Source organism: Carlito syrichta, unplaced genomic scaffold (assembly GCF_000164805.1).
Source record: "Carlito syrichta isolate Samal-C Ts95f unplaced genomic scaffold, Tarsius_syrichta-2.0.1 Scaffold305112, whole genome shotgun sequence".
In the NCBI taxonomy this organism is placed as follows: Eukaryota; Metazoa; Chordata; class Mammalia; order Primates; family Tarsiidae; genus Carlito; species Carlito syrichta.
Genome location: NW_007249208.1, coordinates 81,329 through 146,026, shown reverse-complemented (window position 1 = coordinate 146,026; position 64,698 = coordinate 81,329). Strand labels below are relative to the sequence as shown.

Here is a 64,698-nt window from a genome sequence, read left to right as displayed (position 1 = left end):
TCACCTCAGCCTCCCAAAGGCGCGGGATTACAGGCTGAGCCACCGAGCCCGGCTGTGCACACCTGTAGTTCTGGCTACTTGGAAGGCTGAGGCAGAAGGACCGCCGGAGCACAGCAGGTCGACACTGGGGTGGCCATGAGTGTGCCGCTGCACTCCAGCCTGGGTGACAGAGTGAGACTCCAACTCAACAAAAGAAAGAAAGAAATACAATGTGAAACCACAGGGAGATATCACCAGTTCGGATAACTATAACATACACAAAAGATATCCAGTAATGGCAAGGACGTAGAGAAATTGGAACCTTGTACAATGCTGTTAGGAATGTAAACTGATGCAACCACCATGGAAAGCATTATGGAGAGTCCTCAAAAATTAAATGAAAGTTCACATGGTCCAGCAATCCCACTTTTAGGGTATATGTCCAAAAGAACTGATATCAGGATTTCAAAGAGATAGCTGCACTCCCATGTTACTGTAGCATTATTCATAATCGCCAAGATATGAAAACAACCTAAATGTTCATTGACAGATGAATGAATAAAGAAAATGTAGTATATACATACATACAAGGGAGAATTATTCAGCCTTTTAAAAAGAAGAAGATACTGCTATCTATCATAACATGGATGAACCTGGAAGACATTATGCTAGGTGAAATCAGCCAGTCATGGGGCAAATACTGCTTGATTTCACTTATATGAAGTATCTCAAATAATCACATTCATAGAAGCAGAGAAGGATGGTGGAAGTCAGGGGCTAGAAGGAGGGGGCAAGAGCATGGTACAAGGGGTATAAAGTTTTGGTCATCCAAGATGAGTAAGTCCTAGAAATTAGCTGTACAACATAGTGTCTATGGTTAACAATACTGTTAACTATTCAATGAACGTGTTGGAAAATGTTCACAAACACAAGACCTAAGATGATCTGTTATGTTAGCTTCCAGGCACACAGTGAAAGAAGAATTGTATAATTACTGACATTCTTGCAGTTCAGGTTAATATCTAAAAATAGCTTTATGCTTTCTCAAACACGTTTTACCAATTCCTTCTGCTGATCCAACCTGAGGAATGAAACTGCTTAACTTCCTTGTGGGTCCTGAATTATAAAATCACACTTCTGGGGTTAGAAAATGCCAGACATGGAAGAACTCAATGAAGTGATAATCACCTAAATGACCTTCTCCTCTGTACAGTTCCTAGAAATTAGTTTCCAAAAGTACAACTTAAGTTTCATTGAGACTGCCGTGATTTGGGGTGACTTGGCGCCCTCTCCAGGCTGCAATGACAAGAGCGTTGCTTACCACGTGCATCTGGTTTCAGGACTTTGCCAGAACTGTGACGTTTGAGAGGGTGAGGGAAGGGGCAGGGGGTGTTTGTATCCTGCCAATCCGACAAATGCATTCTAACTCAACATTTGGCCCTCCCCTGAGGTCGTGGAAGTGTCAAGCTGTCTCCTACGCTACTTTTTTTCCTTAGTGTGTATACTTTCTTCTGTCAGAAAAGACCAGTGGCTTTTTTTATTTTGCACTGAAAACACATTGGTCAGTCAGCATTCCATTTATTTTTCTTTTTAGAAAAAAGAATTTGTGTTTTGAGTTTTTTATTTTTAAGACAAACATTGTCTTTTTGACATTGAGAAATAATTTAAGTCAAAGGATCTACTGTATGCCAATAAGGTAAGTGTCCTGAGTTTTTTGTGTTTGGGGGGGGGTGTTTGTATTTTTAAGTGGGAAATGTTTCCAGAAACTACTTTAGCAAAGGATGAGTGTTCTCCATGGAGAGTGCATTTCTTGAGAATGAATGTGATTCTCTTCTCCCGGTACCTTTTGATTAAAGCAAGAAAATTAAGGAAAGAGTCAGGAAGCAAAGAGGACTTGTAGAAAAACAAAGTTAAGCTGTGGGAAGAAACCATCCGAAGGGAAGGTGCAGTGAGAAATAGTCGATGACCCTAGGCTCACCCCTGATTCCGCTTATGAATGAGATGGGAGTGCCCTGTGTTGGGAAACACCAAGTACTCCGCAGATGACATGATATGAAATACTGCAGCAAAATAAGAGCAAGGTGGGCTGATAAGAAACACAAACTGATCAAATTGCAGACTCAAAGAAGTCATAACTGATTGCATGACTTGCAAATCACCCAAGTCTCCCCATGTCTCATAAAGTATTCCTGCATTTGTTGGTCAGTCAAATATGGGGTGATGTTCTGTACAAAGATCCAGTTCAATATATCAGGGCTTTTTTCTGCCAAGGGATTAACTATAAACAACGTTTGAGCCTCAAAGTACATGCGCAGTGGCTCACACCTGTAATCCCAGCACTTTAGGACAACAAGGTGGGAAGACTGCTTAAACCCAGGAGTTCGAGACTAGCCTAAGCAGCATAGTGAGACCTTGTCTCTACAAATTTTTTTTTTTTTGTTAAATTAGCCAGGTGTGGTGGCATATACCTGTAGTCCCAGCTACTTAGAAGGATGAGGCAGAAGGTTCACCTGAGCCCAGGAAGTCAAGCCTGTGGTGAGCTGTGATCATGCCACTACACTCCAGCCTGGGCCACAGAGTGAGAACCTAACCTTCCCCCCCTCCCCCGCAAAGTGCCTTATGAAGTGTACTTTACAGATTACAAAGAGTCTGCACACATCTTATGTTCTCCCAGTCCTTCAAGCCTGCAGTAATCTCTCCTATACTTGAATTCACATCTAATTTTTTTGCACCAATTACTTTGTTTTGAGACATAAAAATTGAAGGAAACAAAAAAAAGTACTTTAACCCTCTATTTTACAAATATGAAAACAATGACTATGAAAAATGAAGAATATTGTCTAGGGTTACATGGCTGGTTGGAGGACGAAGCAGAACTAGAATTCACACCTTTCCATTTCCAATTCACTTACTACCTCTTCTTACTGACTTAAAAGCATATTTTAAGTCAGTTACGCCACTGTGAAATTCACAGTCTGTACATACAGAACATACAGATTAATTTTAAAAGGTGCAAATTCCCGATTTGTTTCTACAGTTTCAAAGACAGTCCTTAAAAGACAAGTGTTTTTCCCCATTGCCTTTCTGTCCCATGGCCCACTGTGACTGCCACTGACAGGGCTAAATAGGCCAGGAGCATCACAGCACCTATGCCCAGAGCTGCTGCAGTTGCAGGACTTTGCAAAGATGTCAGGTACACGTCAGTCCCTCCCACACAACAGCATCTCCTTGAGAACAGTGACTGCATCTTTTTTTTTTCCTAAAACTTTATTACTACCATTTAGTCACTGGGAACTAAGTGACTTTGGGGTCCCACAGTATCTGCACTTAGAGGTGCCCAGGGCATATCTGTTGAATGAACTGCCTTGGTGCCAGTCTATTGACTTCAGCATGTTTTTCACATTGCCAACTCAATTACCAGCCAATTCCTTTGTGTTATTATTGCAAAGACCGAGTGCAGCAGACATTTGCCAGTCCCAGGACTCTATCTAGCGACCTGGAAATTCAAGTATTCTTGTTGGTGGGGGCAATTTAATTCTGGCTAGAAACTGTCTAGACCTCGGATCCTCAACCCAAAAGAAACCACAGGTATGTCTGCCTACCCACTTCCAAACTTGTAGATAACTGTATCTGTTTGGGTTGTCTCTTCTAGGGAATCAAGAGGGAAGGAATGAGACAAGCAGGGAGAGAAGGAATAATAGAGTATTCAGAGAGAAGAAATGAATACAGAGTACAAGGCAGTTTTATGTAAGTGATATTTCATTTTTTAGAACTCAGGCAATCCTTCAACATAGGAAGTTTTCTTATTTTATGAATAGCACATCTAAGAGTGCTTCAGTAGCTTGCTTAGGGTCACATGATTGGTAGCAGAGACAGTTCAACCCCAATTCTGCTGCCTTCAAAGACTATTTTTACTGGAGCCCATGAGGCTCTCCCAACTAAATAGAGAATCTCAAATAAACTAAGAAGCTGAGAAGAAGAAGGAGATATATGGCAACAGATAATGAAGCCAAGCGTGGAGATCTTGGCCTTACAAAGGGCAAGATGGCAAACATGCTTGGAAACAGGAAGCCCTAGGAAATCCTTCTGACCTTCATTGCAAACCCAAGAATCTTCTCCAGGACCAGGTGGCTCTGAGGGATCCAAGGGCTCAGCATCTTTCTTTGCTCCCTGAGGTCAGTAGATCCACTTTGCTTCTGTGCCAGAGGCTTCTGGTCTGATCAGGAGGCAAGCTGCAAAGCCACAGGGACAAACCATTCCTAAAGTGCAGCAGCAAGGGTGAGGGAAGGGGCTTAATGACGGGATCACAGACCAGCAACTGGTGCATATCTTGGCGGCGGAGCCAGAGATCCACCTTTAATGCCGACTCTTCCTCTTATTAACAGCATGTCCTTAAGTCCTGTAGAATGATAACACTATGCTCTTCTATTCCCTGGTCTCCTAGCTCAGTCAATATGTGCTCTCTTGGCTCCCCAAGGTAAATACCCCTGTGATAAGGGGCTTGAAACTATAAAAGTCATGCTGGGCTCATACACCTAGATCTCTCCTTTCACTGCATCTTCACAGGAAAAGGCAAATGAGTCATATATATTTTACAAAACAGTTAAATACTTTGAGGTCTCAACTGTTGTCTGTGTGTTTTCTTGGCTGACTAGGAGGTGTTTCAGGGAACAGCAGCACCTGTAACTAAGTCCACTTGGTGTGTCAGGGCCTCAGTGATGTAACCCTGATTTACCAGAATTAACTCATCAGCTCATCTGACCAAGGCAAAAGCTAAGGTGAGGTGTGCAGAAGCACAAATTATAAAGTCTAGAAGAACTGGTTCGAAATTCCCATGACACACACCTCCTCCAGGGTCCCCTAACACGCATGAGCACCTTTGTTTTCACTTGACTTCATCTTGGACTCCAGAATGCCCCATAGGATTTTTCTTGGGGACTTTGTTCTCTATTACATCAGTCTTGCCTCCATGCAAGGTTAAGAACTTCCCCTCAGCCCATGTAATATCCTCGCCATGTGGCAGGGCTATTTTTCAGGACTTCAGATGCTCTGGGTGAAAATGGACATTTCTACCAACTGCAATTCCTAGGGTTCAGAGGCGCAAAGTGACAGCAAAGGGTCCCTTTAATGCTGAGAGGATCTAGGCCCCAAGGGGTCAAGGCACACTGGCTACACTAATGACAATAACACAGGTTGAGCAGTCCTATTCAAAACACGGGACCAGAAGTGTTTCGGATTTTCAGATTTTTTGAATATTTGGAAAATCCAAAATGTCCCCTTAAGCATTTCCTTTGAGCATCATTTTAGTGTTCAAAAAGTTTGGATTTTGGAATGTGGGCTGCACATCCTGTGATAGCTAATTTTAAGTGAGCAATTACTATGCAGCAGGCACACTTCTAAAACTTTTCCAATATATATCAGTCATTTAATCTTCACAGCCAATCTTTAAAGAGTTATTATTATTATTACCATTCCCATTTTACAGATGAGAAAACTGAGGCACAAAGAAGATGAACAACTAGCCAAAGCCACACAGTTAATAAGTGGGGAAGCCAGGATTTAAACCAGGCTGATTTCAGAGCCTGCATTTTAATCAGAAGGTGATTCTCCCTCCATCCTGAGATAAAAGAAGGGCATTCACTGCCCTGTAAAAGTTGAGTCCTGTGACAAGGGCTTCTTTCCAACCTTGTCGTTTGAAGAAGTTCTGCTTGACCTTCCTCTGACAGGACACACGATGGCCAAGAGAGTCGCAGTGATTGGAGCTGGTGTGAGTGGTCTGTCCTCCATTAAATGCTGCTTGGATGAGAACCTGGAGCCCACCTGCTTTGAGAGGAGTAATGACATCGGGGGACTGTGGAAGTTTGCTGTGCGTGGTTCATGTCCTCCCATCTCCATCCGTCGTAACCTGGCCATTTGCTTTGTCTCTGCTCAGACATGGTGGCTTTAGCCTGCCTTGGTGATCAAGTAAGGGTGTCTCACTGCAACAGAACAAACATGTGCATGGGTAGTGCAAGACACTGTAGAATGCAGTGTGATCAGGGAGGAATCTTGACACTAGGCAGGGGAGAGGCAGGAACAGCTGGAAGAGAGAGGGAAAAAGAATTAAATCTGATCGATAAACATAGCAATGGAAATTTATGATGGCTTCTGGTCCTTGGACGTTCTAAAACAGAGTAGCCGAGTGTCACGTCGGGTAAACTGAGTGGCAGTGGTGAGCAGATTACACTCTGGAGAGGATGGAAGCTGACATCGGGGCGTGCAGTCCCAAGCCCCAGACACTGTTCAGGCCCATGGGAAGAGAACTGGCAAGAGTGAGGCGGAACCCAGACCTCGGAAGGGCTTGGGTGGGAGTGGTGAGCCTTCACATTACCAGAATGGGAAGAGCCAGGACTGACTACTCCTTCTTAGAACTGGGATATTCTGCAGAGAAGGTTCTACCCAGGGCCAGACCAGCTGGGAGGTGACTGAGCTTCAGGAAGTGGGGGTGAAAGTGCTTAAATACCACCGGCCTCTGGCCAGGCCTGGTCCTGGTTCCTGGGGGTAGCAGAGTATGCAGTGGGGACCAATGGCTCTGCCCCAGTGGTGAGAGACAAAAGCCAGGTGAGCCCAAGTCTTAAATGCTGTAGGGAGACAAGAGCAACACTCATCAGCAGGTGTGACAGGTGAGGTTTGATGGGAGAGACCGTATATGCTGGATCCTTGGTGCGTGGTGAATAAAATAAAGCAAGCAGTTAAGTGTAAGCAGGAGAGGCCATAACCCTAGGATTACAATGTATTGAGAGAAAAAAAAAAAAACTTTATCTGGCCATGCTGTGAGCCTCATCAAGCCATCAGATGTCAGCAAGGAAAAAGTCAGGTTTGGTTCATGTAGCATCTGCTTTTAACCCCACAGTTGGTTTGGTTTTTTTCCTCCTGTTCTAAAGTGATATAGATTAATTTTAGAAAATAATATTGAGTTAAACAGAAGGAATCATAAAAGTGAAATATAGTAACAATGCCCACAGGTCAGTACTAAAAAAATGTCACTGTCATTTCCTTCAGTGACAGACACATGGCTGTCTCTCAATATCTGTGGTGGGGGGGGTTAGTTCATGAACCCCCTCCAACACCAAAATCCACAAACGTTCAAGACCCTGGTATAAAAGTGTGTGGGCCAGGCATGGTAGTGCACACATGTAATCCCAACACTTTGGGAGGCCAAGGTGGGAGGACCGCTTGAGCCCAAGAGTTCAAGACCAGCCTGGACAACATAGCAAGACCTCATCTCTATACAAAATAAAAAATTAAATTAAAAAACCAGGTGTGGTGGCACTTGCCTGTAGTCCTAGCTACTCTGGAGGCTGAGGTGGGAGGATCGTCTAAGCCCAGAAGGTCGATGCTGCAGTGAGTGGTGATTGTGCCACTGCACTACAGCCTGGGCAACAAAGTGAGACATTGACTCAGAAAAAAAGGGAGGTATAGTGTTTGTGCTATATACCTAATACAATGTAAATACTAAATAAATAGTTGCTATACTGTGATGTTTAGGGAATAATGACAAGAAAAATAGTCTGTACATGTTCAATACAAACACAACCGTCTTTTTTTTTTCTGAGTTGGCATATCACTCTGTCTCCCAGGCTGGAGTGCAGTTGGCACGCTCACGGCCACCCCAGCATCAACCTGCTGGCCTCTGGCGATCATTCTGTCTCAGCCTTCCTGGAACTACAGGCACGCGCTACCACGCCTGGCTAACTTTTTGATTTATTGTAGAGATGAGGTCTCACCAAATTGCTGGAGCTGATCTCAAACCTGCAGTCTCAGGCAATCCACTCGCCTCAGCCTCCCGAAGTGCTGGGATTATAGGCTGAGCCACCGAGCCCAGCCCTCCCCCCACCCAAATATTTTTTTCTTGGTTGGTTGAATCCACAGACGCAGATATGGAGGGCCAGTAGTACTGTGCTTTGTTTTTTAAAAAGTCCCATTGTAATACTAATTTCCATTCATTCTGCAATATTTACCATGTTCTTCTGCCGACACAATGGTTAACAGGGGCAATGCAACCCTCACAGTCTAGCGGGAAACAGACACAGCACACGGGAATCACAACACACTGGGTTGAGTCTGGGCTGACAGCACAGTCTGCGGCAGGGTCCCAACAGCCACCTTATGCAAACCTGCTGGGTCATGGGAAGCTTCTTAGGGACAATAACAGCTAAGAGAGAGATTCGGGGGAGACATAAAGGCTAGCTTCAGCCACAAGTTCATTGGTACCTTTAAAACTTTTGTTTTGTTGTTCTGTGTCTGAGATGGAGATCAGGACAAGGAGAGGAGCTGGTGGGGAGGGGACAGTGGGGTCCATGAGCAAACAGAAACTAGCAGCATGTCCTGGTTCTTCTACAAAGGCTGAGTCAGGATGAAGAGATGGAGCTAGAGGGGCACACAGGTTGAGAGGGGATTTGGTTTTGTTTTTAAAATTAGAGTCTCCTCTATTTTAAGCATTGACAGGAAGGAGTCAATAAAGAAGGAGTAATTGAGAATTTATAGACAATAGGGAGAAAAACCCATACAGGGTTTCTTTTCCTTTCCGGCAGAGAGGAGGATGTCAGGGCATGAGTGGCGTGAGTAGCCACTGGAAGGGAAAAGGAAAGGACAACCAAGACAGGCCAGGGTCCCTGCCTATGGCATCATTTAAGGGCACTGCTAGTCTGGAAGAGCCCTGTTAAATCTCATTAGCTTTTTTGTGGTCTGAAAAAGATGTTGTATTTAATTATTCCAATCCCACCAATGATTTCTGATCACTACAGCATGGCGACCCAATGAGGCATTTCTTGGGATGCCTTACATTACGGATGGGACCCCCTCCCCCAGCGGGCATGGCATGAGCCTGTTCTCTTCCCCTTATCTCCATCACCCTGATAAGCTAACTGTACCTTCACCACAGGAATCTTCTAAAGATGGGATGACCAGGGTCTACAGGTCATTGGTGACAAACGTCTGCAAGGAAATGTCATGTTACAGGAATTTCCCTTTCCAAGAAGATTATCCAAATTACTTGCACCAAGGAAAATTTTGGGACTATCTCCAAGAATTTGCTAAGCACTTTGACCTCCTGAAATATATTCGGTTTAAGGTAAGATACTTTAGGTTATGGAAGATTAATGAGTGGGAGCTGGCCTATTCTGCACGCTAATGGAAATGAGATGCTTAAGTAAACGTATTCCTGATTATTATCTCATCACAAATAAGACAGATAATAAAGACCCCTCACTCCTCCTGCTACTCGTTTGACTCAAATAAATCATTAAAATGCTGAATTTCTGGATTCCTCCTCTAAATGTGAAACTCTCATATGGGATAAAATTTAGGGCCAGGCATGATGGCTCATACCTATAATCCCAGTACTTTGGGAGGCCAAGGAGGAAGAATCACTTTTGGCCAGGAGTTTGAGACCAACCTGGGCAACATAGCAAGACATCATCTCTTTAAGAAAATCAAAAAATAAATTAGCCAGCCACGGTGGTGTGGGCCTGCCATCCCAGCTACTTGGGAGGCTGATCACTTCAGCCCAGGAGATCGAAGAGGCTGCAATGAGCCATGATCGTCCCACAGCACTGCAGCCTGGGGTACGGAAGGAGACTCCCAGCTCCAAAAAAAGAAAAAGAAAAGAAAGAGGGAAAGAAAGAAATTTATAATTCTTTTTTAGAGAAAAGGAAAACCATTGGGAAAAAATGACTAGAAGTCTGAACCACAGAAATTATAACGGAGCAAAACTAAATTTCCTTAAACTTTTCCAAAGCATCCAAGTATTATAACTCTTCTCCTCGTCACCAGGAATAAAAAAACGGACTGTTCCTTCCTTCCAGTGAAAGGATTCAAATGCCTTAGGTCCAAGTAGATAATGCCACCTTTGAGAATTTGCAAAAGTTACTTAAATTTTCTGGAGAGATGTTAACTAATATTTATAGCCCTCCTATCATGGGACGTGGCCTACTTCAAGTAACAGACATGATTGCCACACCAGTCACTGCAGGAAGTCCGAAGGCATTGGTAGGAAGCAAGTGTTTGTCTTTTACTTTTAGACTACGGTGTGCAGCGTAACAAAGCGCCCAGACTTCTCCGAAACAGGTCAGTGGGATGTCGTCACGGAGACAGAGGGCATGCAGGACAGGGCCGTTTTTGATGCTGTCATGGTTTGCACTGGACATTTCCTGAGCCCCCATTTACCTTTGGAGTCCTTCCCTGGTGAGTCACTTATACCTGAGACCCTGTGCTTCTGGGTTCTTATAGAAGAAAAGGTACTGACTTGTAATCGGAAATACTTTCCCATGATTAAAGACAACTTTATATTCACCCTTAAAAATATTATGTACAAGGTTACTTCGAAAGGTATAAAGCACGAAGTAGGTGTGGGTATTATTATTTACTTATTAATATAAATGTTATTGTTTAAGCTTTCCCATGCATGTCTGATCCACATTCAGTGATCACATAAGGCTCAAAACTATCAAATCTTCATGAGAAGGAACAAGCTTTGATTTTGGGAACATGTCATATAAATCAGAACTGACCTGTAATCCAGGAACTTAAAGGAGGTGAGAGTATAAGAAATCTTCTTGACAGATTTTTTAAAAGAAACAAACCAAAAATTAAACATGTAAAGTGATATATTCACCCTTCAGAACACTCAGCACAATAATAATCCATACACTAGGGCTATCCACAAAAAGAAGCTTTAGAAGCCCTCATTTGGAAATGCTTTTAAATCTGATAGTATATTCTTTTTAATATACTCATGATTGTAAAATCTCCATCTTTTGAGGTCAAAATTGATTTCTTGGAAAACCAAAAGCTATTCACATTCAGATGAAGGGAATAAAATTAGTCAATTAAAGATCACTACAATGTAGCAAAGCTACTCTTCTTCTATTGTGTATCAGTGGTCCTAAAGGCAATTGAGCAAATGAAGTCTTGAAATTTCTTGGAATAATTGGAAGAACTTTTAAGGAAGGAGGAGTGTGAAGAGTAAAATTTGCAAACCACCAGGCACAGTGGCTCACAGTACTTTGGAAGGCTGAGGCAGGAGAATCTCTTGAGACCAAAAGTTTGAGACTATTCTGGGCAATGAAAACCTGGTTCTACAAAACAAACAAACAAAAATTATCCAGGTGTGACAGTGCGCCTGTGGTTGCAGCTACTTTTGGGGGCTGAGGTAGTGTGCTCGCTTGAGCCTAGGAACTCAAAGCTACAAATGAGCTGTGATCACGTCACTGCATTCCAGCCCTGGCGACAGAGCAAAACTCTGTTTCTACAAGAGAAAAAAAAAAACAAAAATCTTGCAAACCTTGGCAAGAAAAAAAAAAAAAGAAAACGTATTTTATAAACATAATCACAAATTTTAAAAATATCCTCTTAAAACAATGTGTTGACTGGGCTCAGTGGCTCAGCCCAGCACTTTGGAATCCCAGCACTTTGGAAAGCTGAGGCAAGTGGATTGCCTGAGCACGCTGGTTCGAGAGCATCCCTGGCAACCTGGTGAGACCTCATCTCTACAATAAATCAAAAATTTGCCAGGTGTGGTAGCATGCGCCTGTAGTTCCGGCTACTTGGAAGGCTGAGGCAGAAGGATTGCCGGAGCCCAGCAGGTCAACAGGTCAATGCTGGGGAGGCCATAAGCATGTCTCTGCTCTCCAGCTGGGTGACAGAGTGAGACTCCAACTCAAAAAAAAAAAATGTGTTTAGGAATTTAGTGGGAATTCAACACACAGTTTTGCAGAAAACCAATATCGTAAGAGGTAGTTTGTCAGGCTTAGGCTAGTCTGGGGGCTGAACACACAGTTGTACGGTGCTGGAGGAATACATAACCACCATTTATAACAATTTTTCCTATGGGAAAAGGCGTTACAAGTACAAATACTAAAATGAAACTTTCAGAATGCAGTGTCTTAGCAAGTTTGGGCTGGCTCACCCTTCATTCCACACGATGTTCAGTTCCTCGTAGACTATCACTACTTCAGATTCTGTTTCTGATTTTGATGAGTACCTTTCACAAGTAGCTTCAGTACCTCTATTGAGACAAATGTTTACTTGGGAGTATGGACTCTTTTCCGTATAGAAAGTATCAGGGCTGTTTCTATACTGCCGCCAGTTAGAAAAACCCATAGAAAGCACAAGCTTTGTCTATAAGGTATTACAACTATTTGACAGTTGACATTGAGACGCACACACATCCTTTTAAAAAAATCTATATTGTTGACTTAGAGGAATAAGCTGAGAAATAAAATATAATTTTAAAGAGTTTACTTAAGTCAAAAGGTAATTTTTTTTTTTTGAGTTGGAGTCTCACTCTGTCGCCCAGACTGCCTTCCAAGTAGCTGGAATTACAGGCATGTGCTACCACGCCCGGCTGATTTTTTGATTTGTTGTAGAGATGAGGTCTCGCTGCCCAGGCGGGTCTCGAACCCACAGGCTTGGGCAATCCACTCACCTCAGCCTCCCAAAGGCGCGGGATTACAGGCTGAGCCACCGAGCCCAGCTAAAAGGTAATTTTAAAGCGTTTTTTAGGACAGTTGCCCAGGAAACATGTCTGAGTTGCCTTGGCAAGTGCTGCCTTTGGCCTGTGTTCCAAGCAGGTTTTTAGAGGCAACAGGACAAGGAGTGGAGTGATACAAGCTTCTTGACAGGAATTCTCATGGTTTACAGAAATAGCATTGATTAGTCCCTGACTGTACATAGTTGAACTCTAGGGTATGAGTTAAGGTATCCAGAGTATGGCATTGTTACGTTGATCTGTGGCTGCTTGATGTCAGTGAGTCTAGGGCCACATAGCAAGTGGAGTCAAGCGGTGATCACTTATCTCAAGAGGGAGTGAGATGTGACTACTGTCTCATTTCTGTGCCTCTCTGGGCCTGATGATTTAAAGGGGGCTGCATTCCTCAAATAAAATGTTTATTTTCTTTCTCAGTATAAATCGTCCTATTTTCCTGAATTAGTAGTTTTGATTTACCATGTAGATTACTTTTTATTCTTTGGGGAACTGCATTGACATAGTCATTGACTCAGAACTACTTACACATTTAATATTTTTTCTTTCTCAATATACAATTACAGAGAACCTATCATTTATGTTAGGTAGCATGAGAAACACAAAATCTATGAAGGAAGGTGAGCCCTCAAGTAACTTCTCTCCAGCAAAACCTCAGTAAATGGAGGAATGCTCTGCTGTCTAATGCATTCTGATGTCTTCTGTTCCCATTTCTTGAAACCCTCTTTGTGTTTTCCTTTCCAATTTCTAATCATCTTTCAAGTTTCTTCTTTTAAAAAACAAATCGCCACCCCCAGAAATGCCTTCCGGGCTCAGCCCAGGCTGCATGCCCCCAGAAGCCAGCACAACTCCCCCTGTCCTGGCCTCCTGTCCTGGGAGGCTGTGGAGGATCAGCCTGACAGCTGAGCTCCAAGGGCCAGACATGTTGAATCCTGTCCTGGCTCTGTCACTTACCATACGGTCTTGGGCAAGTTGCTGAACCTCCCGGTGTCTCAATTTCAGCTTGGGTGAAACTGAATAACAGAATGGTCTACTCCATGAGGTAATTTGAGGGTTACATTAGTTAATATGTAGAAAGCCTTCAGAAGCCTGGGGCCTGCCTAGCAAGGGCTAAAAAATGTTAGCTCTTGTCTACTTACCTATGTCCCCACTGGAGAAAAAATTCCTTGAGTGTAGGCACTCCTTATTCTCACATTCCTTAGACCTAACTAGCACCCTGGGGTACACAGTCTTGAAAGAACAGATTATTTAAAGCACAATTATTACCTAGCCTTTTTTAATGCCCCTGCAGATCCAATCTGTGGGCCTTGTCCTTCCCCTGCTTACTGTAAGATAATGAAAAGTCCTCTGACCACTTTACATCACCCTCAAATTCTCATTTTTATAAATGAAACGTCCTGTCTTGTATAATTGTCAAAACGTGCTTCTCCATGCGACATGCGGTGGTAAAGCATCTCCCCGTCCCCACACGGCGCCCGCTTGGATTAACAGCTTCTCGTTTCCCGGCCACTTCCTCCTCCCCCAAGCCCTTCCCCGCCAGTTGCTTTTTCTGGCCTTTGCAGAACTGGAGTCAAGAGAAGGGCGGGAAGAGGCCAGGGAGCGGGAAAGGTCGTTCTTGACTGGCACCAGTCTTGTGCTGGTTTTCTGTGACCTTGGCAGTGTGGAAGGCTGACTGTGGATGTTTCAGCTGTAGCTGCTTGTTAGGGGCTGTTTGGCACAGGATGACCCTTTACTATGCCCTGGACCCCAGGCTCTCCCCAGGTTATCTCCACACAGACTGACTGCTGGGGTCTTGTTGCCTGTTCACTTGGAGAAAAAATTCCCAGCAGGTCAAGGCTGTGGTGGCTGTGAGCGTGCCACTGCACTCCAGCCTGGGTGACAGAGTGAGACTCTGACTCAAAATATATATATATATTTGGTATGTATTGTAACATTATATATAATGCATACATAATGTATTCTATAGACACTTACTGAATACATATATATAATACATATTTAGTAAGTGTTAAGAGCAAATGCATGAATCAGTGACTGAATGGCAGGAGAATCATATATCAGAGTAAGGGGTATAATCTTTATGCATTAAAGCTTCAAAAGCAATTGGAGCATTGGTGTGGAAAGTTGTCTCGTTCTCTAAACTGCTTGAGTTTCCCTTTCTAATTCTTTGTCAGTGCTTCATCTCACCGGTCAGTGACTTCATCTATCACTGGCTCCATCACCTTTGTTTCCTCTATTACCTCTCAAGTTTCCATTGCTACCACCTCTGCTGTAGACAACCCTACTTCCACTGTTACTACCATTCTTAGTCCATGGGAAGCCATGGTTTATGTCTTTTATATCTGCTTAGCAGATAATTACCAGAAATAAATCATTACAACTATGCTTCTATGGCAGAGTGTTAGGAGCTTCATGAATGATCAGTCATAAATACCATCAGGATAAACAAATAAGCATGCGGCATAATAAAGCATTCAGCATAAAGTATACATAACATGAGCCTAAATCATAGGAATAACTACTTTATTTACACAAGAACTTGCCACCAAATTTCTTCTATGGAAAATTTTAATTGAATTAAAATTCAGTTTGTAAATACATTATATATACAAATCACATTCTGATAGAATATAACTATTAGGTAAAATAATATACATCAGTAATCTACTTTTTTATTTTTAGCTGCTTACTCAGTATCCAAAAGAATATGTCAAATAGGTCTTTAGATATGAGTGCAGGGATCCCGAAAGCAATCACAGTGGGTATGATACATTCTATAGATGGCTGCAATGACATGTGATTGAAGCAATCTACTTCCTGCCTTGGGTGTTCAGAGTGGTGCACAGGATGTTTTTTGTTATGTGTGAGTTTGACTTCCCTAAGTGATTGCTTTAAAAGAGAACATTCATAGGGTACAAGATCTTCCATATTTTTAACAAGGCAGTTTGTACTAAGTCTAATCCCAGGCTCACAGCATCCCGGGGAAGAGGGAGACCACATGTTTCATCTGCCTCCTGCCGCTGGTGGTGGAAGCGAGGGGCAGCCTGGTTTCTGGGTCTTCCCTTTTTCCAGACTCCTTCCTGCCTTCTGGGAAAGTATAACTTTAGATAGTTCAGGTTTTGTGATCTTTCCCTCCCCTCAGGAATCCATAAATTTAAGGGCTGGATCCTGCACAGTCAAGAATACAAGATCCCAGAAGGCTTCCGAGACAAACGTGTCCTAGTGCTGGGTCTTGGGAACACAGGTGGAGACGTGGCCGTGGAACTCAGCCGCACAGCAGCTCAGGTACATACTTCTGAGCGAGGGCCTCACGCCAATTCATGGGGACTGGAGAGCTATTGAGACCAGAAAACACCCTAGCACGTTGCTAAGTCATGCAGACACAGGGTCAGTGAAAAAACCTGAAGATCCTTGAAGCCACGCATGCCTCCCTGAACCATTTAAGAAGCCACCCTTTACAGAACTGAACCATGTCCAGGAAGGAGCTAGGAAAGGTGTGTGGAGACCAGAGCACTAGTGTTGTTCAGAAGGAATGAGCCCAAGTGGGCACATTGCTCCACCCAAGCCAGTCATCTTCCTTTCACACTCTCCCTTTGTCATTCTGAGAAAACTGTTACAGAAGGACAGAAAGGGGAGGTCATTGTTCTGAAGGTCTCCAAGTTTTCCAAGTCCAAAGTCAGACCTGAACCTCATTTAAAGATAAAAGCAGCCCTTACTTGCCCAAGAAGTCTACATAATGATTTTTAGAAAATCTAAGTCCGGCTGGGCTCAGTGACTCAGTCTATGACCCCAGCACTTTGGGAGGCCAAGACAAGTGGATTGCCTGAGCCCACGGGTTTGAGACCAGCCCCGGCAACTTGGCGAGATCTCATCTCTACAATAAATCAAAATTAGCTGGGCGTGGAAGTGCATACCTGTAGTTCTGGCTACTTGGCAGGCTGAGGTGGAAAGATCCCTGGAGCCCAGCAGGTTGACACTGAGGTGGCCGTGAGTGTGCCACTGCACTCCAGTCTGGGTGACAGAGTGAGACTCCCACTCAAAAAGAAAAAAAAAAAAAAGAAAGAAGGAAAAGAAAATCTAAGCCCAAATTCACAAATTAGAAATCGATTCCACTTTAACATAGATTATAGGACAATTGCTAGATTGGGAAAGAATCGATTTTTATTTAATTCAGTTAAAATTTTTCTGCCAAGCCATTATTCTAAGTTCTATATCATTTACATATTGATCTGAAAACTTGCCAGATCAATTCCATATATCTGCAAGTGTTAGAATTCTCTGTTTATAACTCTGTAAACAGAATAAAAATATCTAAGAGATATACAGATCTGGTCAAGTGGTTTTGAGTGCAATAACAGCAATGGGGACAGGTCGTCACATGGAGATGTGTACAAATTCACAAATCCTCTGTTGTTATAGGACAATTTTAAACACTTTGATGAAAACTACTTCAAATGATGGACATGTGTTTATTCTTCTTGCCTTACTTTTTAGGTACTTCTCAGTACTAGAACTGGTACCTGGATTGTCAGCCGCTCTTCAGATGGGGGCTACCCTTTTAACATGATGACTGTAAGAAGATGCCATAATTTTATTGCACAAGTTATGCCTTCAGGTTTTCTAACCTGGATTCAAGAAAGGAAGATGAATAAGATATTTAATCATGAGAATTATGGATTGAGAATCACAAAGGGGTACTTGAACTTTTTGTATTTAATGGAACAATTATTAAATCAATAGTTCTCATTCTATTTTGTTCAAAATGTTCAATAATTATAATACTGCCTTTGTTTATCCTGTTCTAAACATTTCCCCCTGAAACATTGTCCATCGGGTATCACAATGGTTCTTGAAACAGGAGTATTCTCTGTCAAGTAGCAAAAGTAGTGAGGCTAGAAGAAAAGGAAAGATGAAAAATTTCATTTCCTACTTGAAAATCAGGAAATTTAAAGTGACTTTGAGCAATAACAAAATTGTTGCCATATGATATTTCGGCTTCAGTGAATACAAATGGTCAACTCTAGCTAACCCATAATAAATGCCTATTCTTGCTGAACGTTTTGAGGTATAAATTTCTAATAGGAATTCCTTAAATGATATATTTTCATATACAACTTATAGAGTTGCATGTTGGCAAGCAAAAGAAAACCTTTGAAATGCATGTAAGGTTATTAAATATCATTTTTATCATATGCTTGACCCAAATCTTTTTCTTTGGTAAATAGCTTTTTTGGGGGGGGGTCTGTGCTCTAATCCTTGAGATATCTCTTTTATTTTTTATTTTTTTATTTTTGTGTCAAGGTTTCACTTTGTCACCTAGGCTGGAGTGCAGTGGCACGGTCCTGGCTCACTGCAGCGTTGACTTCTTGGCCTCAAGTGATCTTCCCATCTCAGCCTCTTGAGTAGCTGGGATTACAGGCATCCAGCTAATTTTTTCATTTTTGATAGAGACGACATCTCACTATGTGGCCCAGCCTGGTCTCAACTCCTGGGCTCAAGCGATCCTTCCACCTCAGCCTCTTAAAGTGCTGGAATTACAGGTGTGAGCTACTGTACCCAGCAATATCTTCCAACTTATAAGGAAAACTAATGGCAAAGGATGATTTGATATGTCAATTTTATAGACATTATATCTGATGTAACTAGGAAGAATGATGCTCACAATTAAAATATATTCATTAGTATAAATTGATTCAGATCTTTTTTATTCTCGCTTAAAGAATTTCTTGCTAGTTTTCTCTTTGCCTAATGACATTCCTTGAGGCCTAGGTGATGTGAGACCCAGGAGTGATCATCAAATGAATTGCTGTGCTGTGTGCTCTATGCTGATGCCTGAGAAAAGCACTCTTTCAGAAATTAGTTCCGAGAGATCGAGAATTTAAATCCCAGGCAAGAAAGAGCATGTTTAGTCATCTTCCACATGCCTACTGGGAGCAGGAAAACAGAACATGTCACAAACACAGTGAGTCAGGGAGACAACACTGAATTAGACACTAGTCAATTAACTTCCTTAGTTTGGCAAGTAATTTCCCTGAATTGACTAAATAAATTATGTGCTGCAGTTTCTTGCAGAAATAACTAAAGCAAATAATTTTCTCCTCTGTGTCAAAGGAAAAAGACAAAATTCATTGTGAATGATGAGCTGCCAACCTGTATTCTGTGTGGGATGGTCACTATAAAGCCCAGCGTGGTGGAATTCACAGAGACTTCTGCTGTCTTTGAAGACGGGACCGTGGAAGAAAACATTGACGCTGTGATCTTCACTACAGGATATAAGTTTTCTTTTCCCTTTTTTGAAGAACCTCTCAAAAGCCTCTGTATGAAGAAGATTTTCCTGTTCAAGCAGGTCTTTCCCTCCAACCTGGAGAGAGCAACGTTAGCCATCATCGGCCTTATAATCCTGAAGGGGTCCATCTTGGCAGGCACAGAGCTCCAAGCGAGGTGGGCCACCAGAGTGTTTAAAGGTACCTTCCCTTTCTTCAAAGCCTCTCTTCAAATCTTAAAATCAGTGCCCTGCCTTTCAGCCCAAATCAAACAGATGTGAGCTAAGGTGGATGTTTTAAAAAATATTTTTTGTAATTAATGAACAACGTGTATACATTTGTAATATGATGAGTGTGCTATGTCAATGTGACCAACTGAAAAAAAGAGATTTTGGTTCTGTGGATGAAATAAATTTGGACGTCAGAATGTAATTGGGTTCTCAGATTAGCTGGAATTTATTGGAAGCTCCAGGATCCCACTCTAGTCTAGTCTAATCCATTCACTCTGAAGTCTTTCCTAATGTCATTGCCTAATTACTGGAAGGATAACTATATATTGCTTCCAAAGAAAGATACTGGAACAGTGCACACCATGAATAAAATTGACATCTGAGGTGATAGTAACCTTTAAGAAATGACCATAAAAAATATCGTAGACACCAGAAACTACTTGCTGTCAGTTACGTGATAAGCACACAGTGGCCAGAGCTGAAGCTACCTGGCCCATCCCAACTTTGAAATGCATTTGTTTTATGCGGATATCTCTATTTCTCAGCCCCTTCATCTGCAAAATGATGATGATATGCCCTCGAGCATAAGGATTTTGTAAGGTGGAGAATGTCTGTACAGCAGTTAGCACAGTGCTTGACACGTGAGAAATGTCTATGAGGTGATGGCTGTTGTTCTCACTGTTGTTATCATACTTCTCAAAAGTCTGGCAAGTTTTAGATTAGTGATCATTTTAAAGAATTGCAGTTTTTTTTCTTTTTGAAAGTAGGATTTATTAAGAGGACAGAAAAGCTCCCACAGCAGGAAGGGACCCAAGGAGGTTATCCTTTTTTTTTTTTTTTTTTTTTTGAGTTGGTGTCTCACTCTGTCACCCATTATGGACAACAGCGGCACGCACACTCACAACCACCACAGGGTCAACCTGCTAGGCTCTGGCGATCCTTCCACCTCAGCCTTCCAAGTACCTGGAACTACAGGCGCGCGCTACCTTTCCCAGCTAATTTTTTGATTTATTGTAGAGACGAGGTCTCGCCAAGTTGCCCAGGCTGGTCTCAAATCTGCGGGCTCAGGCAATCCACTCACCTCGGTCTCCCAAAGTGCTGGGATTACAGGCTGAGCCACCAACTCTGGCCAATTTTATTATTTTTAAATATAAACAACAATAACAATGGACCAACCAACTGTCCTATAACAGAATCCTGTCCTGAATGTGTAAGAACAATCACCAATGATTTATTAACAGCAGGCAATACCGTACTCAGTAGTGTCGACATCTATCACAGTGTAAAAATGTAGTAGGTACCTAAAAGCCATATGTCCTTCTAAGGTGGCAAAATTGTTGCTCCCACGGAGGAGGGGAGTGCAGGTAATTAGAAAACCTCATTGGATTTGCATTACAGAAAAAGCATTCCACACCCTCCATCACATTATCACAAATTTTTATTTCTTTACAGTCATTTAAGATGCGTTCCTGGCATTATTCAGTTATACTAAAACCACAAAAGACTCTTAATTAAGTACATGGTTTTTAAGTATTTTATGGGGAGCTCCAAGTTGCTTATTAGAATAGTAAAGTCCACAAAACAACAGTGCTTGACTCACGCCATAAGAATAATTTCATGCTCCTTGGGAGAGCTTCCAAGAGGCAACCTAGGAACCACCAATTAAAATCTGGTGACTGGTTGGGCTTGGTGGCTCAGCCTGTAATCCTAGCACTTTGGAAGACCAAGGCGAGAGGATTGCCTGAGCCCGCAGGTTCGAGACCCGCCCGGGCAACTTGGCAAGACCTCGTCACTACAATAAATCACAAAACTAGCCGGGTGTGATAGTGCGCACCTGTAGTTCTGGCTACTTGGAAGGTTGAGGCGGAAGGATCGCCGGAGCCCAGCAAGTCGAGGCTGCGGTGGCCGGGAGCGGCCACTGCACTCCAGTCTGGGCGACAGAGTGAGACTCCAACTAAAAAAAAAAAAAAAAAAAAAAAAATCTGGTGACTTTTTTGCAGAATAAAGTGGCCCTTGTGGAAAGTACTCCACAGAGCTGAGTTCAGACCTACGTAGCGGGGAGAGTACTTCCACACCCCCAGGTTAGCATGTGGCACCCACGAGGGCAGGAGAGCCAGAAGAAGACGATGAACAGGGTGGACTAAAAGGTCACAGTGGCACTGGAGGTGGGCAGAGTTCACAGTACGGGGGGGTGGGTTGGAAGTCCCAGGAACCTAGAGGACAGAGTGGGAGCTTAGACTCTGGGGCAGCTGAACAACTGCAGAGCATGACCAGGGCTCAGTCAGTGAAGGCAAGAGCAAGGTGGTGTACAGTCCAGAAGAGCAGGAAGGGCAGAACCCAAGTGCCAAGAATATCCAGAAAGGAGATGGGGAATAACCCAGGCAGACAGCCTCAGTGACCCTGAGAGATGCCAGGTCCCTTCCACAACTCAGTTTCCCCACATGACAAAAAAAAGGTGTGCTGAAACACTGTTATAAAAACAGGGTCATTGTGTGTTTGTTAACCGACTAATAGCTTTAGTGCGCACACACACAAGTATGGGGAGGCATATATATAATAGATATTATTTTATATATTTAGGGAGGGCCGATGAAGATACAAGCTGCCACCGGATGCGGGGGTCTAGTGAGCATGGGCAGGCTGAGGGCTGAGCCCCAGGGGCATCTGTCCTCACAATTTTGACAGTAGAGTGCCTGGTTAAGTGAGCTTGGAGAGATACTTTTCCTCAGAAAATTATCCTCTGTACTCCACTTCTGTTCTGAGCTGTGACTGTCATGTGTTTTGAAGTCAGAGTTATGGGAGGCCAAAAATGAGAGGGCGGAAACTCAAATAAAGGAAAACACATGTGACTTTAGTTTGCTTCCAATTTTCCTCACAGGACTCTGTACAACACCTCCATCAAAGAAATTAATGGCTGAGGCCACTAAAAGGGAACAGCTCATTAAAAGGTATGAAATACAGCTTGCTATGAGGGAAACTTATAATATATCCTGTTACCAAAAATTTTTTTAAATAATTCAGAGGCCAAGTGCAGTGGCTCACACATGTAATCCCAACAGTTTGGGAGGCCAAGGCAGGAGGATCACTTGAGCCCAGGAATTCAAGACCTTAGACAACCTAGCAAGACCTCATCTTTAAAAAAATAAAAATAAACAAAAAATATTAGCTGGATAGGGTAGCTTGTGCCTGTAATCCCAATACTTTGGGAGGCCAAGGCAGGGGGATCTCTTAAGGTCAGGAATTTGAGGCCAGCCTAGGCAACCTAGTGAGACTGCATCTCTACAAAAATTTTAAAAAGTAGCCAGGCATGGTGGCACATGCCTGTAATTCCAACTACTGAGACGACTGAGCCCAGGAGGTTGTGGCTCCAGTAGCTGTGATCATCCACTGCCCTCCAACCTGGGCAACACAGTGACACCTTGATTTTAAAAAAAATTCAGAGCATAAAATGCATTTTTAGAGAAGCAGTATGGCAGGTGGGAGACAACTATTCATTAGGAATCAGAGAATATCTTTAATCCTAACTCTGCCAACAACGAGACATGTGATCTTAAACCCATCATCGGGGACACTGAGCCATCTCAGCGGGACATGACCTGGCCTCTTATGGGTGACCACCCTGTCCTCATCTGGCTCCAGTAGTCTTCTCTGTCATGTTCTCCTCTTACTGCTCAGGCTGCTTTTTCTCTGTATTTGCAGTACCTCCTCTTCTTCACTCCTGAAACTGGAGAGCTCCAACCCTAGGACGCAGACCTCCTCTCATGCCCGCTGAAACACATGCCCAGGGGCCTTATCCAGGCTCGAATACCAGCACATCCTCAAGGCTCCCAAACATGTGTCTCTGACTTTTCTCCAGTGCTTCAGATTCCTAACCCAACTTCTACCAAACAGCTCCACTTAGATGTGTAATTGGTGTCTCATTTTAAAGATGTCTTCGATGAACTCTTGACCTCTCTGTCCCCATCAGCCCTGTAAACAGAGTGCTTGAGAATTCCCCATCTTGGTTAATGGCTGTTCCTTCCAGCTGATCAGTCCAAAACCTGGAGTAATCTTTTCCTCCTCTTTTTCTCTCAAACTCACATCAGCAAATACTGTCAGCTCCTACCTCCCAGATGAATCCAGAACTCAGATACTTTTCACTATCCCTGCTGCTGCCACTTCAGACCAAGTCACTTCAGACCAAGCCACCAATATCTGTCACCGGGACACCTGCTCTACCTCTTCTCTGGTCCCCCTGCCTCCACTCCGGCTACTCTGCTGTCTAGTCTTGACATGGCGGCAGGAGCGAGCTTTGCCACATTGCCCTTCTGTTCAAACCCTCCAGTGCTTCCCTCTCTACCAAGAGCCTCCTGGCAGCCTCTGTGACCCCAGCCATCTACATCCCTCGTGGCCTAGACCTACCACACCCACCACTGTCCTGCTGCCTCAGGCATTCAGCCTTTTCCCTGTTCTTCACCCATACCAAGCATAACCCCCAGAACCTCTGCACTTACTCGCTCCTCTGTCTGGAATGTTCCACTAAACACCTGTGTGGCTCACGCTGTTCAAATGTTGCCTCAAAAGAGAAGTCTTCTTGGCCGGGCTCGGTGACTCAGCCTGTAATCCTAGCACTTTGGGAGGTCGAGGCGGATGGATTGCCTGAGCTTGCGGGTTCGAGACCAGCCCAGGCAACTTGGCAAGACCTGTCTCTACAATAAATCAAAAATTAACCGGGTGTGGTAGGATGCGCCTATAGTTCCGACTGCTTGGAAGGCTGAGGTGGAAGGATCACCAGAGCCCAGCTGGTCGACACTGGGATGGCCATGAGCGTGCCACTGCACTCCTGCCTGGGCGACAGAATAAAATTCCAACTCAAAAAAAAAAAAAAAAAAAAAAACCCAAGGTGTCCATGTAATGTTCTGATCATATTCATCCCTTCAATAACTATTCTTTGTAGACTTATCAGACTTATCTTCATGTCAAATTCAAGAGCCTAAAACAATGCTTAAAGCTTCTCTTCCAATTGACTCATTTTACCATCACTAACAAAATTACCCTCATGGATACCCTCTGCAGAGAAACTCCTTTTGTTTTTTCTTTCCAACATAGAAAAACAGTCTCAACATGATTTTATTAAAAAGCAAATAATAGGCTAAGCATGTTGGCTTACACCTGTAATCCCACCACCTTGGGAGGCTGAAGTAGGAGGATTGCTTGAGCACAGAAGTTCAAGCCCACCTAGACACCATAACAAGGCCTCATCTCTACAAAGAAAAAAAAATAGCTGGGCATGGTAGCTTGTGCCTATAGTACCAGTTGCTTGAGACAGGGTCAGTGGGAGACTGAGACAGAAGTCTTGCCTAAACCGAGGATGTCAAGGCTGCAATGAGCCAGGTTCATGCCACTGCACTCCAACCTGGGTGACAAAGTGAGACTCTAACTCAAAAAAATAAAAATAAAAATAAAAAACAAATAGTGACAAAATGGTGGGAGGAGGGGTGGATCTTATAACTTGAGAAATACAAGGCAAAGTGGCTAATGAAAAGTTGCTTACCTTTCTTTCTCTCAGGGGTGTGATTGAGGATACCAGTGAAGACGTACTCAACTTCATTCTCTACCTGGATGAGCTCGCTGCATGCATAGGAGTGAAGCCCAACATCCCACTGCTGTTCCTCAAAGATCCCAGATTAGCTTGGGAGGTTTTCTTTGGGCCATGTACTCCTTACCAGTACCGCCTCATGGGCCCTGGAAAGTGGGATGGAGCCAGAAATGCCATCCTGACCCAGTGGGACAGGACACTGAAGCCTTTAAAAACTCGAATCATCCCTGATCCCTCCAAGCCTGCCTCCATGTCATATTACCTAAAAGTTTGGGGATTACCTTTCCTACTTGCATCTCTTCTACTTATCGGTAAATCTTCTCTTTTTCTGAAATTTATGCGAGATAAACTACAGGATAGAATTTCCCCTTACCTAGTGCGTGTTTGGAGAGGCTGAATTGCCTGGTTACAAGGGTTGCAACTGAGTGATATTGATTCTATCTCCAAGTATCTTGTGCATCCCCCCTCCCCTCCATCACAACTGTTATGATCCAAGATCAGGTGCAATCATCTTATTTGAATTGTTGTCTCATCTTCTTTGTTCTCAGTGCCTGCTTTCTTGCCTCCCTGTCCAATGCATTGTCTACCCTGCTACCTAAGTATCACTCTAAAATAAATATATGGTCATTGTTTCCATCAGGGTCCTTGTAGGAATAAGATGGCACCCAAATAAGGTATTTTATGAATTTTTTAAAAATTTTCAGGAGACAGAGATAGGCTCTGACAGAGCAGGCTGGAGTGCAGTGGTGCAATCACTGTATAACCTTGAACTCCTGGGCTCAAATGACCCTTCTGCCTCAGTCTCCCTAGTTGCTGGGATTGCAGGCGGTGAGTCACTACACTCAGCTGGAAATTTTAATATAGAAATTATCTTAAAAGACTTTGGCAGAGTGTAGGAAAATTGTAGGGATAATGCAATACTCCCAGGCTTGTAGCAGTCAGGTACATTTGCTATCCCTAAACCTAATGAGGCAAGAGACAAAATCAGTTTCTAAAGAGAAAAAGCAAGAATTATGTATAGAAAGCTACGTAGCAAGAGTTGAATGATGAGTGCATGATGACTACAAAAGTGGGGATCTGGGCTGGGCACAGTGGCTCAAGCCTGTCATCCCAGCATTTTATAAGGCTGAGGCAAAAGGGTTGCTTGAACCCAGGAATGCAGATCGGTCTGGGCAACATAGCAAGACCCCATATCTACAAAAATAAAAGAAGTAGCCAGGCACAATGGCATGCACCTGTAGTCCCAGCTACTTGGGAGACTGAGGTGGAAGGATCACCTGAGCCCAGAAGGTTGAGACTGCAGTGAGCTGTGATCATGCCACTGCACTCCAGTCTGGGTAACAGAGCGAGCCCCCAAATCAAAAAATAAATAAAGTGTAGATCTGGGGGAACAAATTGTCCAATCTTACTCTCCTCATTCTTATCCCCCACCAGTGTTTCCCAATTGGGGCAAGGCGGCCTACTGACATTGCCCACTGATGTCAGCCTCCCTGGCCACAGAGTAGAGCCAAGGTGACATGGAGGGGCAAGCTAAGGGGTCAAGTCCAGGCATGCGGCCCTTCAGCATGAACCCCTTCACAGTGTCTGCGTTGATCAGATACAGGAGTCCAAATCCCTAGCCTGACAGCGGAGGTCCTTTGTGACCTGAGTCTCTTTCCCATTACTGGAATCCTCTCCTGCAGCTTCCTCCACCCCAAGCTCAACCCCCATATCTAGCACTACCAACCCAGGAACCATGCCACATTTCCTGACTTCGGCATGACTGTCGCCTCTGCCAGGTGTGCACGCCTGTTCTAAACTTGACTGGTGAACTCCTACCATCTTGTGAGAGAGCTCAATTCTTGTCCCTGGCAGCCTTCCCTAAGTCCCTGAGGCAAAGGTGATTGCCCTGGCGTGCCAGCTGCACCTCGTGTATGCTCTTTCCATAGTGTTCTTTTCTTTTTGTATCTGTCTTCTAATAAATAAGTTCCCAAAAGGAACCATCTCTTGTTTAAATGAAACACAGCCTGAACAAAGCCTCGCTGGAGAACCATCTGGTGAACAGACAGAGGCCTCGCTGGCCGGTACTCCTTATCCACTCTCTTCTACCTACACCTTGTCTTCTGCCAATGTGACCAGTTAGCTCGGCCTTGCGAATGAACAAGGACGGTCTACTGACAGCCAGGAGTAAAAGGCAGTTCAATTGGCAATTGGAGGAAATGTAAATGTACAGTGGCGGGGAGTCGAGCATACTGGCTATCGCACTAACTTGAGATCCGGACCTGGAGTATGAGTTCAGCTCTGCCATTAGCTGTGACTTTGGCCATGCTGCTCAGCCTCTCTAAGTTCAGTGCCCTCATCTGGAAAGCAGTGATAATAACAGTACCTATGAGGCTGGTTACACAGTAGCTCACACCTATAATGCCAGCACTCTAGGAAACCGAGGTGGAAGGATTGTTTGAGCCCAGGAGTTCAAGAGCAGCCTGGGCAACATAGCAAGAGCTTCTCGCCAAAAAAAAAGCAAAAAATTAGTTGAGCATGGTGGTAGCTACTCAGGAGACTGAGGTTGAAGGATTAAGTCCAGGAGGTGGAGGCTGCAGTGAGCCATGATTGTACACTGTACTCCAGCCTGGGCAATAGAGTGAGAACCCAAATCGTTTTTTAAAAATAATAATAGCTCATCTCTACAATAAATCAAAAAATCAGCTGGGCGTGGTAGCCTGTAATTCCGGCTACTTGGAAGGCTGAGGTGGAAGGATTGCTGGAGCCCAGCAGGTCGAGGCTGTGGTGGCCAGGAGTGTGCCACTGCACTCCAGTCGGGGCAATGGAGTGAGACTCCAACTCAAAAAAAAAAAAAATTTAATAATAATAATAATAGTACTTATCTTACAATGAGCATGATTAAGGCAATGCAGGGTACTTGGTAAATTAACTATTAATAAATGTCCACTGTAGAGTCAGAGGGTATTTTTTGTTTTCTGAGTTAAAGGCTTTGAAACAGTTGCCTGGCTCTGTTCCCTGCTGCATAGTCCAGAGGCATGGCCTTTGCTCTCCATGGATTCTCTGGGCGCACTTTCCAGCTATGATCGCCACAGCTGCTGTCACTGCCACTGCCATCTGTGTACCACTCAGATGGGCCTTACTGAAGGCAGCAGATAAAAATGCACAAAAGAGGAATTGTTTTGAAATATTGAGAATGGACTTCCTGACACAACTAGACAATGACAGCAGCTTTCCCCATAGAAACAGCACCCAATCTTCAGAATTAACTGAAGCCAACAGGAGCAGTTTCATTCTTAAGCTATCTATACGCAACTCCTTGGGGGAGAAAAGGGAACTGAGAGGTCTCCTTGAGTTCTTCCTAACATAGATCTGTAATGTTGCTATATATATATATATACATTTTCTGATGAAGCCATGCATGGTGGCTGTAATCCTAGCACTTTGGAAGGCTGAGACAGGAGGATTGCTTGAGGCCAGGAGTTTAAGCCAGCTTGGGCAACTGCTAGGCCTCATCTCTAAAAAGCACAAAATAAAATAAATTTTCAGATGAGAAATCAAAGACTCAGAGAAGTGAAATAATTTGCCCTAGTTCTCATAGCAAGTGAAAGAACAGAACAGGAGGAATTTGGACCCAAAGACCAGGATGTCTCACTAGTTGCCTGAAGAGACAACTCCACTAATTTGCCTCTAACCAGTACAGTTTGGTTGTCAATAAAATCCCAACCTCTTCCTCCAGGGAGCCTTCATCTCTCTGCTCACTCCAACTTTCCCCTGGGTTACCTTTACACCTTGAACAGTTGTCTGGATATTGCACTTATCATATTCTGTGACCCCAGTTCTTAAAGGATAAATGATACCGGGAAAAGGCCACTGCAAGTGAATCCATAGTTATTTATGTATTTAGAGTTGGAGTCTCACTCTGTCGCCCAGGCTGGAGTACAGTGGCACACTCGCAGCCACCACAGCCTCGACCTTCTGGGCTCAGGCTATCCTTTCGCCTCTGCCTTCCAAGTAGCTGGAACCACAGGCACATGCCACCACACCTGGCTAATTTTTTTTATTTACTGTAGAGACGAGGTCTCATCAAGTTGTTCAGGCTGTTCTTGAACCCCTGGGCTCACATAGTCCTTTCACCTCCACCTCCCAAAGTGCTGGGATTACAGGCATGAGCCATTGTGTCACACTGAATCCATTTTAAATAAGAATCAAAATTTCACAGGCAATAGTAGGAAAAAATAGTAGGTTTGAGCTAAACTTCAACTTGAGAAATAAAACTAGGAATTATGGAAATAAGTTTGCTTTTCCTTTTATTTAGCCAAATTTTTACTATCATTGGAACAACTTGCTAATAGGAACTGCCTAACTGACCATCGAAATGATAAGATAAAACATCCTCCACCTCACACCACATCCTTCACATTAGACTTTCAAAGCAAGATTATACGATTGACTGTTTTTTATATTTTCACAGTTTTCACTGATTTTACCAAGTGACTCACATTTAACTCTTTCATATTAACATTATATCACTCTCTTTCAAAATTCCTGTCTCCAGATCATGCTTGCCAATTCTGTCGTTTTTAAACTTCTCACATGATTTAACTCTGCTAGATCTGGATTTGCCAATGGTTTAGCAGTTCTCCAGTCTTACCTGCATCACCTTCATAAATCCTTTCTGTCTTGCGGAATTTGTAACCTCACTTTGCTGTTGATTTGCAGTCTGCATTATTAGACACTCATTAGAGACTGGCTACAAATGCATTTATGAGAATGGTATCTGACTCTTCTGTTAAACAGAGAGATGTGTTTGAGAGAAAATAAACTTTTAAGTGATCGATTTATTCTTTCATGCAATAAGCATTTATTGAACACTAACATATTCAAACCACTATTCTAGGCCAGGTGCAGTGACTCATGCAGAAGGGGTTGGAGAACGAGATATTACTTAATAGGTACAACGTATGTTATTCAAGTGATGGATACATAAAAAGCCCAGACTTCACCATTATGCAATATATCTATGTAACAAAATTGCCCTTGACCACCTTACACTTCTGTAATTTTTTTAAAAAAAAGAAAATGATGGTCGGATACAGTGGCTCATGCCTGTAATCCCAGGACTTTGGGAAACTGAGGTGGGAAAATCTCTTGAGTCCAGGAGTTCAAGACTAGCCTGGGCAACATAGCAAGACCTCGTCTCTACAAAGAAACAAAAAAATGAGCCAGGTGTGGTGGCACACGCCTGTATTCCCAGCTACTTAGGAAACTGAGGTAAAAGGATCACCTGAGCCAAGGAGGTCAGGCTGTAGTAAGCCCTGATCTTGCCACTTTACTCTGCACTCCAGCCTGGGGAACAGAGTGAGATTCTGACTCATAAAAAAAGAAAAGAAAAAGAAAAAAGGAAACGATGATGATGTTTGTAAGTCCCACTAGTATAAGCTAGAGGGGATGGTGTTATCTATATAAGCACAGAGGGAAATGATATTTTTCTATATTTAAGATTATTTAAGCAAAGTATCAATACAAAATTTTAGAATAATATTACATGCAGAATTTATAACACTCTTCCAAGTAAATTTTCACTGTTTTTAATTAAAACGAGTTTTTTTCTGGTGTTAACTAAAAAAGATACACACATACAATTTATAAATTTTGAAAAAGAGAGGAGATTTTATTTCTTATAAGGGATGACAGCCCGCAAGGTGGCCATCCCACAGGCTGGGAACCACACCTTGGGTCAGGCCTATAAATAGGCAAGTCCAAGGAGGAAGGATTGGGTAGAAGTGCTATGCTAAACAAGTTGGTTAACATATGTGTTTAAAAGCTTATAGGAGGAACTATGAATATGTGGTCCTAGTGCATGTGCATTGAACAAACATGCAAGCAACGTAACAACCCATATTTACTTTGGAGGGAGGCTTAATACTTAAATGTATTAGAATTAGGTCCTATCAGTCAAAAGGCCTTTTAAGATCACAAAGTCACACAAGTGCACAGCCTCTAAAAACTGATCAGAACCAGTTCATGGCCAGTGGTCTTTCTAGGAAAAAGTTACTGAAATTACTCTCCTGTTCAAAGCTGTAGTTAGTGCTGGTGGAACAGGGGATCAGTAAGTCAGTGTCTGTGAGCTGGGTGAGTTGTAATTGTTTTAACATTTTTTTGTCTTAAGTCCAGTGCTTAGCTACTAGAGAAAAAGAAACACCTTCTAGCAGTTAGAATGTAATTCACTCTTGAAGCATAGGATGCGTGACTTATCCCTTGCCTGGCATGACCTAAGGTCCTGTTTATAAACTGGTATATCATTGCCACTAGAAGTCTGTACTGTCAGTCGTATGGTCTCTGTTTTAACATTAATGCAGGTCAGTTGTTGTGTCTCAACCATAAAAGGAGTGGGCATAAGGAGGCGTGTCTGACCTCCTGTCCCGTCATGGCCAGGATACTGACACTGCTTCTGTGTCTGGGCAGGCACACTGACTATCTGACTAATACCTTTGGGAAGAATGGCTGTCCCCAAAGGGCAGCTGCACTGTCCTTGTGGTGGGAGTGAGCCTGCCCACAGAAGCACTCTCAGCTCTACCCCAGGCACAGATGGGAAGTCTCCGAACTCTGAGGCTTAGTTAGAAGGCCAGTATATGCTAGCTTGATCTTCATCCATAGTGAGAGGGATGTTTTAGACTCAGTCTTTACTCTTCACTTATCAATTGTCTAGACCCATGCTATATAGGGAGCAGAGACTCCCAAAGACTCCAACATTATGTCTAGCAACTCGTCATTTAATTGTACCTTGAATCCCCACTTCCCAGCTCCCCCTTGGAATCATATTCCTTATTATCATCATCATCATGCCCAGCAAAAACTCCCTTACTATTTCACTCTTTCCCTTGTATTTGCTAGCTTTCTATCTGTCAGTTTCCTACCTCAAAGGGTTGTCAACACCCATCAGCCAGCAACCTGACTCTCCCTGTATTGACTCCCTGTATTGTCAGGAAAGGCTGACAGAAAACTATGGTTCTACCAGTGTCAAGTTCCTCTTAGCACTCATGCAGATGTCCTCCGCTATTGATTCTCCACAACAAAGGAATTCTCTCATATCATGTTACACACTTACTTACCACCTTTCCATTGCACATCAAGTAAAACCAAAGCTCTTCATCCTGGCCTACGAAGTGCTGCCTCCTACGACCCTATCTCTTCCACTCTCCCCTTCGCTTTCTACTCTTATCCGTCTTAGCCTTTTACATGTGGTGGGTTGTTTTTCATCCTGCAGGGCCTAACTTGACTGTCTCCTCCTTAGAGGAGCCTTCTTTGATGACCTGTTTAAACAGGATCTTCCCCCCACCTTCTGCCATGAGGGAACTATCACTGCCTGTATTTTCTTTTTTCCATGGCACTTGACATTACTTGGAATTACCTGTGTGTCCCTCTGTTAACTTGATCTTTGATTCTATCCCCCACTTCACTGTGAGCTCTATGATTAAAAGAACTTGTCTGTTTTATTCTTCAGTATACCTGTACCTAGTTTGGCTTTTAACAGTGTTGGGTACATGAGAATCCCTCCAAAGATATTTACTAAAAGAAGAAGTAAATAAACAAGTGAATTAATAATGTATCATTTTTTTAAACAATGACATTACTAAGAGGTGCTGCATAACTCTTAAATTAGGATTTGTACTCTAGAGATACATTCTAAAAAGTTTTCCCTGGAGTAGCACAATGTCATTTTAAATTTTCTTTTTTATTTGCCTCCTGATGCTCTGGGTGACTCCCTAATCAGTATAGGTCCTTTTGCAGAGTCCATAATGGTTATAAAATGGCCCCAGTGTGTGCTGGTCAGTGCCTTAGCACAGTGAAATCCTTCATGGAACATTACCCTGCATGGAGAACAAAGATATCAGTAACTGATTGACCAAAGGTACAAACTCCACCAAAACTGATGGTTAATATAGAAGGCTGGAGTAGGCAAAACAGCTTCAAATAGAGAGGCCATGCACAGAAATAGCAGCGGATTATAACCCTCTTATATGAATTACTCAAGACACATATCTCTTCTCTTGTAGCACCACCAATATTTAATTCTAAGACAAACTCTTTGTTTCTTTACCATCCTGTTTAAAATCTTTACATTCTTCTAAAATAAGGTGTTTCAATCAAGTGTACATATTCAAGAAATTTATACTTATAAATATATCTTGTTTTTCTGCTCTCAGGAGTCTAAAACTGTCACTTTCACTCTTAATTTTATCTAGTTTTAGGCTGGGAGCGGTGGCTCAAGCCTGTAATCCCAACACTTTTGGAAGGCCGAGGTGAGGAGATTACCTGAGCCCACCAGTTTGAGAATAGCCTGGGCAACTCGGTGAGATCTCATCTCTACAATAAATAAAAAAATGTAGCAGGGCATGGTAGCACGCACCTGTAGTTCTGGCTACTTGGAAGACTGAGGCAGAAGGATCGCCGGAGCCCAGCAGGTCGATGCTGGAGTGGCTGTGAGCACACCACTGCACTCCAGTCTGGGTGAAGGAGTGAGACTTCAACTCAAAAAAAAAAAAATTATCCAGTTTTGCTTCTGACTTAGAATTTTATTCTGTCCTGTTCAGGTTTTCTGATCTATTCATTTCTAACTATAACTGGGTAGTCTTTCTTAGGATCAGGATACCTTTCCCCTTTAACTGAGTCTAGCTGATGAAGACTGAAATTAGTGAAGAAAATTTCTTAAACTCTTGTTGTGGTCAAATTGTCTACAGAGATTGGTCACACATTCCTACTAGCACTTCTGCTATTACCATCTGTCACTGGACAATCAGAGTCTATACAGACTTCTTGCTTTGCCTTTAACTGAGCTAGTTTTCTCTCCAATTGTCTATTCATGCTCTTCGTGTGTGTGTATGTGTGTGCAGCATCCTTTCATATTTTCTATGTCTTTGCTAAGTCAGTGATGGCTAATTTTAAATTGTTGCAATTTTCCCTCTCTCCTCCAATATCAGAGCCTCATTTTCAAGACATACAGCCCTCACTTACTCATGGCAAGTTCTGTGCTTTTCACCATCTGACAAGTGTGCTTGGTGAGTTTCCATGTTTATCCAGCTCAAGTCCTCTGTTCTGAGAAACCCGATGCTTGCCTTAGCACCCTTTGCTGCCTTTAGCCACAGACCTGGGGTCACTGAATGGAAAGGAAAGATGAGTTCACACTCATTGATGTGCTCATTAGGCATTTCCTGAATCCCCAGTTCCCTCTAAAATCTTTCTTTCTTTTTCTTTTAACTTTTTTACCCTCTGTCCCCTCCTTTCTTGGTGAGTCATGAATGGGCCAAACAGACCTCTTCCCTTTCCCAGTCTTTGCTTTTCCCAGCTTATAGGGAAGCTTACTGCTCTGCCCTTCCCCCTCCTGCAGGCTCCCCTACCCCCTCCATTTTCTGAGTCAGTACTGACTGAGATAGAAAATAGCTTCAAATAGGGTCCAAGAACTACCTTCATCAATACCACCTGGGTTGGTTGTTTAAAATGCAGAGTTCTGAACTTCTATCTTGTCTATTCTGAAAGCTCTGTATTTTAACAGACTTTCCAAATGATACTCTTACTAGTTCTTCTCATGTACCAGACATTGTTCTAAGCACTTTACATGTAGCTCAATATAACAACCTATGATGCAAGGATTATTATTATTACCCCCATTCTACAGATGAAAAAATTGAGGGGAAAAAGGTGATATAATTTTCCCAAGGTCACACAACTACTAAAGGATGGAACCAGGGTTCAAACTAGGGCAGATCACTCTAGAGTGCCCTCACTCAAGCACATAGGACATTGCTGTGCCTCCCAAAGTTAGGGCATCACAGGTCTCACAAGTTAGAACCAAGGTTACCTGCCCACATTTCTTAAGAAAAATAACACAAAACATGAAAATATGGTCCTGGATGTAATAATGAGGAATTTCTTTTTTTAAAGAAAGAAAGAAAAGAAGGTCACACAAGTTCTTTTAAGGATTATTTCTTTTGTAGAAGAAGTTACCATTTTCTGACTTATTCTATTTTTTCTTATCTAGGGACTAAGACTTTGTGAAGTCATACTAACTTGCAGATTTATGCCCAATAAAGATGCAAATTGTGTATCTCCAGTAGAGAGATAATCGCAAAGGTTACAGTTCACTCCCTTGTAAAACATTAATCAGTTTTGTTTCTAACTTAGAAATTTTATGCTAACATATCTTTATTATTGTGCCTATTACCAGCTTCACTGTCATACTTTTTCCATGTCTAATTAATGAAATGATTAAAATCTTTGACGTACAGTCATTCTATGTTTGCAAAAAATTATGTTTTAACTTCTGAAAATGGTAATTTCACACTCCAGAAGTGAGTAAGTCATTTACAAGGACTCTTCTGACACAGTATTTTTCACAGCCAATTAAACCTGGGAAGAAGCACTTGCTTGGCGCCACCTCTTGTTCCAAAGTCACCGGCAGCGTGATGCAGGAGGATAGGGCATGGACTCACACCAAACAGGCGTGGTTTCAGGTATGACCATGTCTGTTTTTTTGCTTAGCAATTTGGGGCATTTCACTTTTTTTCTCTAAGTCTCACTCAATGACCATGAAAGGAGGACAAATGTTTCCTCATTAGCCACATTCCTCCTAATCACATAGGTTGGTATGAGCATTAATTGAAGGAAGAAGCATTTAACATCATGCTTGGGTCCTCGTGGGTACTCGGTTACTATCCCCTTCTCCCAGAGGAATGCTGGCAAATATTTAACTAGCGACAACAAAGAAAGTTTTCCATAGTGTAAACACTTCCACCATGGCTGGTTTCAACCCACCAGGTTGAACACGGAGTTGGGAAGAGACACACCAGTCAACTCTCACAAGCCATATACATTGTCTCTCGCTCTCTTTCTTCACCTAGTAACTCACCCTGTTTCAAATCTCAGCTCTAGCGCCTCTTGATCAGGGAAGTTGCCCTAACCCCCAGACCAGGACAAGTCTCCTATTACTTTTGTTTCAAAACTTCTCACAATTTGTGATTTACCTCTAGTGCACCCGTTAGAGTGTCAGTGCCATGAAGACAGAAACCACCTGTGTTTTCCCCTTCGTTGTATCTTCAGCAACTAGTTCAATGTCTGCTGCAAAGATGGGGCTCGATACATATGTGATGAGTTAAGCAAATAGACAACTGAAGATAGAGAGGGTGGGTGGATGGATGGATGGATGGACCTGGGTTTTGGTCTCTCTTCAAAGTTTTTATTTATTTGTTTGTTTGTTTGTTTATAGAGATGAAGTCTTGCTCTGTCACCCAGGCTGGAGTACAGTGATGCAATCATAGCTCATTGCAGTTTCAAACTCCTAGGCTCAAGTGATCCCCCCATCTCAGCCTCCCAAGCAGCTGGAACTATGAGTGCACTACCACACCCAGCTAAATTTTTTTTTTTTTTGAGCTGGAGTCTCACTCTGTCGCCCAGACTGGAGGGCAGTGGCCGCTTCCGGCCACCACAGCCTCGACCTACTGGGCTCCGGCGATCCTTCCGCCTCAGTCTTCCAAGTAGCTGGAACTACAGGTGTATGCTACCACACCCGGCTAATTTTTTTTTTTTTTTTTTTTTTTATTGTAGAGATGAAGTCTCGCCAAGTTGCCCGGGTGGGTCTCTAACCCCCGGGCTCAGGCAATCCACTACCTCAGTCTCCCAAGGTGCAGGATTACAGGTTGAGCCACCAAGCCTGGCTTAAATTTTTTTTTTTAATGTTTTTACAGGGTCCAGCTATGTTACCCAGACTGGTTTCAAACCCCTGGCCTAAGTGACCCTCCCACCTTAGTACCCCGTGTACCTGAGATTATGGGTGCAAGCCACTGTATCCAGCCCTCCTCCAAATTCAATGTGGTTACTTCTTTAAATTTTAGACTAGTGATCCCAGAACACTTATGCAAAAAATTGCTCCTATCAGTCTGATGACTGGAGGATCACATCGTGGGGCACATTTCCTGGATGGAAGTCTCCTGCCTACCTGGCTCCCAAAGACTAAAGTGTCACTTAATTTCTTCAGGTCCGAGTTCCATCAGTTGACTAGATATTCCAGTGCCAGCCATTGTCTCAGTTGAGGTGAGCTTACCACCCCTGCTTATGCCTCGAAAGTCAGCCTCTGTAATCAAGACTATTCTCCAAGGTCTCCTTTGAACTTGGGTCCACATACCCATTTTGTTCTCCTCTGCAATGTTACATACCATGACTGATGCATAATGCATTCTATCCAAGCTGCAAGCTAAGATCAACATTTCCTTAGCATGACTCTTCCACAGAAGTACTTTTCGTTTGTACCTAGAAATATTTTCTGAGTCAGAATTAGCATCTCTGCTATCTAAAGATGTATTTTTTCCAGAGAGTGACTGAAAAGTAAAGTGGTATTATTACTACTAATTAAGACCTAGGAGGTCTCCCTATTCATATCTCCTGATACAGGCTTTAATATATGCAGATCTGGGAGAAAAGAAGTCTCAATAAAAATAATGCCCGTGAAAGGTGAAGTAGGTATGCATGCAAGTCACTTGAGTAGACTGATGAGGATAAATTGCCACTTTTCAAATGTCCCACCTGGACTGCATCATCCCTTCTGACATCTTTGCAATTTCAACCATTTAGCACAATTATGAGAAAAGTTTGACCAGCAGATCACATGCTGCCAACATAAGATTGCAATGCAGCTTAGAATCCAGCTCCAGGAATCCTTTATTTCTAGCAATGGAGAAATGGACATCCACTTAGGTAAACTAAGCCCAGACCCAGTCTGACCCTTGCCTTGCTGACCAAATGCTTCTGATCAGGCCTCGCAGACAGGGCAGGACCAATCAAGTGCAGCCAGCTCAGCTGCTGTGTGTACAGTTCACAGGGAGGAGTAGTTGGACATTCCAGGCAGGGCCTGGATTGGGCCTTGATCAGGGGTCATGGTTCAAGCCAAAGCAGATGCAGTTTCCCCACAGCAGTTGCTGGGAGTCTGGCTACTTCTCCACTTGAGAATGAAACTCAGTTCCCGGGGTGATCCATCCCACACATCTAAAAATATTATTGAGGTGATTTTATCTTCTATAACACCACAGAATTTATGTGGTTAAACATAAAAGTTAAATTCAAATGAAATAATTCAATATTAAAGAGCATGATAAAGCAAACCATATTTTGCAAGCTTATTCGAGAAAGTTAAAAATTAGCCAGTTGTAAAATCTCTTGCGCAATAGTAAATGTGTTCACAGCTCAGCATTACAATGAGACACTTCCATTATACTATTTCTGAAAATTTATCTCCTCAAAAGGACACCTTTCAAGTGATGGAAAAAAATCATTAAAAAAAGACAAAACTTCATATATTGCACTTTCTAGTCTAATAATAACATATATGATAAGAAGAAATAAATGAAGTTCAAGGGCATTTTTTCATTTCATTTCCTCAGACTACCTGTCTGCACACAAGTCCTAACACATCGACCTCTCCCAGCTGGGTTCACCATGAGTGTTCAAACCAACTCATGCACCTACAGGAGCAGTCAGCACAGTGCCTGCCAGTCATGCTGCGGGAGAGACACATATACCCTCGCTGCATGTGCAGAGAGCTCATTTGAACTCATTCTCCTCATACCAAGTAATCTGGCCTCTCTCGACCACCCTCAGTTTACTCTCAGAACCCTGGCAGTTGAGAAACAGGTCAAAAAGTCCAATGCAATGACCCACTGGTAGCAGCAGAAGCAATAATAGACAAAAGCAGAGAAGAGGAACAACAAGAGGTAAGACCAGGAGGGGCAGAAAACCCCAACCAGAATAGCAGAGGTCTCCAGGTCACGTGGGAGACTCAAGCCACTCTCAGTAACCCTTGAGAACACCACCAACTTGGAAGGCAGAAAACCATCCAAGCGCAATAACACCACATTCTGGGGCAACCAATACAGTATCCCCCAGGCTCTTGACTGGTGATCTGGGTGTGAAATGTAGGCTTACAACAAGGCACTTGAACTGAACTAAACCATCATCTTTTGTGACTACATTTGATTTCTGAAAGTAGTTAAAATCACTTACTCGGCTGCAGTGAACAACTAGAAAAAAAATTTAATTTAGAAATAAAAACGTAGGCCAGGTTCAGTGGCTCAGCCTGTAATCCCAGAACTTTGGGAGGCTGAGGCGAGTGGATTGCCTGAGCTCGTGGGTTCAAGACCTGCCCAGGCAACTTGGCAAGACTTCGTCTCTACAATTAAAAAAAAAAAAATTAGCCAGGCGTGGTAGCAAGCCTGTAGTTCCAGCTATTTGGAAGGCTGAGGCAGAAGGATTGCCAGAGCCCAGCAGGTCGACACTAGGATGACCATGAGTGTGCCACTGCATTCCAGCCTGGGCAATGGAGTGAGACTCCAATTCAAAAAAAAAGAAAAGAAAAATGCAACCTGGGCAACAAAGTGAGGCTTCATCTCTATAAAAAATTAGGGCACCCCTCCCGGCCCCCTCCCATTCTGGGAGCTTTTCTCTCAATAAAGTCCACTTTTAAAAAAAAAATAGAAAAAATTAGCCAGGTGTAGTGGTGCACACTTGTAATTGCAACTACTCAGGAGGCTGAGGTAGGAGGATCACTTGAACCCAGGAATTTGAGGCTACAGTGAGCTATGATTGCACCACTGCACTCCAGTCTGGATGACAGAGTAAGACCTCAACTCAAAAAAAACCCCTTTTTAAAATAAATAAGTAAATTTTTAAAAAATCACTTAGAACCCAATATGAGTGAGTAAGTTATAAGAGAAAGGTATATGAGAAATGTTTTTTTCAATTAAGAATAAAATAACATAAATAATGAAATTAATTTGCTTTTGTGATTGCAAAGTAGGAGTTCTAAAAATAATTGGAGAAAGAACAGCTTGGTTAAATTATGTAGATTATCCTCCAAGGTAAGAAGCATATTCATTGTGAAATATTTTCATGGTGTTGGATAGCAATTAGCCTTGTTAAAGCTTCTGGCTGAACATGAGGGATGGAACACATGTAATGATTTTTATTTCATCTCTGGAACCCCATCAAAACAACAGTTAAGGGAAAGAAAAAAGAATGGGATACCAGAGCAGAGAAGCAATATCCTCACATTTCAGCAGATGAAAACTAGGTGGAAGAGTACCAACTGACTCACAAAAGGGAGCGTTCACAGCCTAACTTATCAGAGAAACACCAGGAGAAACCACAGGCCCTTGGGAAGGCGGACTTAGAGGCACCCAGCACAGCAAAGGGCAGGGTGAAGCAAGAGGGCAAAGCCAGATGGACTCCTCTAAAGCCTCTTCTGGCTTTTTTGTCTTAGTTTTTTAGGGGGCCTCTTTTGTTTGTTTTTGGTTTAAGATGGGGTCTCACTCTCTTGCCCAGGCTGGAGTGCAGTAGTGTGATCATGGCTCACTGTAGCCTCAAACTCCTGAGCTGAAGCAATCCTCCCAACTCAGCCCCCTGAGTAGCTGGGACTACAGATACATGCCACCACATCCAGCTGAAAGTGTTTATTCTAAATTATCCCCAGAGCACTTTGCTCTGCCTGCACCCAGAACACCAACACCAGGCAGAAGAATAGTACTCTTTTTCCTGGAATATCTGAATACCTCCAAAAAAAAATTCTGGATACTAATTTTAGAATCCCTCATCAAAAAAGGCAGGCTCCCAGCCTGATTACTGCATGATCAATCCTACCCGCTGAAAAGTCCTGGGCAAACACACAGAACTGCAAATCAACAATCTAGTGCTGTGCTCTAAATCGTGAATGGAAAGCCCAGGGTCAACAGACCTTTAAGGAAGTCATCTAATACAGAAAGCAAAGATCAAAACAAACACAGAGAAAAGAATTGAGAAGAAACAAAAGTAATGCATGTGTTAACATCAAAAGAACTATAATCCATGTTCTCCGAGAGAAAAAAGATAGTATCGCATCCAAGAAACAAAAACAGAATACTAGTGTAAAAGAAACAAGAAAACAAGAAAGAGCTTGCAGAAATTAAAAATAAGAATTAAAGATAAAGTTCAGGATTTCTTACAGAAGGTGAAACAAGAGATAAAATGATAAACAACAGAAAAACTAAGAAAATTAGAAGCTCTGACTATGAAATTGGCCATCTAAATAACAGGACTTCAGAAGAAGTAAGTAAGCAAGATAAAGTTATCAAAGAAATCATACATTTTTCCCAAAAAAACTAAAGACCCAGACTGCAAGGATACACTGAGCACTCAGCACCATGAATGAAAAAAAAAGCCTCAAAACAAGGCACTTTGGAGTTCTGTTTTAGGCATACAAAGTTTACATGGCCTGTTACACATGCCAGTGAGAATATCATAACAGATTTAGGAGTCCAGAGCTCAGGGAAGGAGTCAGGGTTGAGATATAGGTTATGACACTGAATAACCTATGGAGAGTTAGACAAAAAAGGGTGAAAAGGAAAAGGAGAAACAGAAGAGAGAAGAAGGGAAGACCTTTTTTTAAAACCAGGAAGTACTTTAATCATTTTTCTTAGAAAAAAAATTTTCCATAGTTCACAACATTTCAACAACAAAGTGCCAGTTGAGAGAGGGATTTTCAGAAGTTGGGGATTCTAGAATATTAAGAAATGTTAGAATCCTGCTTCATTATAGATGGGTAACATAGGTCATAAACGGGAGACTTCTGGTTGCTAAGCCAATATCCAAACTCAGTGGAAGGACACTTCCTTCCATGGGGTTGATTTTCCTTCTTGCTGTCTTCCCTGTGGGAATATATGGCCTGCTGCCATATCAAGCCCAGTAGCAGCGAGCTTAGGCTCCAGTCTTCATCCTCAATAGGAAGGGGAGTGAAGGGATGCTCACTCCTGAGTTTCCACGCTTTCCTCTTCCTCTCCCTGAGGTGGCTCTTCTGTATCCTCCTCCTCGTCCTCTCCTTCCTTCTCTGGTGGCTTCTCATAAACCTTTTCTGAAGGTGTCATTATCACTCCATCCCAGGTAGATATTTCAGAAGCAAGATAGCTGGCATCACCCTCCTGGCCAAGGATCTTTCTACAGCCACCATGTGAAATGATTTGGACCAAAGTCTGAGCTGTGTAGCAGACCATGTCCTGCTGTTACAGGGTCATGACTGTGTATACTCTGAAGTTGCCACTCTCACAGGGATCAGTGATACCCACTGAACCTGGCAGGAATAGTCCTGCAGCCAGAATCTGCAAGCAACATTTAGGGCCAAAGACTGTCTGGTGGGGTTGTTCATCACAGCATAATGACCAAGTAGGTTATAGAATCCAGGGTATGAGGGGCTCAAAGCCAGGAAAATGAATCCTCAAGTCCTGCAACAGTCTGATGAGAACTTCAACCGTGGACCGAGAAGCATTTTCCTCCAACCATCAGGCATGTCGGATAGCGGCTAAGGCCCTCTTCAACACCTTGGTATCCAAATGAAGCTCTGGGTCCAGTTTTCGGATACCAGGTGGCACTGTTGTAATAAGAATTGACACCGTAGCATCAGAAGAACTGATTTCAAAGCCAGTTTCGTTGATCAGCATGGTCAAAACTTTAGATTCTGTGCTCTTAGGCTTTCCACAATTTTGTTCCCCAGAGCAGCAACAGCTTCCGGTGTTGGCAGAATCTTTAGTATGACCACCAGGTCAGCTACTCTGTGTCCTGTAGTGGTTGCTCCCTTTTAGCACGATCACACCTGTCAGACTTTTGATTTGCACTTCAAACGTTCCCGGAGTTACATTCAGATCATCAATCACATTGTCTATTTTTTGTCACCAGAGAAAAGATAGAGGCCTGTCCAGCAGAATTAGGAGCCAGGTCCTGATTCCTCTTCAGCAAGGCCTCACTGGAGGAAGTCTCGTCAGGGGCTGGCTTGACTCGGGGGAAGGCCATCTCACACAAATAGAGATCAAATGGGATATGAGGCACAAAGGGCCTGAACCCTCCTCCTGGACCTCCTCTGGAGCCAAAACTCCCACCACGACCACCGCCTCTGTCACCCCTCATGGCACCTTAAACACAAACAATGGAGGCCGCACCAACTGCTCCTTTCCTCTCAAATCAGGAGACTCTTAAGACATCAGGCTGGTTTGGGGCTCTGTTTCCCGATTTCCCTCCTCCCCTAAACCCCAAGTACTTTTGCTCAGTGGCTAGGGCTGCCAGACTTTAACCATATTCATTAATACCTTAACAATTCAGTAGGAAAGTCCCAAAACATGTCCAAAACACATGAACATTAACAAACAGCTCCCCCTGCTGGCCCAGTTTTTAAAAGCGCTTTCAACCACCACCCTCCTGAAGGCAGGATCCATGGGTGAGCCCAGGAGTAAATTGGGTGAACACTCATGGGACACGCACGGGTCCTGCTTGCATGCCTGTTCATCCTCAAAGCCTCCTGTCTGTCACTGCAGGTTGTATGAATATCCTGCTCAGCATTTGAGAAAATTGTCCACTCTTTCTTTCTAAAGAGTTGCTTGCGATGTCAGTATCGTCAACTGAGTTGTGTGACTGTTTCTCAGCAGGAGACACACGGTCCCCAAAGGAGGAACTGGACATCAGTGGTTCTTACCTCATCAGCTGGCCCAGGCACTACCTCAGCAGAAGGAGGATACTTGAGTGGGAGAAGCACCTTTCCCCAACCTCAACTGTACCTCTGCTTTTTTATGCTTTATGTATTGGGATACTTACTCATATTTTATTGGGGAAAATGGTAGCTTTCAAAAAAAATATTGTAAACCACTCATTTCTACCAACTCCAACAGAAAAAGATTCTATGTAGAAACATGTTATCTCATCATCTCACTTACCTTCATCCCTGGTCCTGCATCCAAGTGGAGTCTGGAGCTCCTGGGAGATGGTGAGTTTCCATAAAGAGAGCACTGGGTGATTTAGGTCAGAGCTTTCTGCAAGGCATTCAGCAGTAATGTGCCTTATACAGTAACGTCCTGTGTATTCAACGATAGCAAAAATCACTATAGAAATTTTGGAGGGACCGAAAGAGCCCCATGCAAGTAGACAGGTACCTGATGCCCTGGAAGGACTGCATATCACTTAAAAGTCTTCCCTTCATATTATTCCTCTCAAACATGTTTTTGGCAAGGGTTTGGCTTCCTACAGATATGTGGTCAATTAAGGGAGAATTTCTGTGCTTTAACAATCAATTCTGCCAATGTATATAGAAACATTTAGACAACTATGAGAGCCCAAACTTTCATAGAGTTAGCCTACAATACCTTTGGCTAACTCTATGAAAGTTTGGGCTCTCATAGTTGTCTAAATGTTTCTATATACATTTAGGTGTGGTGGCTTACGTCTGTAATCCTAGAAGATTCCCTAAGCTCATGTTACCAATTGCACAACTGGCAACAAAAAAGAAAAAAATTCAATGAAGTGTTTTTATTTTAATCTTAGCAGCATCCTTGCAGTGAACACTTCCAGATATTCTAATTGCATATTCTAATTATTCAACATGTAATCCTGAGTAATTAAATGATTCATCTGCATGTTTACTTTGTATAAACCAATTAACTGTTGGAAGATACTTACTAAAAACAAATATATAAAGTAGGTGTAGTTCCTGTCCTCATAGAGCTTACATTCAGATGGAAATCAAATAAGTCATCACAAAATAAACATATAGTTACAGATTGTTTAAAAAAATGCTTTGGGCCAAGCATGGTGTCTCACATCTGTAAGACTAGCCCTTTGGAAGGCAGAGGCGGGAGAATCACTTGAGCCCAGGAGTTCCAGACCAGCCTGGGCAACATAACAAGACCCCATCTCTATTTAAAATTTTTTTTAATCTTAAAAGAAATTTTTAATTCTTTGAAGGAACAATTTGCTAAGAGAATGACAGAGTGACCTAGTGGAAACTGTGAAGGGGGGTGTTAAGGAAAGTCTCTTTGAGGAATTGAGTTTAAACAGATGTAAAGGAGGAATAATAGCTCTTGAGATAAAGAGTGGAGGACACAGTTGTTCCACGCAGAAGTGCAACAGGTCAGGACTCCCTGAAGTAAAAGAGAGAACACCATATTGCTGAGAGTGGGCCCCAGGCCAGAAATCAGTGGGCAAGGAGGATTCTGAAAAGTCAAAGCCAAATAAACAAAATAAATAAAAACTTAGAGGCCGTGGTAGAGATTTCTGATTGTTATCTAGGATAAGTGTTGTAAGCAAAAAAGTTTGCATAACTGAATTTCTTCCAAAATTCAAAAATTTGGGGATTTTATAATAAATCCATTTTAAGCCTACAGTTGATGAGTTTTAGTATATTTGCATAGTTGTGCAAACCATCACTGCACTCACCAAAAAAAGTTCATATGTGCTCATCTATGCCTGTTTGTTCCCACCTCCAGCCTGAGGCAACCACTAACCTGATTTCTGTCTCAGTCGTTTTTCCTTTGCTAGAAACTTCATATAAATGAGTTAGGTGTGGTGGCTTACGTCTGTAATCCCAGCACTTTAGGAGGCCAGGAGTTCGAGACCAGCCTGGGCAACATAGCAAGACCAACAAAAAAATTTTTAAATTAGCTGAGCATGGTAGTGTGCACCTGCAGTCCTGGCTATTTGAAAGGCTGAAGTGGGAGGATTGCTTGAGCCCAGGAATTCAAGGTTACACAGTGGTTACACCACTGTACTCCAGCCTGAGTCACAGAGCAAGACCCTATTTCTTAAAAAAAAAAAAAAAAAAAAGAAAAGAAAGAAAAAAAACTTCACATAAATGAAAGCATACACTATGTAGAGTTTTGTCTGTGACTTATTTTATTCGGCACAATGTTTTTTGAGAATCATCAATGTCATTGTTGAAGTCATCCTCACAGGGTTAACAAGAATTTTGAACAGAAATACAATTATGTATTAATCAGGTTGCACTTTGACCTACTTCTTTGTAACCAAAAGCCATATAACACTAACACATAACTATTGACCACTTGCATGCCCATTGCTCCTATTGATAAGATTTCTAATATTAAAATCATAAGGCTTTAAGAATTGCTTAAGTAGGCCAGGCGCAGTGGCTCAAACCTGTAATCCCAGCACTTTGGGAGGCCGAGATAAGGGGACTGCCCAAGCCCACGGGTTCAAGAACAGCCTGGGCATCTTGGCAAGACCTCAGCTCTATAATAAATCAAAAAATTAGCCAGGTGTGGTAGCATGCACTTGCAGTTCCAGCTACTTGGAAAGCGAGGTGGAAGAATCGCCTGAGCCCAGTAGGTTGACACTGGGGTGGCCATGAGTATGTCACGGCACTCCAGCCTAGGCGACAAAGTATGACTCCAACTCAAAAAAAAAAAAAAAAAAAAAGGAATTGCTTAAGCAGATCCTGAATTCCAGCAGAACAGCTGATGTCAATCAGGTTCAAGACCCCACAGAGAGACTAATCAGTGTGAGAATACAGTGTCTTCATCTCTCTGTTCCATGACTTTATCCTGTACTCTTTGACCAGTCAGTGATCTCCACACTTAAAGTCCTTAAAAACGCAAGCCCCAGATGCCTCCAAGAGACAGATTTGAGGTTTCCTCTCAACTCCTTGTTCAACAGCCCTACAATTAAAACTCTATGCAACCCAGTGTCTCAGAGTATTGACTTGCCATGCACATCAAACAAGGAGCCTCTATCATAATTGCACTGTGAGTATCAATAATTTGTTTCTTTTTATTGCTGAATATCATCCCATGGTATGGATAGAACACAGGTTGTCTATCCATTTACCAGTTGATGGACATATGGATTGTGTCCAAGTGATGGCTATTATAAAAAGGCCACCGTGAACATTCATCTACAAGTCTCTGTATGGGCATAGGCTTATTTCTCTTGGGTAGATTACCAATAGCGGAATTGCTAGGTCCTATGCAAAGTTACTGTTTAACTTTTTAAAAACCTGCTTGCTGGACGCAGTAGCTCAAGCCTGTAATCCCAGCACTTTGGGAGGCTGAGGTGAGAGGATTGCCTAAGCCCAGGGGTTCGAAACCAGCCTGGGCAACTTGGTGAAACCTCGTCTCTACAATATATTAAAAAATTAGGGCATACTCAGTGGCTCAGCCTGTAATCCCAGCACTTTGGGAGACCGAGGCAAGTAGATTACCTGAGCTCGCAGGTTTGAGACCAGCCTGGGCAATTTGGCGAGACCTCATCTCTACAATAAATCAAAAATTAGCCAGGCGTGGTAGCCCATGCCTATAGTTCCAGCTACTTGGAAGGCTGAGGTGGAGGGATTGCTGGAGCCCAGCAGGTGGAGGCTGCAGTGGTCAGGAGCATGACACTACACTCCAGTCTGGGCAACAGAGTGAGACTCCAACTCAAAAAAAAAAAAAAAAAAAATTAGCCAGAGGCCGGGCTCAGTGGCTCAGTCTGTAATCCCCGCACTTTGGGAGGCCAAGGTGAGTGGATTGCCTGAGCCCGCGGGTTTGAGACCAGTCCAGGCAACTTGGTGAGACCCCCATCTCTACAATAAATAAAAAAATTAGCCGGGCGTGGTAGCACATGCTTGTAGTTCCAGCTACTTGGAAAGCTGAGCCAGAAGGATCGCCAGAGCCCAGCAGGTAGACAGGGGAGTGGCCGTGAGTGTGCCTCTGCACTCCAGCCTGGGTGACAGAGTGAGACTCCAACTCAAAAAAAAAAAAAAATTAGCCGGGCATGGTAGTGCATGCGCCTGTGGTTCCAGCTACTTGAAAGGCTGAGGAGGAAGGATCGCCGGAGCCCAGCAGGTTGACGCTGGGTGGCCACGTCGTGAGCATGCCACTGAACTCTAGCCTGGGCTACAGAGTGAGACTCTGACTCAAAAAATAAAAATAAAATCCTGCTAAACTGTTTTTCCAAGTGGCTGCATGATTTTGCATTTCCACCAGTAATGCATAGGGCTTCTCGTGTCTCTACATCCTTACCAGCACTTTTTATTGTCTGTTTTATTTTAGTCATTCTAGTGGGTGTGTAGTGGTATTTGTTTGTGGTTTGAATTTGTATTTTCCTAATGAATAAAAAACATGAACATATTTTCATGTGCTCATTTGCCATATGTATATATTATCAAATATTTTGCCAATTGTGTAGTTTGGGTTGTTGGTCTTGTTTTTTGTCTTCATTTGCTTTTATTTCATAGAAACAGGGTCTCACTCTGTCACCCAGGTTGGAGTGTAGTGGCATAATAGCTCACTATAGCCTTGAACTCCTGGGCCCAAACAATCTTCCCACCTTGGTCTCCCAAAGTGCTGGAATTATAGACATAAACCATCATGCCCAGCTAAGAATTGTTATAATTCAATAATAAGACAAAGCCTGGATAGGGTGTATCTTGCCTGTAATCTCACTACTTTGGGAGATCAATGGAGGAGGACTGCTTGAGCTGAGGGGTTCCAGACCAGCCTAAGCCATATCTCTACAAAATAAAAAAAAAGGCTGGGCGTGGTGGCTCAACCAGTAATCTCAGCACTTTGGGAGGATGAGGCGAGAGGATTGCCTGAGCCCGGGGGTTTGAGACCAGCCTGTGCAACTTGGTGAGACCTCATCTCTACAATAAATTAAAAAATAGCACATGCCTATAGTTCTGGTTACTTGGAAGCCTGAGGCAGAAGGGATCACCTGAACCCAGCAGGTCAAGGCTGCAGTGGCCATGAGCATGCCACTGCACTCCAGCCTAGGCAACAGAGTGAGACTCCAACTCAAAAAAAAAAAAAATTAGCCAGCCGTGGTGGCATATGCCTTAGTCCCAGCTACTGCGGAGGCTGAAGTGAAAAGATTGTCTGAGCCCAAGAGTTCAAGGCAGTAGTGAGCCATGATGGTGCCACTGCACTCTAGCCTGGGTGACAGAGTGAGACTTCAACTCAAACAAATAAAAATAAACTCGAAATACATAAACATGATAGATTTATTTTTAAAAGATAGTTATTTATATATTCTGGATATGAATATTTTATCAGATATGTGATTGCAAATATTTCCTCTCAATCTGTGGTTTGTCTTTTCACTTTCTTGCTCTAGAAATTTGAATAGATGGGGATAAGCGTATGCAGGATATGCAAGTTATAAAGTTATTGCACAGTTCAGGCAAAAGATGTTGGATTTAAGTTGTGGGAAGTGAAGGTGTTCCTGGATAAACTATTCCAGCTGTTTCTTTCATGGTCAATAGAAGACAAGAGGCAGAAACTGGGAGAAAAGAGAATTTATTTCTGCAACCAGGTCACAGGGAGACAGGCAGTATCATTGCCAAAAACTCATTCAAAGGTAGTACCACTTACTCAGAGTTTAGATTCCATTATTCCATAGCCCCTCACCCATCTCTGATGGTAAACTAACAAAGGCATGATTCAAGATCTCCTAATCATCCTTCACCCACCCTCCCCTTCCAGGGTTGAATTAACAAGGTTTACAGGCAGTTTCAGCATGGCGCAAGGTCTTCTAATCATGCTGACATTTTAGAGTAACTTTTTGGAATTTGCAACTGCATGGACTTAAAATTTTATGGTGCCTTAAAGGGAAATGAAAAGTTACAACAGTCAAAGAAGCTACCTTGGTACATTTAGATAAACAACTTTAAATCAAGCATAAGAAATATAAGAAACCCCATTCCCCAAGCATTGGCCTATAACATTCTTTGGCCATAAGCTCAGGGGCTTTAATCATACAAGATACACCATACATAAAAAAAATCCACATATTAAAAGTTATTACTAATTTACCCATACCAGAAAAAGATACTTCTTAAGCTAGAGTAAATCCATAAAAACGAATCAGAAAACCAGTCCAGAGTTTTACCGAAGACCCCATCTAAAAAGGGAGTCTGGAGGTCCAGGGTCTACTGTAACCAGGTGGCTTGCTGTCAGTTTTCTTGATGTTGGTTTCCACTTGTGCAGATGTGTTAATATAGGACAAACAAGAAGAATTAATAGTCATACAAACTCCACTTTGCTCAACTGAAATGTACTCTAAAGGCATTCTATTGTCCAAAACTACCTTAGCTAAAGAATCTACAGAAGCTTGGGAATTACTTAAAGATTTTAAAGTTTCATTAGCAATAATTATAAGTGTTTTTGATAAATTTCTTAGTATATGCTGGAGGGCCGCAACTCCCCACCATGATAGCAAGGCATAAGCCATAAAATACCCATCTCATCTGGGATTCCTCCTGGAAGATCCTAAGGGTATCGAGCAAACAATTTCAGGGTACTGGTCCAATGTAGTTTCTGAAGCATTGTGGATGGACACTGGAGTGACCATCAAAACAACTAAGCATTATCCCTGATCCTCTTTGTTCCACAGTTTAGTGCCCGTGGAACACCGTCCCTCTCGCACACAAACACAAAACCTTCTGGAACACAGTGCATTGCATTAGGACCAGAGTTAGAAATCTAAAGTGAAGCCCTCACTAACCATGGTGGAAAAGAATTATTGACCACAGGTCCTTCCTTCTCTCCTTCTCTCTTAAAGGTTGACAAAGGGTATTGCTGGCTCCTTTGCATGCATGGTGGCAAGGTGTGGAAAAGATGGTATTACACATCATCATCGGAATAAACAGGTACTGTGAAGCAAGGCAGGGTAGGATGATGTCGCATGGAAGCAATTTTGACTTGATAGCTAATATGCTTCCATGGATATCTTCCAGTAATTTTGTGCAGGTGGTGACCAAGAGGTACAATAGGGAACTACAGAGAAGTTCATTATAGGTAGTAGCATGGGATCTCTGTGGCTAGTCTGACTGAGACAACTGGTAACCCTAGGGGAATTAGCTGTACTTTGAGATATCCTGATCAAAGCATTATTTTACCACTCATAAATAATTTCTAAATACACCACAAAGGAGAATGTTTGAACAAATATTTTAAGTCACATACTGGTTCAGTGACCCATTTTTCTGGCACTGGTCCTGATGACTGTGACAGCATAGGTCCTGGGGAGAATGGGTTATATTTCTTCACCCCAGAGTGGTGCACTCAAGTCTTGACTCCAGCTAATTTCAGATCTATGGGGGTTGTAAGCAGTACATTGTATGGTCCTTTCCACTTTTCCTATAGTTGTTGGGCTGGCCCTCCTTCTTTCCAGTCTTTCAGAAGCATTTAGTCTGCAGGCCAGAAAGGATCCCAGGGTTCTGATTCATCCAAGAGTTTCCTAGAAGAAGCGAGCTTATATACAGTTGTTAAAATTTGTCCCAAATGCGTAACATAATTTTTAATGATAGTATCCTTATCTAAATTCGCAATTTCTTACCAGTTCAGCTGACAGCAAGAGGCCTCTCATATATAATTTCATAGGGATTCAACTTGACCCCACTTCTTGGACTTACCTGGATGGACCCTGAGCAGTGACTATCCAACACCTGAGTCCATTTGAGTTGAGTCTCTTGGCAAATTTTTGCAACTGTGATCTTTAAATTATGATTGATTGAGCCTTTCCGTCTGTCCAGAAGATTGGGGATGTAAATCTTCATGGAATTTCCAAGTAATGTTAAGTGCAGAGGTCACTTGCTGTGTTATTTCTGAAACAAAGGCAGGCCCATTGTCACTTTGGATTCTCTGGTAGCCTGAATCTGGATATTATGCCTTTTAATTAGCATCTTACCACTTCTGAGACCTTTTCAGTTTGACACAGGAAGGCTTCCACCCAGCCTGAAAATGCACCCACAAAGACTAGCAGGTTTCTGAGGCCTTCCAAGTCTTGGGCCATATGGGTAAAGTCTACTTGCAAAGGAAATTATCCACATTTCTGTTGTCCCAGGGAATCTAGTCTTCAGTCGCTGGAGTATTTGGGGAACAAAGGTAACAATGGTCAGTAATGTTCTCCAGACACTCTCTTAACTTCTTATTCTTTGGATATCATTGTAGGAACATGAACAATGAATCTCTGCCAAAATGTGAGCCATTATGAAAATATCTGAGATTTGGATAAACTAATTTCTCAGGAATCCAGATCAGTCCCTCTGAGTTTATTTGCATTGAACATTTTACCTTCTTCTTCAGGTTCTTCTTCAGGTTCATAGGAAGTAGGGAGTCTTGTTAAGTCTACTTTAGGAATTAACAGGGCAAGGACATCCACACTCTGCGGCTCTGCCTCTGGCTGTCCAGTCCAAGAAGGCATTACCTCTTGCTACTCAGGGACAGGGCAGAAAATCACTGCTACCACTTTAGGTAGTTGTACTGCTTCTAAAAGTTCTAATACTTGGGTGGCATATTTTGTATCCTTGTTATTGGCCTCAAATAAGCCTCTTTTCCCCATGAGCATGTATAATCATGAAAGCATATTTAAAGTCAATATAAATATTGTCCTTTTTTCTCTTGACAGGATAAGAGCCCTAGCCAATGCCATAAATTCAGCCTTTTGGGCCAAGGTGCCAATTGGCAGAGGCATAATTTCTACAACCTTTGAATAAGTGACCACTGCATAGGATGCACATTGTCACCCACTTACCACCAAGCTACTTCCACACATAAACAGACTCCAGTCCAGTTCAGAGAGCGCTGTGTCCTGTAGGTCAGGGTAACTGGAATATGCTTGGTCCAGTATCTCCACACAATTGCAGAGAAGTCTTGTAGCTGTTCATGTGGGAGAGAGTCACTGGATTTAAGGTAGATGTCATCTTTAAAGTGACTGTGGGCTAATCCAATAGAATAGCCTGATATCTCCCCAATCTCCCTGCCATCAACCCTCCTTTTGCTCTAGCAACACCAGTACTTGGTGGGGCACATAGATGGTGTTAGATTGTCCTAGAGTAAGCTTTTTGACTTCTTTTAGAATACACAAGTGGCAGCAACAGTCCCCAGACAGAGTGGCCATCCCTTAGCCACTCTGAAAAGCTGTTTCGAAAAGTGGGCTATCTGGCTGGGCATAGTGGTACATGCCCATAATTCCAGCACTTTGGAAGGCCAAGGTAAAAGGATTGCCTGAACCTATGGGTTCAAGACCAGCCTGGGCAACCTGGTGAGACCTAATCTCTACAAAACATTTGCCAGGTGTGGTGGCACATGCCTTTAGTTCCAGCTACTTGGAAGGCTGAGGCAGAAGGATCACCTGAGCCCAGCAGGTCAAGGTTGTGGTGGCTGTGAGCGTGCTACTACACTCCAGCCGGGTGACAGAGTGAGAGACTCCAACTCAAAAGAAAAGAAAAGAAAAGAAAAGAAAAGAAAAGAAAAGAAAAGAAAAGAAAAAGAATAGTGGGCTATTGGTTAGGGCATGTCTCCTACCATATGAACTAGCACTCCTAATGCCAAGGCCTGCCTCTCATGTACACACAGGCAGAAAGGCTTATGACGGTTAGGAGGAACTAAGACCAGAGCTATAGTCATTTTTCTTTATGTTTATCAAAATTAAGCTGGTGCTTAGTTTCCCATTTGAACGGGTCAGACTCTGTACCTCTCAAAAGCTCATATAGTGGACTTACCAGCAGTCTGTAGTTTGGAATCCAGATACAGCAGAACCTAGCCATACCTAGCAATCCTCTCAGTTGTTTTCTGTTGACAGGCAAAGATACAGAGGCAATAGCCTGTTTTCTTTCCACTTTCAGGATACTTGTGCCTTTCTGTAATAAAAAGCCAAGATAAGCCGGGCTCGATGGCTGAGCCTGTAATCCCGCGCCTTTGGGAGGCTGAGGTGAGTGGATTGCCTGAGCCCGCAGGCTCAAGACCCGCCTGGGCAGCGAGACCTCATCTCTACAATAAATCAAAAAATCAGCAGGGCGTGGTAGCGCATGCCTGTAATTCCGGCTACTCGGAAGGCTGAGGCGGAAGGATCACCAGAGCCCAGCAGGTCGAGGCTGCGGTGGCCGGGAGCAGCCACTGCACTCCGGTCTGGGCGACAGTGAGACTCCAACTCAAAAATAAAATAAAATAAAATAAAAAGCCAATATAGTCAACAGATTATTTGTATATCTGAGCTTTTTTGCCAGATACCTTATGCCACATGTGGTTAGATAATTTAATGTGTGATGTCCCTTGTGTAGGCTGATAGATGGATTTCAGGGGTCCCTGGGCAGGCTGAGACAGTCTGGGCCTCGCTCTGGGAAACTGCCGACCTGGCTGTCTTCTTTTCTGACCTCTGCCTCTGTTTCCCCCTGGTGGGCCTGTTATCTGGTACCCCACAATGGCAGCAGCAAGCATGGCCATTTTCTTTTTCTTCCTTCAGTCTGCCTCTTGTTGGGTCTCCTTATCTCGGTTAATGAACACTTTAGTCCAGCAAAACCCTCTTGTTTCTGCCGCTTACACCAATATCCCCCTGGGACTGTCCTACAAAGTTGTGTTTACCATATGCTGATTTTCAGCTGCCTCTGGATCAAAGGGGGTGTATAGCCGAAAGGCTTCACCGAGTCTCTCATAGAATAAGCCTGGGCTCTTGTCAGTTCCCTGGAACACCTCAGAGACCGTGCTCTTATTTATGGCCCTTTCCCCGCCTTCTCTCATATCTCCTAGGAGGGCCTCCTGATACCGTTCAAACATTTGCGGTCCCTGGTTACTGTTGGGGTCCCATGGGGGGTTATCCTCTGGGAACTGATTTTGGGCATATGCCTGGGCATTGAGTGCTCCAGCTGAGCGTGTTCCTCTAGCCATTTTATAGCCCCCTGTATAATTCTCCGATGCTCCTCAGTATTGAATAGTGTCAGGAGGAACTGGCAGCAGTCCACCCAGGTTGGTCTCTGGGTCTGGATAATGGATTGTATTAAGTCAATCATAGCCTGAGGCTTTTCTGGGAAGGACGGCATATGATTTTTCCAATTCAGGAGGTCTGTGGCAGTGAAAAGCTGGTACACAAATGTGCATTGTCTACCTTGGATCTGGCCTTCTTGATCATAATAAATAAGTTCCCTCATCTCCCTCAGTGGCATCTGGAAGGTACCATGACATTCCCCTGATGCATTCTGGCAGTTGCTTTCTGGGTGGGGTGTGGAGAGTCAGAACAGGTAGTTCAGGTGTGGCCTCTGCTTGTTTAAGAGACATACTAGGCTTAGGGGTGCATTCCAGTTGTGAGCCCCTCACAGAGCCTCTCACAGAGAAGAAGGTGATGGGATTTCCAGTTTATCAGCCAACAGCAGCTTGTAAGCCAACTCATCAGTCTCTGGGGGGCATTTGGACTGAGCTGTTGTGAGGGCTACCATAATTTTGAAGAGGGCCATGCAAGGACTGCATCCTGCCAACAGCCGATGTAAGGGAATTGGTCTGGGTGACCTGGCTCTCCTATTATAATTCTATATACTCTCCTAATGGTTTTTTTTAATCTAAGGATCCCTCTGGCAGCCATCCAACCCAACAGAACACATGGAGCTTTCTCTGAGACAGTTTGACACCATAACAATCTCCACGGAAACATTTGTCAAAGTTCTTAAGCATACAATCAAGGGGGGTATTCTTACTTTGGTTTCCACCCATTTCCTCTCTCTAACAGATGGCAAGCACACACAAATGAGGGAACAGGGGTATGGGAAACAGCTGCTTCATCCTCCGCCAGCCATATTCCTTGCAGAGATATTTTAGACACCTCTTAGCAATTGGCAGGTTGGTATAAACTCCCAACCTGGACCAACCCTATGATGGAGTTGGGGCTGCCCCCAGTAGAATGAGGCTGTCACTGGCTTAGATCAGGACTCAACACTTGCTCTGGCCCTTTGGTCAGGTCAGAACCCTTCTGATGTCCATCTCATTCACACACAATCACACAGCACATTTTCCAACCCTCCACCCGAATCCTAGGAGTCAACGGGTTCATCTTGAGACAGTGTTTCCTCTCACTACCTTTCAGTCCTTTCCTTCAAACTGAAGACTACTAGCGAACTCCGGGAGGTGATCAAGCTCCCCTTCTGCCATTTACTGGCAGGTCATGCAAAGGCCCTTGTTCCTACCCTTTCCATCGGGTGGTACTCCTCATGCCAGTTCCTCACCTCTTTTCAGTTCCTGTTGTGCTTTCAAGATCCGAGCCTCAGTGAGCCTCAGTGGCCTCCTTCCCATGGATCAAAAGGTCCATTGCACACAGGTGAGATTGCCTCTCTCATTACCCCAGAGGTCATACCCCGATAACAAAGGAAGTGGAACAGACCATTTCTGAACTCTCCCTTTCCTGGCCAGTACACCAAGAAATGTTGTAGAAAAACAGAGACCATGACACTGAAGCTATCTTCAGAAGTAGTGTTTTTATTAGTGCTGGAGCTACTCAGCAGGCTAATGCTCCAAGGCTGAGCAACCCGGAGGAGGAGAGGGGTTTTATCTGTTAGTTTAGGTAAGGGAGAGGATCAGGTTGTATGACTATACATTTTTCTTTGGAATTTGCAAGTTTGTATTTAGCAAAACCAGATTTTCAAAGAAAAAAATTGTCTCCAGGGTATACATGACAAGCAGGGGTTGTAAACCAATAACTTCACAAAGAGAAGATGTGGGGGTAAGGATGTGAATCTAGTACTATCTTGCATTTCCAGGAAAACGACTCGTGGCTATTTAGTCTCCTCATATTCAATGTCTAGCAGGTTTGGAGCTTGTGGGTTGATTTTTAAACAGGAATAATTTTAACTGTTTTTAGCCCCTCTCTGCCACAAGACAATTGCAAAGTTCATAGGTTATGGGCCAGGGGACTCACAAAACAAGGTTGGCAAGTTGGTAAACCCTTGTGGAAGGACAGTCCAACACTAGTGAAAGCAAGTTTTGGTTTTGGGCTCAGTCCATTCAAATGCAAAGAGGAGTTGACTTTCCTCTTGTACTGGGATGCAAAAGAAGGCATCCATTAAATACAATACCAAGAACCATTGATGGTTCCCTGGTATGATAATAAACATGGCATAGGGATTTGCAACTGTAGGGTAGATGTCTCCACAGTGTCATTTATGGCTCTTAGGTCCTGCACAAAGCAATGCTCATCAAAATGTGGTTTCAAAATGTGATTGGGGTGTTAAGAGGTGAGTGGCAGGACCTGATCAGTTCATGCTTAAAAACTGAATGAGAACCAGCTATGACAATATATACTCCTTCTCTCTTCAGTATCCTTTTTCTAACACCCTTACCAAATCTTGATAATATCTACCCTGCTTTGAGCTGGTGTGGTATAGTGGATAAGAGCATGAACTCTGGAATCAGCTGCATCTAGATTTAATCATGGTCATGCCATACGGCCATTTTAAGTCATTTAACTTTTTTTCCCCTTGTCTATAAAAGGGACAATGATACTTAATAGGGATATTGTAAATATTAGTGAAAATGAATGTATAACGTTTAGGATACTGACGGGTAGACACAATCAATGGTAGCTATTCTGATTTCTTGAATTTTGAGAGATGCCCACTCAAAATAAAGACAATAACAGCTAAGATTTTGAATTGAGTCAGTTCTTCTAGAACTCTGATTGAAATCAGAGCAATTTACCTTCTCAATTATTTTTCTTTTCTTTCTTTTTTTTTTTTCTTGAGTGTGATGTTAGATAAGCAGGTTGTCATTGTCAACCTTATGTAGCAAGGAAACTGTCAGAATATGATTTAATCTAAATTTGTCTAGAAAGAAATCAGAGGAATTGATATTTATTTTTTATAGATTTCTACAGTTACAGACCTAGGTATACGAATCATCCTACAGTTATGGTGTTTACTTTAACAAGTTGATGCTGGGGGCCAGGCACAGTAGCTCATGCCCATAATCTCAGCTCTGGGAGGCTGAGGTGGGAGGATCACTTGAGCCCAGGAGTTTGAGAAACACAGCAAGATCCTGTCTCCTCAGAAAGTAAAAATAAAAATTAGCTGTGCATGGTGGTGCACGCCTATTGTCCTAGCTGCTTAGAGGCTAAGGCAAGAAGATCACTTAAACACAGGAGTTGGAGGCTATGGTGAGCTATGATTGCACCACTGCATTCCAGCCCAGGCAAGAGAATGAGACCCTGTCTGTAAAAAAGAAAAAGAAGTTGATGCTTACTAGTTTAGATGTTTTGTTTTTTCTTGTCTAGCAAAAGGTACACTTAACTAGTCTAAGTTGACAGTGGGCTGGTAAAATATTCACCATTATGGTAGGGGTAAAATATTCTCCCTACCATAATGCTTCAATTTAGTTTCTTCCCCCCCCCAATGGACAGGAACTTTATAGTCTTTATTTCTCTGCCTAGGCAATCCAATATCTACATTCCTCAAAAAAAAGTCTTTCACTTGGCACAAGCAACTGCTTCCCACTTCAATGGAGTTCTGCTCAAATCTGTTATCTCCATAATTTTAATAAAATTATAAAGACAAGTCAAGAGTATTATAAAATCACAAGTAGGGGATTCAAGTTTGGCACCTAATTGTTCAGAGTACTACTTGCATGTAATGACACTCAGGAGTGGACGGGATTATAACAAATTTATACTTAAATTTGTATGAGTATTTGGTTAATCCCTTGTCTGATTTTCTCATCATTACATTCTCAAACACTAGCACAATACTTGGCACACAGTAGGTGTTTAATAACTATTTGCTAAATAAGTGAAAGTTATTCCACAGTAATTTAGACCAGCTATGTAAATTACAAAAAGTGAAAGCTGAAAATTTTTTTTCTTTTTTAATTTAAGTTTATTTTTTGAGATGGGGTCTCACTCTGTCACCCAGACTGGAGTGCAGTGGCATGACCACCCTTCACTGCAGCAGTGACCTCCTCAGCCTCCCAAGTAGCCAGGACTACAGGTACGTGCCACCACATTCAGTTTATTTATTTATTATTTTTATTTTGTGTAGAAATGAGATCTTGCTATGTTGTCCAGGCTGGTCTCAAACTTCTGGGCTCAGGCAATTCTGCCACCTTCACCTCCCAAAATGCTGGAATTACAGGCATGAATCACAGCACCCAGCTGAAAGTTACAAAAAAATTTTTTTGAATAACAAAAGGGCATATTACCTTCTTCCCACATTATTTTAAGACCTCTGAAAAGCTAGAATCCCAAAAAACCTGGGGTAATTAAATTGTTTCTAACAGTTATTTTATGTTTATGTTAAACTTTCAATTCCCCTCATGATGGTGGTAAGCTGGCAAAATAAAGAACAGCAATTCCAAATATTTTAACGTTCTGATTGCAGAGCTCTCTGGTCAGTTTACTCTCAGACATACTTTCAGAATAATCACATACTCAACATTAAACATTTATTTTTCAGGTTTAAAAGAATTCAAAATACGTAAAGATAAATAAAACAAATTATGCTCAGAGAATCACTGTAGAGCAGAATATATAAATATATAGAATCTTTTATGGGACATAAAAATTATAATGCCATCAAATACAAAGAAAAACAGTCCAGAAAGGTAGGCAAATGACAACATCTTGGCAAAGAATATATTAGCTAAGATGGAATAGGACAAACTCCCTAAACAGCCAAGTGAAATTTCTTTTCTGGGACCCTAGCTGCCTGGTCTTCCTTTTCTGTGTTGTGTGCTTGAGTCACCAGCCTCTAGTGGGTCATTAGGCATCTCCTGCCCCTCAGCCCTGTTACTGCCCATCATGCTTCTCTGTCTACTGCCTGGCATTCCTGCGGAAGACTCGCTTATTATATGTAAATTCTGAGGAAATGTCAGCCATGAGTTCATCTGACACGAGCAGCTAACACAGTTGGGAAGCAGAAGGATGATCTCCAGACACATTTTGGTGGCAACTGGAGAACATCTAGACCAATTCTTCCAGCAGAATCAAGGTTTGGATGATAACTTGCAGTGAGAAATCTGATCTGAGGAGGTTCAAGTGGGTACCTCTCAGGAGTGAGAACTTCCAGCTTGAAAGCACCTTTTTCATAAGGTGTGTGGGCTCCACCTAGTATCTGAACTTACAGACCATCCATCTGGTCTTTGTCTTGCCCACCTGTGATGCCTGGGGTGTCTCTGTGGCCAAAAGTGCAGCTCTCTGTTCAGACGGGAAGCTCTCTACATGACCCTCAAGGAAAAGGAGTCACATGCAGCATCCTGCTCCCCACTGGAGCTACTCAGGATGTGCTCTGTGGACTTACCACACCACAGCCGCATGGCAACTCAATTTCAAACTATGACCAAAAAATTGATATTTGTCTTCCCATATTACAGTGAAAGGGGAATAAGCATTTGTTTAATGTTGACACAGACAATATTACATTCATTCTAAGTATGTTTCCTTATTCAATGGTTTGTTTTGGGGTTTTTTTTAGTTTTTAGTTGGAGTCTCACTCCGTCACCCATGCTCACAGCCACCCCAGCATCAGCCTTCTTGGCTCCAGCTATCCTTCCACCTCAGCCTTCCAAATAGCCGGAACTACAGGCACGCACTACCATGCCCAGTTAATTTTTTTGATTTATTGTAGAGACAACGTCTCCCAAGTTGTCTGGGCTGGTCTCAAACCCTTGGGCTTAGGCAATCCACTTGCCTCAGTCTCCCAAAGTGCTGGGATTACAGGCTGAGCCACCAAGCCCGGCCCAAACCCACTAGAATGTAATCTCCATGATGGCCGTGTTTGTTTCCTGTTCATCACTATTGATAGGGTTTGTAGGAGATGGAAGAGGAGATTGTAGTTAAAACAATTCATCACATAAACCTCGAAAACGGAGCACAGAGTTGCCACGACCCAAAAACTAACACTGTGCACTAACAGCGTCCTGTTACTAATTGCTTTACTGCCAAGCAATTTACCTGCTTTCCCAAGACAGCATCCCAAAGCTATGTGACTGATAACAGCGTACTGACTGTCAGTGTTTGCTTTCCTCAGGCTGCATTCCAAAAGACAAGTGTGACTGGTTTTGTGCAGACATGTACACTCCAAGGCCGTGAGAATGGCCTTCAACAGTACCGACATCTGCATTTGAAGACCAGAGAACTGACAACTCAAACTCCCAAAACACTTCTTGGCTACCAATCCAAAACTTCCAAAAATTGCTTCTCAAAGCCTAATGAGCCAAGACTGGGGTTTTATAAGTGGTCTGCAAGAGAGCAAAGGCTGCTGGTTTCTCTCTATAGACCCAGCCACCACCACCCTTCTTTTCTTTTCTGTAATAAACCTTTTTAACCACCAGCAGCTCGTCTCTTCCTCTCGGCATACTTTACAACTATGACCCACAGCTAAAACAGTGCCTGACACATGATCAATGATCAATAAAAACATGTTAAATAGATGACTAGGCTGGACTCGGTGGCTCACCCTGTAATCCCAGCACTGGGAGAGTGCTGAGCGAGAGGATTGTCTGAGCCCGGGGGTTCAAGACAGCCTGGGTAACTTGGCGAGACCTCCTCTCTACAATAAGTAAAAAATTAGCCAGGTGTGGTGGCATGCGCCTGTAGTTCCAGCTACTTGGAAGGCTGACATGGAAGGATAGCCAGAGTCTAGCAAGTTGACGCTGGGGTGGCAGTGTGTGAGCCATTACACTCCAGTGTCTGCAACAGAGTGAGACTCCAACGCAAAAAAAAAAAAAAAAAATAGATGAATGGGTCATAATTGGGCGATGAATTTGTAGACATCTTTCTGAAAAAAACAAAAAGTGACATCTCCCCTTCAAAAAATTATCATGAATTAAGCACATGCTGAGGATTTTGATTATCCGGAAAAATTATGCTTAAGGACACAGATTCTCTGCAGTGACCATTGCTGGAAATGTTGACTGCCCAGCATATTTCCCCTCTTCCTGACAAACCCTTAATTTCTTTTAGAGAAAGGACCCTTGGCTGAGAGCGGTGTCTCTCTCCTGTAACCCCAGCACTTTGAGAGGCTGTGGCAGGAGGATCATTTACCCCAGAAGTTCAAGACCAGCCTAGATAGCAAGTGAGAGCCCCATCTCAATTGATTTTTTTTTAAAGTCAGAAAGTACCCTTTCCATTGTGTGTGGTCTTGATAAGACTATAAGCCAGGTTCTCTTATCATCATACTCCATCACACTATTTTCTTTCTCTCTCCTCTCTTTCTCACCCTTCCCATCAAGCTAAGAGGCAGAATTATGACACAAGCCAGAAAAAAATTTTTTTATCCAGGACATTGTCCATTGAGATATATAACTAAAAGGCCTTAAAATGTGTTCGGAGAACATTCATTCCAGCAGCCATGCTAAGGCAACCAGTGTGCCACTGCACTACAGCCTGAGTGACAGAGTGAGACTTTAACTCAAAAAAAAAATTATATATATATATATATAATTTTGAGGATGAAAAAATATAAAGTATGTTCAGTTGCACAAAGTCAGCTTTATAATGCCTTTAAAAATATGCAAGTACAGGCCAGACCTGGTAGCTTACACTTATAATCAGAGAACTTTGAGATGCCAAGGCAAGAAGATCACTTGAGGCTAAGAGCTCGAGACCTGCCTAGGCAACATAGGGAGACTCCCATCTCTACAAAAAAAAAAAAAATGTACATAAGAGTATATATGTGGCCAGGTGCAATGGCTCAAGCCTGTAATTCCTGCACTTTGGGAGGCCGAGGTGAGGGGACTGCCTAAGCCCACAGATTCTAGACCAGCCTGGGCAGCTTGGCGAGACCTCATCTCTACAATAAATCAAAAAATTAGCCGAGCGTGCGCTTGTAGTTCCGGTTACTAGGAAGGCTGAGGGGGAAGGATTGCTTGAGCCTAGCAGGTAGATGCTGGGGTGGCCATGAGTGTGCCAGTGCACTCCATCCTGGGTGACGGAGTGAGTCTCCAACTCAAAAGAAAAAAAAAGCTGGGCTCAGTGGCTCAGCCTGTAATCCTAGCACTTTGGGAGGCTGAGGTGTGAGGATTGTCTGAGCCCATGGGTTGAAGACCAGCCTGGGCAACATGGAAAGACCTCATCTCTACAATAAGTCAAAAATTAGCCGGGTGAGGTAGCCCTTCTGTAGTTCCAATTACTTAGAAGGCTGAGGCAGAGGAATCGCAGGAGACCAGCAGGTCGACACTGGGGTGGCTGTGAGTGTGTCACTGCACTCTAGCCTGGGTGACAGAGTGAGACTCCAACTCAAAAAATAAAAAATAAAAAAAATAAAGAATATATTTGCAAGTACAGACACAGAAGTTCCATGGGATGGCAATAAAACTGTAAAAGCATATGTACTGTATCATGACTGTAGGATGACTGGCCATAGTGATTTTCCAGGATGACTGGTCCCCCTAAATAATGGTGATCCTTAGAGTAAAAAACTGTGTTTTGCTGGGCTTGGTGGTTCATACCTGTAATCCCAGCACTTTGGGAGGCCGAGGCAAGAGGACTGCCTGAATTCAGGGGTTTGAGACCAGCCTGGGCAACTTGATGAGACCTTGTCTCTACAATAAATAAAAAAAAATTAGCCAGGTGTGGTGGCATATAGTTCCAACTACTTGTAAGGCTGAGGCAGAAGAATCACCAGAGCCCAGCAGGTCGAGGTTATGATGGCCATGGGCATGCCACTGCACTCCAGCCTGGGCGACAGAGACTCTGACTCAAAAAAAAACAAAAAAGAATATAACAATTTTTTTTCACTCAGATATAACAACTGAAAATATATATGCTCTCAACAATGGAGCTCTTAAATATATGATGCAAACACGAATTGATCTGAAGGGAAAGATAGACTGCAATATAGTAGCTGCAGAAGTCTTTAATACCCCACTTTCAGCAACAGATCATCCAAACAGAAAATCATTAAGGAAACGTTGGACTTGAACTACACTTTAGACCAAATGGACCTAAAAGAGATATATAGAACGATATAGCCAATACCAGCAAAATACACATTCTTCTCAAGTACACAGAATATATTCTCCAGGATACATAATATGTTAGGCCACAAAACGAGTCTTCAAAATTTTAAGAGAACTGAAATCATATCAAGTACCTTTTCTAACCACAATGGCATAAAATTAGAAATCAATAACAGGAGGAATTTTTGGAAAATTCAAAATATATGGAAATTAAACAACATGCTCCTGAACAACAAATAGGTTGAAAAGAAATCAAAGGAGAGACTTTAAAATATCTTAAGTCCAGGTGTGATGGCTCACATTTATAATCCCAGCAATTTGGGAGGCTGAGGTAGGAGGATTGTTTGAGCCCAGGAGTTTGAGATCAGCCTTGGCAACATAAAAAAAATTGTTTTAAATTAACCTGGGCAACATAGTGAGATCACAACTCTATTTAATTAAAATAAATAAATAAATTTTAAATAAATAAATTTAATTAAAATAAATAAATTGTTTTTTAAAACATGAGAAACATACCAAAACTTGTGCAAATCAATAAATGTGATGCACCACATTAACAGAATGAAAGACAAAAATCATACGATCATCTCAATACATGCAGAAAAAAGCATAACAAAATTCAACAACGTTTTATCATAAAAACTTTCAACAAGTTAGGTGTAGAAGGAATGTACCTCAACACAGGAAAAGCCATTTATCATAAGCCCTCAGTTAACATCAGACTCAACAGTGAAAAGTTGAAAGCTTTTCCTTTTGATAAAGAACAAGCAAGCTGGGCTCAGTGGCTCAGCCTGTAATCCTGCGCCTTTGGGAGGCTGAGGTGAATGGATTGCCTGAGCCCGTGGGTTCGAGATCCACCTGGGCAACTTGGCGAGACCTCATCTCTACAATAAATCAAAAATTAACCAGGTGTGATAGTGTGCACCTGTAGTTCCAGCTATTTGGAAGGCTGAGGCAGAAGGATCGCCGGAGCCCAGCAGGCCGAGGTTGAGGTGGCCAGGAGCGGCCACTGCACTCCAGTCTGGGAGACAGAGTGAGACTCCGACTCAAAAAAAAAAAAAAAAAGAACAAGGCAAAGATGCCTACTCTTGCCACTTCTATTCCACATAGTTCTGGAAGTTCTCACTAGAGATCGGATATAAGTGTAAGCAAGAAAACAAAAGACATCTGAAACAGAATGAAAGAAATGGTCTATGTTTGCAGATGACTAAAGATTCCATCAGAAAAACTCTTAGAACTAATAAACTTAGTAAATCCACATGCAAATATCAGTAGCAGCCAGGCATGGTGGCTTATGCTTATAATCTCAGCACTCTGGGAGGCAGAGGTGGGATGATTGCTTCAGGCCAGGAGTTCAAGACTGGACCTAGGCAAGACCAGTCTTGTAACAAGACTTTGTCTCTACAAAAAAATAAATCAATAAAATCAAAATAATTAGCCAGGCATGATGGCATGCATCTGTAGTCCCAGCTACTCAGGAAGCTGAAGCAGAAGGATAGCCTGAGTCCAGGAGGTTGAGGCTGCAGTGAGCTATGATCATGCCACTGCACTCTAGCCCAGGCAAAAGAGTAAGATCTTGACAAAAAAAAAATTAGCATTTTTACATAAC

The 64,698-nt window shown here is 42.8% G+C and overlaps 1 protein-coding gene and 1 pseudogene across 2 annotated transcripts; one reads left to right on the top strand and one right to left on the bottom strand.

Moving 5' to 3' along the window:
• Nucleotides 1-5,713: 5,713 nt before the first annotated feature.
• LOC103263435 (dimethylaniline monooxygenase [N-oxide-forming] 4-like) lies at nucleotides 5,714-24,970 on the top strand. Its single transcript, XM_008061115.1, has 8 exons — nucleotides 5,714-5,845; nucleotides 8,903-9,091; nucleotides 10,041-10,203; nucleotides 15,645-15,787; nucleotides 16,997-17,196; nucleotides 18,614-18,966; nucleotides 21,874-21,943; nucleotides 24,544-24,970. The coding sequence occupies exons 1-8, from the start codon at nucleotides 5,714-5,716 to the stop codon at nucleotides 24,968-24,970; spliced, it is 1,677 nt and encodes a 558-aa protein (XP_008059306.1).
• A 16,405-nt stretch (nucleotides 24,971-41,375) lies between these two features.
• LOC103263434 lies at nucleotides 41,376-42,573 on the bottom strand (annotated as a pseudogene). Its single transcript, XR_002482138.1, has one exon. The product of XR_002482138.1 is annotated as an interleukin enhancer-binding factor 2 pseudogene (transcript).
• Between the last annotated feature and the right edge of the window lie 22,125 nt (nucleotides 42,574-64,698).

Bases quoted from the DNA above. Each gene is read 5' to 3' on its own strand.
- LOC103263435 (XM_008061115.1), top strand. From the start codon at position 5,714: ATGGCCAAGAGAGTCGCAGTGATTGGAGCTGGTGTGAGTGGTCTGTCC. The intron at 9,092-10,040 runs GTAAGATACTTT...TTTTACTTTTAG, and splicing joins TGAAATATATTCGGTTTAAG to ACTACGGTGTGCAGCGTAAC. The intron at 15,788-16,996 runs GTACATACTTCT...CTTACTTTTTAG, and splicing joins TCAGCCGCACAGCAGCTCAG to GTACTTCTCAGTACTAGAAC.